Source organism: Pseudophryne corroboree, chromosome 8 (assembly GCF_028390025.1).
Source record: "Pseudophryne corroboree isolate aPseCor3 chromosome 8, aPseCor3.hap2, whole genome shotgun sequence".
Classification (NCBI taxonomy): domain Eukaryota; kingdom Metazoa; phylum Chordata; class Amphibia; order Anura; family Myobatrachidae; genus Pseudophryne; species Pseudophryne corroboree.
Window position 1 is genome coordinate 78,603,843 of NC_086451.1, and position 72,089 is coordinate 78,675,931.

Consider the following 72,089-nt stretch of genomic DNA (forward strand, 5'->3'; position numbering starts at 1 on the left):
TTCTCAATTGCCTGAACCCATGCTTCAGTTCCTTTCGCAGCCTAGGAGGCTGCAATAGTGGGTTTATTTACAGCACCTGTAAGTGAGTAAATAGACTTCAGGCATCCCTCCACACCCTTATCCGTCGGTTCTCTCAGTGAAGTGACAGTGGTGACAAGCAGAGTAGATGACACCACCAGACAGGCGACATGAGAGTCCACCGGCGGTGGAGTTTCCCACTTGTTACTCAACTCCGCAGGGATAGGATAATGAGCTAGCATCTTTTTAGACAGGGAAAATTTCTTTCCTGGAGACGACCAGGATTCTTGACGTATGTTAATTAAATGGTCAGAATGTGGTAAGACTACTTTAGCAACCTTCTGACGTTTGAACGTATCAGTATCTTAGACGCAGGGGAAGGCTCAATGTCATCATCTGTGTGAAGAATTAGCTTAATAGCCTACACTAGGTTAGGAACATCAACCTGGGTTGTAGATTCCTCATCAGAAGCAACTGTATCAGTGTCTGATGGATCAGTATATTCCCCATCCTCATTGGAAGAATCATTCAAAATATTAGTGGATTGTGAGGAAGAAATGGCCCGTTTAGATGACCCCTTGGCCCCAGATGGGTGTGGGATAGATTTTTGTCTAACCAAAGATTGATTTAATTGTTGTAATTGGGTAGACAGAGTATCCGCCCAGGGCGGATTAACTACAGGGACAATATGTGGCTGCAATGGCACAGGAGGTCCTACAGGGAACATAAGACAAGTGTAGTCAGCATACTTGAGAACGCTGCCCAAGGTGGGTCCTGATTGGCCACAAGTGCTACAGGTTGGATGTATGGCGCTCAGCACCTGAACCAGCAGCTAAAACTTCTCCCTTAGGTAAATCCGTGGCGCCAGTACTGCAAGATGCAGAAGCGTCCGCGGATTTCCCGCCCTGTGTGGCAGACATTATAAGGAATGTAACCCTAGGGCGTAACAGTACATTATAGCCTGACAAACACAATACCTGCAAATAACCCCCTATGTAATGTGACAGTAAACACAGGACACAGAACAGAGGATTTAAGCGGTATGAGGTGACTGAAAAAAACACAGGAAAAATACCAAATTGTATATTCTGTGTGACAGAATAGGCACACTCATCACGTACAAACACCACACAGATGGCCTCCGTGCGGGTGCTTGTTCTGAAATGCGTATGAATACTCACAAGCTACGTATAATCGCTCACGCGGTCTTGCGTATTAGCACGTGGTATGAGTAAATACGGTAACATACGCATTCGCACAGAAAAGCCACAAAAGCCATATTCAATATTTTATCCATATAGTGCATAATTCACACACAGTCTGTACATCCTTCAATAGCAAGTTACTGTGCACACACAAATTAATCAAACCACTCATACGCATAGAAAGGTGATTCACAAACAGTCTCTTGAATGTATCAGACTGTATTGTTTACGCAAAGCTTTGTAATCATGGAACATGGACCCTGGTCTATGGGAAAGGTAAATACCATTGTTTGCCCCCATTGTTCTAGAGTTGTCCAGTATCTGTTGAAGACAGCAGATACTGGACTGTCATTGTTTTACTAGAAGCCAGGACAAACAAGAAGACAATATGCTACACAAAACACAAGCCAGAAACCTTGCTTGTACAATAACTTGGAAAAAACCCGATTAGCATCTTACAAAAGCACATACCAGACATATATATATCAGAGGTATAACATTTATAGTCTAAACTCATGGTAATATATGTATACTTCATAACTAATTGTAATAGCAGGAATGTATGTGTATATATGTATATATATGTGTGTATATATATGTGTGTGTATATATATATATATATATATATATATATCGAGGATGGAAATGGATATCATGTGTGGGATCATATTGTTCAGGGTCACATAATCAGTAATCCGGTGGGTATGAGGATATTGTCGCATATTGCAGCAATAAGTTATTAGTAATTCCAGATTTATGTATGATTAATGTGTTGGGTTTAACTGGTCATGGGGGGGGGGGGGACACACAGATGTAAACAACAGTAATCACATCTCAAGACTTAGCTATCGCCCACCGCTTGAGCTGACCAATGATCCCCAGTGCACGGGATATGTCCCACCCCCGAACCAATGGAAGAAGAGCATACAGTTTCTATTGTTTCATGCTTTGGAATATTGTATACAAGCCAAGCCTCCTGGCCGGTCAGACACATTCTCTGAAGGTCGTCTTTCCAGATAGACTGAGGACCGGAACTGGGTGGCGCTGGCGAACAAACATATGTATCATTGATTGTAGCCTGTATCTCTTATGTAATTGTATTATTGTTGTAACCCCCTGTTTAGTAAATAACTGTTGGTGGGTCGGATCCCAACATTTTTAATACAATTGGTGTCGTGTTCCTTTCCTGCTAGGGGTTATAAAGTGTATTCCGCCTCAAGTGTAGCTACTCCGTGCTTACAGCGTGACGGCGTGCTTACGCAACGTGTACGCATCTGTTAGGGGTTTCACACACACACGCTTACCGGTCGCAGCGGCCTGAACAGATATATATTTAAGGTATTGCTTTACTTCCTATAAGTTAATCAGCATTAACAATATGTATATATATGTATATATATATATATCTATATGGGACCCTGATGCACCTAGCCCCTTAGGGTCAGAATATAGTGATAGCAATATGCGATACAGGAGAATGGAATCCCACACAACAGCTACAGGCACACTCAGTCACAGGTACAATGCAGAACTTATTACATATAAACAATAAAACTGCACTGGACTAGTAATTTACATATAACTATGTATGAGTATAGATATAACAATGCACAGTAGATACTGGATGTATATCACAGAATACTTGTACCAAATATTCCGATAGCAGTACACTTGTTTTTAACACTGTCTAAAATTACATGTAGACTACTTAAGTGTCTGTAAAAGCACAGCGCTGATGAGGCAGGCGGCTTTACAGAGGAGACAGAGCCCTGCAGTCCCGGAGATCAGCCCAGCTAGTAGTGAAGATGGCGCCAAAATCTCAGTTAGGGAGTGAGGGAGAGTGAAATGCAGCTCCAAGGCAGGAACACCAGCAGTAGATGGCGTCCGGAACTGGGGGAGGGGCTACAGGTCAGTGCCTTATCCCTTATGCTGGTCCTCATGACCGGGTACTGTGGAGCCTATAACAAACGGGTTTTAGTAAATCCGACCTGTGCTCCCTTGCCCTGGTGTATATAGTGGAGTCCCTGTGCAGTACAGTGTCCACGCCAGCGGCACAGTCCATCTCCTGGGACCGCAAGCGGATTGCGATTTACCGGCGTGTCCCACCTGGGGGACCCTCTTACCTCCTCCCTGATGTGCAGCCACGCGATCCAGGATAGAGTCAGCGGTGTGTGCCTGAAGTCCGGTGCGCCTCCGCCGCAAGTACCTGGGAACCAGGCGGCGGGAGTATGCAGCGCTGCTGGGGAGGAAATGTCAGACTGACATAAAAGTGCTGCGGTCCTTGAAGTCTTTAAAAAGCTCTTTTCAGGGCTGCCTAGCGCAGCCCCACCTGTTAGCTGTCTGCTCTGCAGGCACCAACTTACAAACTGAGCTCCAGTGCCTGGGGGCGGGGTTATAGAGGAGGCGGTGCAATTCATCCTGGGAACAGTCAAAGCTTTAGCCTGTTGGTGCCACGGATCAAGATCCAACTCTACACCCCGATGTTATTCCCTGTGGAATACCAGTGTACCCCGCTGCAGAAATGACCTTATTAGACTCCTCCTTTTCTGAGTCCCTCTCACATTTTATTGCTCCCAACTCCTTCCTAGGACAGACCCTATTAGTCTCCGCCATTCCTGGGAATGTCACAAAGAGAAGCTCTGCAGGCTGTCGGGAATTGTAGTTTAAAATGGATACATGTTTCATGCTATTTACAGAGCCCAAATCACAGAGCGCCGCGCATCCAAGCTGTAATAGCAGCTATGCTGTACTAGATGCCTGGTTGTCATGGTTTTATTGGTGATGATCTATAACCATACAGTACATAAAACCAAGAGGTTAAAATGGGCCCCTCCGGAATGAAGGGCCCTGAAGCTTAAGCTTCATTAGTTTCATAGTAGATCTGCCTCTGTCCATCTCAGTCATGTTATAGCCATCGGCTGGTAGTGCTTCCATAGAAGTGCTCACATAAAAGTGTTATAATATTAGCGTTATACCTGCTGTTATCAATTGTGAACTGACTTCTCATCACTCCGTCTCCTTCTTATTAACAGGTACATTGGGGGTCATTCCGAGTTGTTCGCTCGCAAGCGGATTTTTGCAGATTTGCTCATGCTAAGCCGCCGCCTACTGGGAGTGAATCTTAGCATCTTAAAATTGCGAACGATGTATTCGCAATATTGCGATTACACACCTCGTAGCAGTTTCTGAGTAGCTTCAGACTTACTCGGCATCTGCGATCATTTCACTGCTTGTCGTTCCTGGTTTGACGTCACAAACACACCCAGCGTTCGCCCAGACACTCCCCCGTTTCTCCAGCCACTCCTGCGTTTTTTCCGGAAACGGTAGCGTTTTTTCCCACACGCCCATAAAACGGCCTGTTTCCGCCCAGTAACACCCATTTCCTGTCAATCACATTACGATCACCAGAACGATGAAAATGCCGTGAGTAAAATTCCTAAGTGCATAGCAAATTTACTTGGCGCAGTAGCAGTGCGGACATTGCGCATGCGCATTAAGCGGAAAATCGCTGCGATGCGAAGATTTTTACCAAGCGAACAACTCGGAATGACCCCCATTGAACTATCATTACTACCATTGAATGCAAATGAAATAAGATTGTATGGCATAGCTGTGTTGTATTACATAGGTACATTGGCCCTCATTCCGAGTTGTTCGCTCACTAGCTGCTTTTAGCAGCAATGCAAACGCTAGGCCGCCGCCCTCTGGGAGTGTATCTTAGCTTAGCAGAAGTGCGATCGAAAGATTAGCAGAACTGCACAGGAAAAATTTCATGCCGTTTCTGAGTAGCTCCAGACCTACTCCTATCTTGCGATGACTGCAGTCTGTTTAGTTCCTGGTTTGACGTCACAAACATACCCTGCGTTCGGCCAGCCACTCCCCTGTTTCTCCAGCCACTCCTGTGTTTTTTCCTGGCACGCCTGCGTTTTTTAGCACACTCCTTGAAAATGAGTTGCCGTCCAGAAACACCCACTTCCTGTCAATCATACTACGAACACTCGAGCCAATGGCGCACCCAGGGGGGTTTCCGAGCACCCAGAAACCCCCCTCCACCCAAAAAAAAAATATATATATATATATTTTTATTTTTATTTTATTTTTTTGCTGCATGAGTATTATTAATGGCTGTCTATCGTCCTCTGCAGCCTGCTGTCTTCCTGGTGGCACTTGTAAGTGCTTAATAAAAGTTTACTTTATTTTAATTATAGTATATACAGTATATATCCATGTATGTATATATATATATATATATATATATCCAATGAATCCACACTCACTGCTGCAAATTACATCATGGGCGGTGCTCCATAGAGGGCTCTCAGATAGTCCAAAATATATCCAAGAAGAGTACAGGCACTCACCACTTCCTTGATGATAATGAATTTATTATACCTCACAGGTGTATCTCACATAGAGATGAACGACAGCATGTCAGCAAAAATGTCGACGTTTCAGCTCCATCCGAGCCTTTGTCAAGATAGACAAAATCACATCAGGTTAACACCCAGCAGCCTGATGTGATTTTGTCTGTCTTGACAAAGGCTCGGGAGATGGCAACCTGGTAATCTGGTCTTGACAAAGGCTCTGCTGTGAGCCGAAACGTTGACCTTCTGTTTGTGAGTATGTGCTGTCTGGATTAAAATCTATCAATTTCACCCTGGAGAAGTCTGGTGAGTGCATCCTTATTTGTGCACATGTATCGTGGAACTTTGTTCTGACAGGACCTGTTCCTGGATTTTGCACCCCAGCAACTGTGATTATTAACGACATGTGAGTGCGGCTATTCTACAATGGATATATATATATATATATATATATATATATATGTGTGCATATACGGTATATATATATATATGTGTGTGTAGATATGTGTGTATGTATATATATATATATATATATATATAGTTTCAAAGAAAGAGGACGGCACTCACAGGATTTTGAATATGACGTTTGTAATCCACAAAAGTATCAAAGCATTATCGACGTTTCGGTGACGCAGCACCGTCTTCAGGATATATAACCATAAACAAATGTGACCAAGACACACTATACAGATATACAGACACACTAGTTTTACGGACCCAGCATATACTGGGTCACCTCAGTCCCCACCCCCGTGATTGGCTCCACCCAGTTCTGGAAACCACTGCGAGCGACTGAAAAACGTCGCTCGAGCTGATGTAAAACTGCAAACTTTTGTGTGAAAGTACTTAGTGCATGCGCATAAATGCCGTTTTTTTACCTGATCGCTGCGCTGCGAAAACGGCAGCGAGCGATCAACTCGGAATGAGGGCCCTTGAACTATCATTACTAGCATCGAATGCAAATGAAATAGGATTGTATGGCATAGCTGTGTTGTATTACATAGGTACATTGAACTATCATTACTACCATCGGATGCAAATTAAATAGGATTGTATGACATAGATGTGTTGTATTACATAGGTACATTGAACTATCATTACTAGCATCGAATGCAAATGAAATAGGATTGTATGACATAGCTGTGTTGTATTACATAGGTACATTGAACTATCATTACTACCATCGGATGCAAATTAAATAGGATTGTATGGCATTGCTGTGTTGTATTACATAGGTACATTGAACTATCATTACTACCATCGGATGCAAATGAAATAGGATTGTATGGCATTGCTGTGTTGTATTACATAGGTACATTGAACTATCATTACTACCATCGGATGCAAATGAAATAGGATTGTATGGCAAAGCTGTGTTGTATTACATAGCTACATTGAAAAAGTTTTCTAGAAAAGTAGTGACAGTTTGAGTATTACTTCCCTCTACTCTCCTTGCTCAATCAGCTATGGAACACTAGTCCCAGTGGCTCATAACGGGATGCGTTTAACTTCCTGGCTATCGGTATCCCGGCGGTCAGGATACTGACGCTGGAATCCCGACAGCAGGTGACATGTTGGCGCTCCATCTCCTGACTTAGGATTGTGATAAATATGCCTGTAACCCTCTTTCTCTTATGTCCTAGAGGGTGCTGGGGACTTCGTAAGGACCATGGGGTATAGACGGGCTCCGCAGGAGACATGGGCACCTAAAATAACTTTTCCTATGGGTGTGCACTGGCTCCTCCCTCTATGCCCCTCCTCCAGACCTCAGTTAGATTCTGTGCCCAGAGGAGAAGGGTACACTGCAGAGAGCTCTCCTGAGTTTTCTGTGGAAAAATAATTTTGTTAGGTTTTTTATTTTCAGGGAGTCCTATTGGCAACAGGCTCCCTGCATCGTGGGACTGAGGGGAGAGAAGCAGACCTACTTAACTGATAGGCTCTGCTTCTTAGGCTACTGGACACCATGAGCTACAGAGGGAGTCGGAACACAGGTCTCACCCTGGGGTTCGTCCCGGAGCCGCGCCGCCGTCCTCCTCACAGATGCCGGAAGATAGAAGCCGGGTGAGTATGAGAAACAAGAAGACATCTCAGGCGGCAGAAGACTTCAGATCTTCATGAGGTAAGGCGCGCAGCGGTAAGCTGCGCGCCATTGCTCCCACACACAACACACAGACAGCACTGATGGGTGCAAGGCACAGGGGGGGGGGGGGGGCGCCCTGGGCAGCAATAAACCTCGTTTTTGGGCAATAAGGCGCTATTAGGCTGCGGAGGCAGCAAATAGATGATCCCCCGCCATTTTTGTGAAAATTGAAGAGGGACCGAAGCCCGCCGCTGGGGGGGCGGAGCTTGATCCCTCAGCACTAACCAGCGCCATTTTCTCCACAGTGCTGCATGAGAAACGCTGGCTCCCCGGACTCTCCCCTGCTGAACGCTTCAGAGGTTGGAAAAAAGAAAGGGGGGGCACATTGGCGCGCAGTGAGTGGGAAATTGGATATATATATAATATAAAAGCGCTATCTGGTTTTTCCAGTGTCATTTGGGCGCTGGGTGTGTGCTGGCAACTCTCTCTCTGTCTCTCCTAAGGGCCTGGTTGGGGTTTTGTCCCCTTATAGGTATATCCCTGTGTGTGGGGGGGGTCGGTACGTGCGTGTCGACATGTCTGAAGCGGAAGGCTTCTCCAAGGAGGAGGTAGAGCAGATGAGTGATGTGTCCCCGTCGGTAGTGCCGACTCAGGAATGGATGGACATGTGGCATATGTTGAATGCAAGTGTGACATCTTTACATAAGAGGCTAGATAGACAGGGCACACAGAGCACTGCGCCCCAGAGGCTTGCAGTCCGACCGTCCAAGAGACATTATTTGCCGTCTACACTACTACAGCCAAAAAGAAGAGATAATCAGGAAACTTCGTAACGCCGGTGACCTAGACTTCAACGGCTCACCTATCCAGGTCTTCCAGGACCTTTCTCGTCACACCCTACAGTCTAGACGTCAATTAAAACCACTAACAGATGCCCTCCGCAAAAACAACATCAAATACAGATGGGGATTTCCCTTCAGCATCACAGCAACTAATGATGGCCGGTCTGCAACGATCAAGACCCCTGAGGATGTAGCCCCCTTCTGCTCCACCCTATCTATTGACCCAGTACAGGTCCCCGAATGGCAATCCGTAGGCTCGAGGATTCGCCCCCCCCAACCCCCCCAGGCTGATATACCTTTCCAAACTGTGGGATCCCCCTCAGCAGCACAGAAACGGAATCGCTCCCTTCCGTCCCCGTCATCTTCATCATCCTACTCGGCTACGAAGACCTAATCACCCCACCTTTGGAGTGGCATCTTTTTCTCACTACCCACGTTTGATTGGAATAAAGAGGACTGCTTCAATATGTCGAGTCACTGCGGGAGGGACCACGGCTCCTACAGAAAAACTCCCTCCCTTGAGGCACCCTGAGGTTGAGGGACACGATGCCTCTCGGATCACCGTCTCTATGTTTGATAGTCACATCATGCCCGAGGGACCTGGTCATCTCAGTTCCCCGAATAGAGGGAGACAGAAGCAACTTTGTCACGGTCTCGACTGCATTACCATAGTTCGGTTACAGTATTGCCCTTATTGTTGCGACATGCAATGTTCATATTATCGTGGTCGCTAATTATGTTACACTGACACAGTTCGTGTTGGAGGGCCAATCCGTCCCTCCCTTGTTACCCCACTTACACCGCAATGTTTGGTCCTGGTACGATCGACGGGAACACTGTCCCCGTCGTTCGTTTCACCAGGAGCGGTGTTATGTCTTCATTTGTTCAAATGTTCTATATTGTTTTGCTTTTCTGTTCTATTGTTCTTCCTCTGTCCGCTACTTTCTCCCCTTCTCTTCTTCAGGTTCTCTCCTCCCTTCCAAAACTACCTAGGCACACCAACGCCCAAGCCCTACCCTATGCCGATGGGACCGGTGTCAGACCAGACTTACTATTTCTTTTTGGAACAGGTAAATGGCGTTACTAAAAGTACTTTCTATTAATGCCCGGGAACTCAACATTCCTGAGAAGAGGTCAAGGGCCTTACGAGAATTGAAAGCCGAAAAAGCAGACGTTGCCTTTGTGCAAGAAACCCACTTTAAAGAAGGGGTGGCCCCCTCTCTCGGGAATCGAGACTTCCCTACAGGGTATTTCTCCAATAACGTGGAGGGTAAGACTCTGGGGGTAGCGATCCTATTTGCCAGACATGTCGCCCTGGCAGACGTTGTTTGCCATAAACTTGTCCCTGGCAGGGCTCTGCTTATAAACTGCACTATCGCCAATAGAGCTTTTACCTTTCTTAATGTTTATGCCCCCAACAAGATACAGCCGGGCTTTTTGGAAAGAGTTCTCACACAAGCCCAACCACACATTAATGGGGTTCTGCTCTTCGGCGGGGATTTAAACTGGTCATTGGAACCCAGACTAGACTCCTGCAACCCCTCCCCTAGGTATTCGGACAAATTGCACCGTAGAGTTAGGAGGATACTACATAACTTTCAACTCATAGATGTCTGGAGGATACAACACCCCTCCACTCGAGATTTTACCTTTTATTCACACCCTCACAATACTTACACTAGGATTGACTACTTATTTATCCCGCATAGATTTTTGCACCTGGCTGAGGCATCTGCTGTGGGCAACATGTCCTGGACAGACCATGCTCCTGTCTCTTTGGGGATACGTCTGTCCCCTGCTCGCCCGAATTCCTACACGTGGAGACTAAACGAGATGATCATCCAGGATCCCGGTTGCCAGCAGCAGATCAGAGAGGCTATAGCCAACTATATCGAAGTTAACGACACAGAGGGAATCTCCAAAGTGGTAGTTTGGGAAGCCCATAAATGTGTAATAAGGGGAAAACTTATTCAACTGGGCGCCCATAGGAAAAGACAACATATGGTGGCACGGGAGGCCTTGTTACAAAAAATTCAAGCCTTAGAACTTCTCCATAAATCTAACATGTCTGATGACAACCTCCAATCATTACTAAAGGCGCGGAAGGAATTGGACTCGCTTATGTCCCACAGATTGAAGTTAGAAGCTAGGAAATGCCGTAGTCGTTATTTTCTATGGGGGAACAAGCCTGGGAAGCTGCTGGCGCGGGCTCTCCAGGCCCAGCGCGCGGCATCGTTTATACCTAAAGTAAAATCGCATACGGGAACAACACAACACACCACGACTGAGATAGCAGCAGCCTTCCGACACTATTACACCCAGTTATACAATCTAAGAGGCCCCACGGAGGCAGAATCTGACCTCTCCCGAAAGGCCTCTATTGCAGAGTTTTTACGTGAAATAAATTTCCCCACTCTTACACCTGAAGAAGTTGAGTCACTTGAGAACCCCTACACTCTGGCAGAGCTTGAAGAGGCTGTCAAAGCCACCCCGAATGGCAGGAGTCCGGGCCCTGACGGCTTCTCTTTAGCATATTATAAGACATTTGGGGATGTTTTGCTACCTCTGATGCTTAGAGCCTTTAATCAGGTTTCAGACCAGTCCCTCTTCTGCCCCCAGTCTATGTTAGCACATATCACAGTGATTCATAAGGAGGGCAAAGACCCGTCACAATGTTCCAGCTATAGACCCATTTCCCTGCTAAATGTGGACTTGAAGCTTTTCGCCAAATTAATGGCGAATCGCTTAAAACTCTTACTCCCAAAACTAATACACTCGGACCAGGTGGGTTTCGTTCCGGGCCGCGAGGCCAGGGACAACACCACGAAGGTGCTGGATTTAATTTATTACGCATCAACTTGTAAATCCCCCTCCATCCTCCTCTCAACAGACGCAGAAAAAGCGTTTGACAGAGTGGACTGGGATTTCCTGTTGGGGGTGTTGGAGCACATGGGCATGGGCAGGGTAGGCCTCCAGAGAATTAGGGCCCTGTACTCCGGCCCCGCTGCTCGCGTTCGTATCAATGGTGAATTATCAGACCCGTTCCAGATACGCAATGGCACTCGCCAGGGGTGTCCTCTGTCACCACTTATTTTTGTGCTTTGCATGGAGGCCCTGGCGAGGGCCATCCGCCAGAATGTTGACATCACAGGGCTACAGGTGGGGACGAAGGAGTACAAGCTTGCCCTGTTCGCAGATGACCTTCTTGCAGTGATTTCTAATCCTTTGACCTCTATACCCAACCTTCTTAAAGAGTTCAAGCGTTTTGGTACTCTCTCCAATTTTAAAATTAATTTGTCAAAATCTACAGCAATGAATTTAACACTAGACCAGACCAGCCTCCAAGTACTACAATCTATCTCGCCCTTTGCATGGCACCCAACACAATTAAAATATCTAGGAGTAATCCTACACAGGGATCTTTCCCAGATTTACCAATTAAATTTCCCCCCATTACTATCAAAACTTCAATCTGACCTCTCCAAATGGGGTGGGAAAAAAATCTCATGGATAGGGAGAATAGCGGTTATCAAAATGAATATTTTGCCCAGAATTCTTTATCTACTACAAACTCTGCCGGTCACTATCCCTCGACCATGGTTTCTCTTACTACAACGAAAGATCAGAGACTACATTTGGGCGGGACGTAAACCCCGATTTAAGCATGAGATCCTCTTTAGACGAAAACATCAAGGAGGCCTTCAACTCCCCCACTTTCTATCCTACTACCATGCAGTACTCCTTACGAGGGTCATGGAGTGGAGTAGAGAACTCCACAGGAAACAATGGGTAGACATTGAACTGGCCTCCCTTCCCTCTCTAAACCAGAACTCCCCCTGGCTTTCTAAGGTCCCCCAGGTATTGCACCCACTAGCTGGCCCCATCTTTTCGTGCTGGCGCCTTTTACGCTCCCTCCCGCATCTTTCAGCACACCCCTCCCCACTCTCACCGTTGTTTGGGAATCCAGAGTTACCCCCAGGGTGTCACTCCCTGTCGTTTTATTTGTGGTAGGAAAGGGGCATCCTGAGAACTAACCAACTGCTGGACTCATCTGGTATAATACCTTTTCCCGAACTGCAAAATAAATGGAATTTACCCAATAAGGAAATCTGGAGATATCTCCAAATTAAACATTATCTACAGACTTTTTGCTCTTCTGGAAAGGGTATACGAGCACTGACTCTATTTGAACAGATGTGCCTCTCCCACACATACCCTAGACACACTCTCTCCACGTTTTACAAATGGATCTTGAACCATAGATTTTCTTCCCAACCAAAATTTGCCAGGGACTGGGAGCTAGACTTGGGGGGTTTGGTGACCACAGGTGATTGGGAGGGTATTTATAAAAATACCTTCTCATTAACTACAAATGTGCTAGTCTTAGAAACTCACTACAAGGTACTTACAAGGTGGTATAGATGCCCAAATATCCTTGCAAAAATTTATCCTGGAGTACCCAACACGTGCTGGAGATGCGGGACCGCATTAGGTACCCCACTACACATATGGTGGGAATGCTCGCTTTTGCAACCATTTTGGCACAAGGTGGTGGAGACAGCTAGCATTATCCTTGGGGAAGACTTACCCTTTTGCCCGGGTTTTTGGTTATTAAATCACACGCGTATACCTAGACATCATCTTAAGAAATCACTACTTCGCCATATTTTGAGCGCCTCTAAGGCAGTGATCCCAGTCCACTGGAAATCAACAGTGCCCCCCACTATGAGTGAATGGACGGCCCGCTTAGATCACTATATGGCAATGGAAGACCTTATACTATCTTTGGAAATGAGAAACACTTCCTTCATAGCTACTTGGAGCCCATGGCTGGAATACAAAACCACAACACACCACAAATCCTCTCTTTAAGAGAAACCCATCCGCCATGCCTCCAGTAGTTATATGATATAAATCACGGTTAAAGCTCCTTAGGTTAGGAGGAGAACCCCCCCCCCCCCTTCCCAAACCTTGTCTCTCTACGCTATCCTTCCTTTTACTCCTCTACATTGAGAGTAACACTACTACTAATCCCTGTCTTTTTCTCCCTACCTCCCGCAACCCTTCTTCCCTCTCCTACTCCTACTCTTTCTCTTTTGCTTCAAGAAGTTGTAATCCACAAAATGTATTAGACCATACTCCTTTATGCCTTGTTTATATTTCTTTCTCTGAAGACGAGACGCATATGTGGAGGAGAGATATCCCTCTTCACGAGTCTTTCTGTTTTACGTGGTACTGAATTTCACCAGAGGATGTTTCTCTGATGGTACTAGATGATATAGAAATGTTTTTGCAACTTCTTGTTTTTTGCTCATTTCAAAACTTCAATAAAAACTATTTGCAAAAAAAAAAAGAGGCTAGATAATTCTGAATTCGGGGAGGCGTCAGGGGGTCAATCCTCGGATTGGACCGACTCACAGGGCCCGTCGGGGTCTCAAAAGCGTCCCTTGGCAAAAATTGTGGACACAACTACTGACACGGACTCTGATTCCAGTGTCGACTATGATGAAGCTAAATTGCACCCTAAGGTGACAAAGAGCATTCAGTGTATGATTATAGCAATAAGAGATGTGTTGCATATTGCTGATGAACCCTCTGTTCCTGACACGAGGGTACACATGTTTAAGGGAAAGAAACAGATAATAAACTTTCCCCCATCTCATGAACTTAATGAGTTTTTTGAAAAAGCTTGGGAGACTCCGGATAAGAGACCGCAGATTCCCAAAAGAATTAATATGGCATACCCCTTCCCTACACAGGACAGGGTACGTTGGGAATCCTCTCCCACTGTGGACAAGGCTTTAACGCGCCTGTCAAAGAAAGTGGCGCTACCGTCTCCAGACACAGCGGCCCTCAAGTATCCTGCGGATCGCAGGCAAGAGACTACTTTAAAGTCTGTTTATTCACTGGAGCTTTGCTAAGACCGACAATTGCGTCGGCATGGGTATGTATCGCAATTTCAGCCTAGACAGATAACCTATCGGCTGACCTTGTCACCATGGATAGAGATACTGTTTTGTTAATTCTAGCCCATATCAAAGACGCAGTCTTGTATATGAGAGACGCTCAAAGGGACATTGGATTACTGGCTTCCAGAGCCAATGCCATGGCTATTTCAGCGAGAAGATCCTTATGGACCCGCCAGTGGATGGGTGATGCGGATTCGAAAAAGCATATGGAGGTTCTACCCTATAGGGGAGACGTGCTGTTTGGGGATGGGCTGGCGGACCTGGTTTCCACAGCTACCGCAGGTAAATCTAACTTTTTACCGTTTATTCCCCAACAGCAGAAGAAAACTCCAACATATCAGATGCAGTCCTTTCGGTCACAAAAGTCCAGAAGAGGTCGGGGATCCTCCTTCCTTGCCAGAGGTAAGGGTAGAGGGAAAAGAACACCTGCTTCGGCTGGTGCCCAGGAACAGAAGTCCTCCCCGGCTTCTACAAAACCCACTGCATGACGCTGGGGCTCCCCCGGTGGGGGCTCGTCTTCGAGTCTTCAGCCAGGTCTGGGTCAGATCAGACCTGAATCCTTGGGCGTTGGAAATAGTTTCCCAAGGCTACAAACTGGAATTCGAAGAGTTGCCCCCACGCCGATTTTTAAGTCGGCCCTACCAGCTTCTACCCCAGACAGGGTTGTAGTGTTAGCTGCAATTCAAACGCTGTGTCAACAGCAAGTAATTATCAGGGTTCCCTTGAACCAACAGGGAAGAGGGTACTATTCAACCCTCTTTGTGGTCCCGAAAGCGGATGGTTCGGTCAGACCTATTTTGAATCTAAAATCCCTAAACCTGTACATGAAAAGATTCAAATTCAAGATGGAATCGCTCAGGGCGATAATAGCCAGCATGGAGGAGGGGGAGTTTATGGTGTCATTGGACATAAAGGATGCTTACCTTGCGTACCTGAGATTCGCTGTACAGGATTGTCATTACCAATTTCAGACGTTGCTGTTTGGGCTTTCCACGGCCTCAAGGATTTTCACCAAGATAATGGCGGAAATGATGGTGGTCCTGCGCAAGCATGGAGTCACAATTATCCCATACTTGGACAATCTCCTGATAAAGGTGAGATCAAGAGAGCAATTACTGAGCAATGTGACACTCTCTCTGAGAGTGCTCCAGCAACACGGTTGGATTCTAAATCTACCGAAGTCACAGTTGATTCCGACAACTCGACTAACGTTCCTAGGTATGATACTGGATACGGAACAAAAGAAGGTTTTTCTCCTGTTGGAAAAAGCCCAGGACATCCAGAACATGGTCAGAGACCTGCTAAAGCCAAAAAGAGTGTCAGTTCATCAATGCACTCGTGTTCTGGGGAAAATGGTGGCAGCCTACGAGGCCAACCCCTTCAGCAGTTTCCATGCAAGGACGTTTCAATGGGACCTTCTGGACAAATGGTCCGGGTCCCATCTACATTTACATCGGAAAATAACACTGTCCCCCGGGACCAGGGTGTCTCTTCTATGGTGACTGCAAAGTGCTCACCTTCTGGAGGGTCGCAGGTTCGGAATTCAGGACTGGATCCTGGTAACCACGGACGCGAGCCTCCGAGGATGGGGAGCAGTCACCCAAGGAAGAAATTTTCAGGGACTGTGGTCATACCAGGAGTCCTGTCTACACATCAACGTGTTGGAGCTAAGAGCCATATACAACGGCCTTCGACAAGCGGAGAGTCTTCTTCGCAACCTACCGGTTCTGATTCAATCAGACAATGTCACAGCGGTGGCTCATGTGAACCGCCAAGGCGGGACAAGAAGCAGAGCCGCAATGGCGGAAGCAACCAGGATTCTTCGCTGGGCGGAAAATCACGTAAGCGCTCTGTCAGCTGTCTTCATTCCGGGAGTGGACAACTGGGAAGCAGACTTCCTCAGCAGACACGATCTCCATCCAGGAGAGTGGGGACTTCATCAAGAAGTCTTTGCAGTGATAACGGGTCTTTGGGGAGTTCCTCAAATAGACATGATGGCGTCACGCCTCAACAAGAAGCTTCGGAGGTATTGTGCCAGGTCCCGGGACCCTCAGGCAGTAGCAGTAGATGCCCTGGTAACGCCATGGGTGTTCCAATCGGTCTACGTGTTTCCTCCTCTTCCTCTCATCACAAAGGTGTTGAGGATCATAAGGCGAAAAAGAGTACAGACAATACTCATTGTTCCAGACTGGCCTCGAAGGGCCTGGTACTCAGATCTTCAGGAGATGCTCACAGGAGATCCCTGGCCTCTTCCTCTAAGGGAGGACCTGTTGCAGCAGGGTCCTTGCGTGTTCCAAGATTTACCGCGGTTACGTTTGATGGCATGGCGGTTGAACGCCGGATCCTAACTGAGAAGAGGATTCTGGAGGAGGTCATCCCTACTCTAATAAAGGCTAGAAAGGAGGTGACGGTAAAACATTATCACCGTATCTGGCGAAAATATGTGTCTTGGTGTGAAACCAAGAACGCCCCTACGGAAGATTTTCATTTGGGTCGTTTTCTCCACTTCCTACAGACAGGAGTGGATATGGGCCTGAAATTAGGCTCTGTTAAGGTACAGATTTCGGCCCTCTCGATATTCTTTCAGAAGGAATTGGCTTCTCTTCCAGAAGTCCAGACTTTTGTAAAGGGAGTGCTACACATCCAGCCTCCTTTTGTGCCTCCAGTGGCACCATGGGACCTGAACGTGGTGTTGCAGTTCCTAAAATCACACTGGTTTGAACCACTTAACAAGGTTGAGTTGAAATTTCTTACCTGGAAGGTGGTCATGTTGTTGGCCTTAGCATCTGCAAGGCGAGTGTCAGAATTGGCGGCCTTGTCTCACAAGAGCCCCTACTTGATTTTTCATGTTGATAGAGCGGAATTGAGGACACGCCCTCAATTTTTGCCTAAGGTGGTTTCTTCATTCCATTTGAACCAACCCATTGTGGTGCCTGTGGCTACGAGTGACTTGGAGGATTCCAGGTCCCTGGATGTAGTCAGGGCCTTGAGGATTTATGTAGCCAGGACGGCTAGAATTAGGAAAACAGAGGCTCTGTTTGTCCTGTATGCTGCCAACAAGATTGTGACAATAAAAATTGAAATAGTGCAAATTCCTGGCGCAAAGTTATCAGCCCAATCTAAATCCTCAACAGATCTGTCCAAATAACAGATCAAGGGAATATTCAAAAAGAAAAGGGAGGAAGGATAGATCAAAGGCGATAACACAATCTTTAAAATTGGATATACATCACAAATGCTGTGGTCCCTTCTGGTAATCGGTCTATCGAAAGTCTCTCAATGTCCAGATGTTACACATGAAAAAAAGGGAGAAAATACAGTATATGGGTAGTATTGCTTAAAACACTAAAAAACTAAAAAAACACACGGCCTCAGAGTGTCCAGAAAAAGAGGCCTAAGGTGCCAGAAAACCAATTTGATAGAAGACAGGGATAGTATCTCGCCACCACTCCACAGGTGTTTTGGACGTACCAAAACTCACATAGAAATAGATGCAGACAGGTGTATAAAGGTATCTTTAAACACTGTATCAACCGTGTCATAAGGCAAGAGAGGATTTTTTTCCAGTAAACGTACCCCACTCACTTTTGGAGGGGGATGGTTCCCACGTATAAAGGTATCTTTCAAATCAAAAGGTATCTTTTTCAAGGCACCTTGAAAAAGACCAGGGAGGTCGAAACGTCGTTGGTGAAACCAGGTAGTGATTTTTTACATTGAGTTTTCATCGTCCTTTTGTTTCTTCTATGGAATACCATTTTTTTGAAGTATGCTTTACATGCCAGTATTGACATAAAACCGGATTATGCCAATTTCTGTCTATGACATCTGACCTGCATGTTTTCTGTACAAATCAGAAGGTGGATAATACATAGAAAAACATTCTATTTTGCTATTTTTATGAACTTTTAATAAAAACTTTATGGAATTGTCGTGGATGTTATCCTGATTTGAAAGATACCTTTATACGTGGGAACCATCCCCCTCCAAAAGTGAGTGGGGTACGTTTACTGGAAAAAAATCCTCTCTTGCCTTATGACACGGTTGATACAGTGTTCAAAGATACCTTTATACACCTGTCTGCATCTATTTCTATGTGAGTTTTGGTACGTCCAAAACACCTGTGGAGTGGTGGCGAGATACTATCCCTGTCTTCTATCAAATTGGTTTTCTGGCACCTTAGGCCTCTTTTTCTGGACACTCTGAGGCCGTGTGTTTTTTTAGTTTTTTAGTGTTTTAAGCAATACTACCCATATACTGTATTTTCTCCCTTTTTTTCATGTGTAACATCTGGACATTGAGAGACTTTCGATAGACCGATTACCAGAAGGGACCACAGCATTTGTGATGTATATCCAATTTTAAAGATTGTGTTATCGCCTTTGATCTATCCTTCCTCCCTTTTCTTTTTGCCAACAAGATTGGTCCGCCTGCTTCGAAGCAGACTATTGCTCGCTGGATCTGTAACACGATTCAGCAGGCTCATTCTACGGCTGGATTGCCGTTACCGCATTCAGTTAAGGCCCATTCCACTAGGAAGGTGGGCTCTTCTTGGGCGGCTGCCCGGGGCGTCTCGGCATTACAGCTTTGCCGAGCAGCAACTTGGTCAGGGTCAAATACTTTTGCTAAATTCTACAAGTTTGATACCCTGGCTGATGAGGACCTAGCATTTGCTCAGTCGGTGCTGCAGAGTCATACGCACTCTCCCACCTGATTGGGAGCTTTGGTATAAACCCCATGGTCCTTACGGAGTCCCCAGCATCCTCTAGGACGTAAGAGAAAATAAGATTTTAAACCTACCGGTAAATCTTTTTCTCCTAGTCCGTAGAGGATGCTGGGCGCCCATCCCAGTGCGGAAACTCTGCAAGACTTGTATATAGTTGTTGTTTACATAAGGGTTATGTTACAGTTGGAATCGGTCTTGGACCGCTACTGTTGTTTGTTCATACTGTTAACTGGTTATGTATGTTCCGGGTTACATGGTATGATTGGTGTGGGCTGGTAGGAATCTTGCCCTTGGATTTATAAAATCCTGCCCTCGTATTGTCCATCTCCTCTGGGCACAGTTCTCTAACTGAGGTCTGGAGGAGGGGCATAGAGGGAGGAGCCAGTGCACACCCATAGGAAAAGTTCTTTTAGGTGCCCATGTCTCCTGCGGAGCCCGTCTATACCCCATGGTACTTACGGAGTCCCCAGCATCCTCTACGGACTAGGAGAAATAGATTTACCGGTAGGTTTAAAATCTTATTTTTAGCAATAAGGAGAAATGCCCTTACAACAGCACTTGCAACCTGCTTCATGTTTGTAAGTTAAGTAAAAAAGCTAGTAACTTTGGGGGTGATTCAGACCTGATCCCTGGGCTGCAAACTTTGCTGTCCTGCGTTTAGATAGTCGCCGCCTCCAGGGGGAGTGTAAATTCGCCGTGCAAGTGTGCAATCGCATGTGTACGCCGAGCTGCAAAAAAACACTGTGTGCAGTCTGGGCGCAGTCCAGGACTTACTCCTACAGTGCGATGAGAACAGGCTGATCGGGGCCGGAGCTGACGACACACCCCGCCCTGAAAATCCTTGGGAACGCCTGCATTTTTCCGGACACTCCTTGTAAACGCTCAATTGTCACCCACAAACAACCAGGTATTCCAGCTCGGGTAGCGATCAGGCAGTAGCGGCTCTTACCACAGGCAAGCAGGCTTTTTGCCCGGGGCGCCGCTTCCCCGAGGGTGCCACCGTGGCAAGAGCCATTACTCCTGATCCCGGCGACCCCACGCAATCCCCCCGCTCCCTGGCTGCAGCAGGCGCCGTGGGCGCCCGCTGTAGCCGGCTTCAGTGACACACTAGAGGTCTTAATTGACCCCTAGTGTCTGTGCAGCGCTACTATGGGAGAGACGTCATGACGTCTCTCCCATAGTAGAGAGGAGGCGGCAGAGACGGAGGGCAGCGCAGCAGGAGCGGTAAGTATTGTGTGTGTTGTTTTTTTTTAAATGTGTGTGTGTGTGCGGCGCTACTGGGGCACAACTACTGGGGGCACTGGCACAGCTACAGGGGGCACAAATAATGGGGGCACTGGCACAGTTACAGGGGGCACAACTACTGGGGGCACTGGCACAGCTACAAAGGGCAAATCTACTGGGGTACAGCTACAGTGGGGCACAAGTACAAGGAGATAACTGTGGCCATGCCTCTTTCCTATGAAGAAGCCACGCCCCTATTTTTTGGCGCGCGCCGTCAGTGCGCACCATCTCTGATTTACCTGGGGGGCGCCACAGGGAACTTTCACCCTGGGCGCCACAAGGTCTAGAACCGGCCCTGACCGTATTCAACCCGGTTCGCTGTGCTGTGTGAACGGGAAGTCGGGTCGATGTAACCCATTTTCTGTTCACTTTGTGTGAATGGGCGGTGCTTGGAGATCATGTAATCTTTAGCACCGCCCCTGCCATGTCACTGCTGACGTCACCAACCCAGCAATATGCCGGGTTGGGGACAGCGGCGACGAGGGGCCTGAGCGTGGCCTCACGTTGCACCTGCAATTTAATTGCAGACGAATCGCTTTAAGGGCAACCCTTGTCTGTGCAGCCTGGCTGCGCTGGCATGCAGTCCACTGCCATTTCTTGCTATTGGAGCAGCTGCGTGTGACGTCACGCAGCTGCCCCGAAAACGCTTGCGACATGCCTCCATTTCGGCCACCATGCCCCTTCAATGCCAAAACGCTGCCCCCCCCCAAGTCAACCACATTGCGGCCGCAAGTAGAAGGGTCACACATGCGCAATGTGGCCAGTGCGCAAACCAGTTGGAAGTGGCCACTGCATACAGATGCGCGGCTGCGTCCTTCTGCGGGGCCCCCGTATGCTATGCCTTTGATGCCTGTAAAGCATTGGCAAACGCAGGATTTGCATGGGGGGTTTCCAGAACTGGGTGGAGCCAATCACTGGGGTGGGGACTGAGGTGACCCAGTATATGCTGGGTCCGTAAAACTAGTGTGTCTGTGTATATATATATATATATATATATATTGTGACAAGAACACTGGGATAGTGTTTGAGGGCAGGTATGTTTGTCCCAGGTTCTTGTCTTACATGTATTAGAAAAATGAAAACTGCTAGGAATATGTTTTGTTTTGTTAGAACCTTTTCAGTTTGTTGGAAAAGCTGGGTAAGGGCCCTGAAAGAGAGATGGGGCAAGTTCCAGACATTGGGCCCAGTTCGGGTCTTTGGCCTCACAGAAGGCTAATCAGGCTTTCAGCTGTGTAAGAGTGTTATAGAGCTGCTGGCCTGATTAGGGTGTGCAGGCTGCCTGGGAAGACTGCAGGATCTCTGTGAGAGAAACACGCTTCCTGATACAAGTGAGCTATATAGTGTTTGCTGGAGAACTCTGTATTTTTTGTTTTAGTGATAGTTAGGAACATCTTGTGTTTAGTTAGTGCCGGACAGGCAAGGTATTTTCTTTTGGTGTTTGTTTTATTTTCTGTACAATAAAACTGGCTGGGGCCAGTTGTACCAGAAACTAGTGATGAGCACCGGAAATTTTTCGGGTTTTGTGTTTTGGTTTTGGGTTCGGTTCCGCGGCCGTGTTTTGGGTTCGAACGCGTTTTGGCAAAACCTCACCGAATTTTTTTTGTCGGATTCGGGTGTTTTTTTTCAAAAAACCCTAAAAAACAGCTTAAATCATAGAATTTGGGGTTCATTTTGATCCCAAAGTATTATTAACCTCAATAACCATAATTTCCACTCATTTTCAGTCTATTCTGAACACCTCACACCTCACAATATTATTTTTAGTCCTAAAATTTGCACCGAGGTCGCTGGATGGCTAAGCTAAGCGACCCAAGTGGCCGACACAAACACCTGGCCCATCTAGGAGTGGCACTGCAGTGTCACGCAGGATGGCCCTTCCAAAAAACACTCCCCAAACAGCACATGACGCAAAGAAAAAAAGAGGCGCAATGAGGTAGCTGTGTGAGTAAGCTAAGCGACCCTAGTGGCCGACACAAACACCTGGCCCATATCTAGGAGTGGCACTGCAGTGTCACGCAGGATGGCCCTTCCAAAAAACACTCCCCAAACAGCACATGACGCAAAGAAAAAAAGAGGCGCAATGAGGTAGCTGTGTGAGTAAGCTAAGCGACCCTAGTGGCCGACACAAACACCTGGCCCATCTAGGAGTGTCACTGCAGTGTCACGCAGGATGGCCCTTCCAAAAAACACTCCCCAAACAGCACATGGCGCAAAGAAAAAAAGAGGCGCAATGAGGTAGCTGTGTGAGTAAGCTAAGCGACCCTAGTGGCCGACACAAACACCTGGCCCATCTAGGAGTGGCACTGCAGTGTCACGCAGGATGGCCCTTCCAAAAAACACCCCCCAAACAGCACATGACGCAAAGAAAAATGAAAGAAAAAAGAGGTGCAAGATGGAATTGTCCTTGGGCCCTCCCACCCACCCTTATGTTGTATAAACAGGACATGCACACTTTAACCAACCCATCATTTCAGTGACAGGGTCTGCCACACGACTGTGACTGAAATGACGGGTTGGTTTGGACCCCCACCAAAAAAGAAGCAATTAATCTCTCCTTGCACAAACTGGCTCTACAGAGGCAAGATGTCCACCTCATCATCATCCTCCGATATATCACCGTGTACATCCCCCTCCTCACAGATTATCAATTCGTCCCCACTGGAATCCACCATCTCAGCTCCCTGTGTACTTTGTGGAGGCAATTGCTGCTGGTCAATGTCTCCACGGAGGAATTGATTATAATTCATTTTAATGAACATCATCTTCTCCACATTTTCTGGATGTAACCTCGTACGCCGATTGCTGACAAGGTGAGCGGCGGCACTAAACACTCTTTCGGAGTACACACTTGTGGGAGGGCAACTTAGGTAGAATAAAGCCAGTTTGTGCAAGGGCCTCCAAATTGCCTCTTTTTCCTGCCAGTATAAGTACGGACTGTCTGACGTGCCTACTTGGATGCGGTCACTCATATAATCCTCCACCATTCTTTCAATGGGGAGAGAATCATATGCAGTGACAGTAGACGACATGTCCGTAATCGTTGTCAGGTCCTTCAGTCCGGACCAGATGTCAGCATCAGCAGTCGCTCCAGACTGCCCTGCATCACCGCCAGCGGGTGGGCTCGGAATTCTGAGCCTTTTCCTCGCACCCACAGTTGCGGGAGAATGTGAAGGAGGAGATGTTGACAGGTCGCGTTCCGCTTGACTTGACAATTTTGTCACCAGCAGTTCTTTGAACCCCAGCAGACTTGTGTCTGCCGGAAAGAGAGATCCAAGGTAGGTTTTAAATCAAGGATCGAGCACGGTGGCCAAAATGTAGTGCTCTGATTTCAACAGATTGACCACCCGTGAATCCTTGTTAAGCGAATTAAGGGCTCCATCCACAAGTCCCACATGCCTAGCGGAATCGCTCTGTGTTAGCTCCTCCTTCAATGTCTCCAGCTTCTTCTGCAAAAGCCTGATGAGGGGAATGACCTGACTCAGGCTGGCAGTGTCTGAACTGACTTCACGTGTGGCAAGTTCAAAAGGTTGCAGAACCTTGCACAACGTTGAAATCATTCTCCACTGCGCTTGAGACAGGTGCTCCTCCAACCTCTGAAGCATATAGAGGGTTGAATTCCACCTCGTTACCACTTCTTGCTTCAGATGATGGCAGGGCAGGTTCAGGCGTTTTTGGTGGTGCTCCAGTCTTCTGTACGTGGTGCCTGTACGCCGAAAGTGTCCCGCAATTCTTCTGGCCACCGACAGCATCTCTTGCACGCCCCTCTCGTTTTTTAAATAATTCTGCACCACCAAATTCAAGGTATGTGCAAAACATGGGACGTGCTGGAATTTGCCCATATTTAATGCACACACAATATTGCTGGCGTTGTCCGATGCCACAAATCCACAGGAGAGTCCAATTGGGGTAAGCCATTCTGCGATGATCTTCCTCAGTTGCCGTAAGAGGTTTTTAGCTGTGTGCGTATTCTGGAAAGCGGTGATACAAAGCGTAGCCTGCCTAGGAAAGAGTTGGCGTTTGCGAGATGCTGCTACTGGTGCCGCCGCTGCTGTTCTTGCGGCGGGAGTCCATACATCTACCCAGTGGGCTGTCACAGTCATATAGTCCTGAGCCTGCCCTGCTCCACTTGTCCACATGTCCGTGGTTAAGTGGACATTGGGTACAACTGCATTTTTTAGGACACTGGTGAGTCTTTTTCTGAGGTCTGTGTACATTTTCGGTATCGCCTGCCTAGAGAAATGGAACCTAGATGGTATTTGGTACCGGGGACACAGTACCTCCAACAAGTCTCTAGTTGCCTCTGCAGTAATGATGGATACCGGAACCACGTTTCTCACCGCCCAGGATGCCAAGGCCTCAGTTATCCGCTTTGCAGCAGGATGACTGCTGTGATATTTCATCTTCCTCGCAAAGGACTGTTGGACAGTCAATTGCTTGGTGGAAGTAGTAAAAGTGGTCTTACGAGTACGACTTCCCCTCTGGGATGACCATCGACTCCCAGCAGCAACAACAGCAGCGCCAGCAGCAGTAGGCGTTACACGCAAGGATGCATCGGAGGAATCCCAGGCAGGAGAGGACTCGTCAGAATTGCCAGTGACATGGCCTGCAGGACTATTGGCATTCCTGGGGAAGGAGGAAATTGAGTTGGTGGGGTGGTTTGCGTGAGCTTGGTTACAAGAGGAAGGGATTTACTGGTCAGTGGACTGCTTCCGCTGTCGCCCAAAGTTTTTGAACTTGTCACTGACTTATGATGAATGCGCTGCAGGTGACGTATAAGGGAGGATGTTCCGAGGTGGTTAACGTCCTTACCCCTACTTATTACAGCTTGACAAAGGCAACACACGGCTTGACAAATGTTGTCCGCATTTCTGTTGAAATACTTCCACACCGAAGAGCTGATTTTTTTGGTATTTTCACCAGGCATGTCAATGGCCCTATTCCTCCCACGGACAACAGGTGTCTCCCCGGGTGCCTGACTTAAACAAACCACCTCACCATCAGAATCCTCCTGGTCAATTTCCTCCCCAGCGCCAGCAACACCCATATCCTCCTCATCCTGGTGTACTTCAACACTGACATCTTCAATCTGACTATCAGGAACTGGACTGCGGGTGCTCCTTCCAGCACTTGCAGGGGGCGTGCAAATGGTGGAAGGCGCATGCTCTTCACGTCCAGTGTTGGGAAGGTCAGGCATCGCAAACGACACAATTGGACTCTCCTTGTGGATTTGTGATTTCGAAGAACGCACAGTTCTTTGCTGTGCTTTTGCCAGCTTGAGTCTTTTCATTTTTCTAGCGAGAGGCTGAGTGCTTCCATCCTCATGTGAAGCTGAACCACTAGCCATGAACATAGGCCAGGGCCTCAGCCGTTCCTTGCCACTCCGTGTGGTAAATGGCATATTGGCAAGTTTACGCTTCTCCTCTGACAATTTTATTTTAGATTTTTGAGTCCTTTTTTTACTGATATTTGGTGTTTTGGATTTTACATGCTCTGTACTATGACATTGGGCATCGGCCTTGGCAGACGACGTTGTTGGCATTTCATCGTCTCGGCCATGACTAGTGGCAGCAGCTTCAGCACGAGGTGGAAGTCGATCTTGATCTTTCCCTATTTTTGGAACCTCAACATTTTTGTTCTCCATATTTTAATAGGCACAACTAAAAGGCACCTCAGGTAAACTATGGAGATGGATGGATACTAGTATACTTATGGATGGACGAGCGACTGCCGACACAGAGGTAGCTACAGCCGTGGACTACCGTACTGCGTCTGCTGCTAATATAGACTGGATGATAATGATATAAAAACTATATATATATCACTACTGCAGCCGGACAGGTATATATTATATAATGACGGACCTGCTGGACACTGTCAGCAGCACTGCAGACTCCTAAAGTAAGCTACTAGTAGTATCAAGAAGATAGAAAAAAAAAAAACACCACAGGTAGGTGGTATACAATTATGGATGGACGAGCGACTGCCGACACAGAGGTAGCTACAGCCGTGGACTACCGTACTGCGTCTGCTGCTAATATAGACTGGATGATAATGATATAAAAAATATATATATATATCACTACTGCAGCCGGACAGGTATATATTATATAATGACGGACCTGCTGGACACTGTCAGCAGCACTGCAGACTCCTAAAGTAAGCTACTAGTAGTATCAAGAAGATAGAAAAAAAAAAACCACCACAGGTAGGTGGTATACAATTATGGATGGACGAGCGACTGCCGACACAGAGGTAGCTACAGCCGTGGACTACCGTACTGCGTCTGCTGCTAATATAGACTGGATGATAATGATATAAAAAATATATATATATCACTACTGCAGCCGGACAGGTATATATTATATAATGACGGACCTGCTGGACACTGTCAGCAGCACTGCAGACTCCTAAAGTGAGCTACTAGTAATATCAAGTAGATAGAAAAAAACAAAAAACACCACAGGTAGGTGGTATACAATTATGGATGGACGAGCGACTGCCGACACAGAGGTAGCTACAGCCGTGGACTACCGTACTGCGTCTGCTGCTAATATAGACTGGATGATAATGATATAAAAAATATATATATATATCACTACTGCAGCCGGACAGGTATATATTATATAATGACGGACCTGCTGGACACTGTCAGCAGCACTGCAGACTCCTAAAGTAAGCTACTAGTAGTATCAAGAAGATAGAAAAAAAAAAACACCACATGTAGGTGGTATACAATTATGGATGGACGAGCGACTGCCGACACAGAGGTAGCTACAGCCGTGGACTACCGTACTGCGTCTGCTGCTAATATAGACTGGATGATAATGATATAAAAACTATATATATATCACTACTGCAGCCGGACAGGTATATATTATATAATTAATGACGGACCTGCTGGACACTGTCAGCAGAATGCGTTTATAGAATAAAAACACCACACGACGAGTGTTTAACTTTTTCAGGCAGACAATCACAATATACTGGTGGTCAGACAGTGGTCACTGGTCAGTCACACTGGCAGTGGCACTCTGGCAGCAAAAGTGTGCACTGTTAAATAATATGTACTCCTGCTACTGCTCCCCAGTCTCCCCCACAATTAAGCTGTGTGAGCACTGAGCACTCAGCACAGTCAGATATACATAGATGATGCAGCACACTGAGGCTGAGCACAGATATGGTATACTGTTACTGTGTCACTGTGTATCGTTTTTTTTCAGGCAGAGAACGGATTATATTAAATAATAATATAATAAAAAAACTGCACTGGTGGTCACTGGTCAGTCACTAGTAAACTCTGCACTCTCTGATTACTCCTAAGCTCCAGTAAATCAAGTGTCTCACTCTCACTCTCTCTCTTCTAATCTAAATGGAGAGGACGCCAGCCACGTCCTCTCCCTATGAATCTCAATGCACGTGTGAAAATGGCGACGACGCGCGGCTCGTTATATAGAATCCGAGTCTCGCGATAGAATCCGAGCCTCGCGAGAATCCGACAGCGGGATGATGACGTTCGGGCGCGCTCGGGTTAGCCGAGCAAGGCGGGAAGATCCGAGTCTGCCTCGGATCCGTGTAAAAAGGCTGAAGTTCGGGGGGGTTCGGATTCCGAGGAACCGAACCCGCTCATCACTAACAGAAACTAGACTTGTGTTGTTCCTCAGCTGCTGCGTGCTGCCATATACCCCAGGAAACGGCACCTTGCACTCATACAGTGTTACAATATATATATATACATATACATACACATAGCATATTAAACATGCATACACATATATATATATGAAAAACAGGGGGGATGGAGGCGCCAGCGACCAACGGTGTCTAATGGATTTATATAAAATATGAAGAAGTGGCAGGATACGTTCAAATAAAATTTATAGAAATTCAATTTAATTTATAAAAAAGTTGGGATAAAAGTTTACAAGCATAATGTAATATTAAGAATACATAAGAAATTTTTTTTTTAAACGAATACACAAAGCATGAGAATAAAAATCGCCATTATTCTAAAAAGATAAAAGTACAATGCTTATCTTTAAAAAGTGGAGTGTCAGTTTAGAGGTACACCCAACGCGTTTCGTCCATCAGACTTCATCAAGTCAGGCTGCTGGGTGTTAACCTGATGTGATTTTGTCTGTCTTGACAAAGGCTCGGATGGAGCCGAAACGTCAACATTTTTCCTGACATGCTGTCGTTCATCTCTATGTGAGATACACCTGTGAGGTATAATAAATTCATTATCATCAAGGAAGTGGTGAGTGCCTGTACTCTTCTTGGATATATTTTGGACTATTTGAGAGCCCTTTATGGAGCACCGCCCATGATGTAATTTGCAGCAGTGAGTGTGGATTCATTGTGTGTATATGTATGTGTGTATATATATACACACACACACACACACACACACACACACACAGTACACGTATATATACACATGTATAAATATCATATGTGTGTGTTTATATGTATGTATGTATCACTGACCTGGTCGAAGGGTGTTGTGGACTCGGGGCTTCTTCCGGTGACAGGGAAGAGGAACCGCTACTGGGTCGCAATAGAGATGGCCGGATGTAGGTCTTCTTCATACAGGATGAAGACGGTAAGCAGGAAGCACGGAGGAATGATGAAGGTCTCCTGAAAAACAAGACTAGTGAAAGTGCTGAGTGCTGAGGTACAGAGATGCTGGTATTATTGAGGTGCTGAAGGCACTGAGGTGCTGAGACACCGAGGTACTGAGGTGTTGGAGTTCTGTGATACTAAGGTGCAGAGGCTCCGAGGTGCTGAGGTTCTATGGTGCTGAGGCACCGGAGTGCTGAGGAACAGAGGCACTGAGGTGCCGAGGTACTGAGGTGCTGATGGCGCTCAGGCGCCTTGGTGGCACGGAGGTGCGTGATAGCGCTCGGGCGCTTGGAGGCACGGAAGTGCGTGATGGCGCTCGGGCGCTTGGAGGCACGGAGGTGCGTGATGGCGCTCGGGCGCTTGGAGGCACGGAGGTGCGTGATGGCGCTCGGGCGCTTGGAGGCACGGAGGTGCGTGATGGCGCTCGGGCGCTTGGAGGCACGGAGGTGCGTGATGGCGCTCGGGCGCTTGGAGGCACGGAGGTGCGTGATGGCGCTCGGGCGCTTGGAGGCACGGAGGTGCGTGATGGCGCTAGGGCGCTTGGAGGCACGGAAGTGCGTGGAGACACTGGAGACACTGGAGACACTGGGATACTGGAGACACTGGAGACACTGGAGACACTGGAACACTGGAGACACTGGAGACACAGCGGAAAATAGGAACAAGGGAGCTCTGGAAATCACTGCTTCTGACAAGCAGAACGATGATACACAGGCGCCGGCTCCCTGCTCGGCGTCTGGCTTTGAACCTCCCGCCTTGGTCTGATTGGCGGAGCGGGCAGATGACGTCAGCCCCGCTCCGCCTACCTAATCTAAAGCAGCATGGCGGCGCCCTCGCTCCGGGAGCCGCCGGAGAGACCCGCCGACCCGACGCCGGACCCCCGAGGCCGCCGGAGGGGAGAGACGCCAGGCCATCCAGGACACCCGCAGCGGTAAGCGCGGCCGCCGCTGCCCGCGGGGTGTGACAGTACCCCCTCCTCCAGGAGTGGCCCCTGGACACTTTCCGGGTTTAGTTGGATGTCTGGAATGGAAGATTCGAACCAGTCGGGGAGCCATTACCTCAGTAGCATTGATCCAACTTCTCTCTTCAGGACCATAACCTTTCCATTCTACCAAGTACTGTAATTTCTTATGAAAATAACGAGAGTCAAGAATAGCTTTGATTTCAAATTCTGTCCCAGTTTCAGACACAGTAGTAGTTGGCCTAGGAGATGCTGAGTGGAACCGATTTAGAATGAGGGGGCGGAGGAGAGAGACGTGGAAGGAGTTTGGAATTCGAAGGTGGGAAGGCAACTCCAATTTGCAAACGACCGGGTTCAAGACTTGCCGCACTGAGAAAGGACCAATGAACCTTGGGGCAAATTTCATGGTGGGTACTTTCAAACGAAGATTGCGGGTAGAGAGCCATACCTTGTCACCAACCTTATATTGAGGAGCTGCTCGTCGTTTCCTATCCGCAAAGAATTTATAGCGACCGGAAACCCTCTTAAGATTGGCATGAACTCGGCTCCAAATTTGAGTGAAATGTCGAAGAGTTGAGGCTGCAGCAGGAACTTCTTCTGGAGGACAAATGGGCAACTCCGGAACTTGGGGATGAAATCCATAATTAATAAAGAATGGAGACTCACCAGTAGAAGAATGATAAAAATGGTTGTGGGCAAACTCAGCCCACGGCAACAACTCCACCCAGTTATCTTGAGAAGGGGAAAGGTAAATACGGAGAAAAGTCTCTAGATCCTGATTGACGCGTTCAGTTTGCCCATTAGTCTGTGGATGGTAAGCAGAAGAGAATTTGAGCTTAATTTGTAGAGTTGAACAGAGGGCTCTCCAGAATCTCGCTGTAAACTGTACTCCCCGATCTGAGACTATTTCCAGAGGTAACCCGTGCAGGCGGAAATGCTCTTGGATAAATAACAGGGCCAACTTGGAAGCGGAGGGTAATCCGGTCAACGGAATAAAATGTGCCATCTTAGAGAATCGGTCAATGATCACCCAAATGGTGTTATGACCCTTAGAGAGCGGTAATTCAGTAACAAAGTCCATCGAGATATGAGTCCAGGGCCTTTTAGGAATGGACAAAGGATGCAACAAACCCGTAGGCGGCAGACGTGGAGTTTTGTGCTGAGCACATTGAGGACACGAATTGACATACTCTTGAACATCTTTTTTCATAGTGTCCCACCAGTATGATCTTCGCAGAAATTCCCACATTTTCTGAATTCCCGGATGACCAGAAAACTTAGAAGTGTGTGCCCACTGCAACAGTCTCGGTCGAAATTTAACTGGTACCGACATTCTTCCCGGAGGAGGGCCCAACCTAGTGGGAGCTGCAGAAATAGAGATGGGACTGAGGATTAATGCCTTCCCCATAGTATTCTCCTCATCGGAAGCCATCACTGAACGGGATAGGGCATCCGCCTTGGTATTTAGAATTCCAGCCCGATACTTGATGATAAAGGAAGATCTGGTAAAGAAGAGCGCCCATCTCGCCTGACGGCGGTTCAAACATTGGGCCGTCTTTAGATACAGTAAATTCTTGTGGTCCGTAAAAATTGTAATTAAGTGTTTAGCACCCTCCAGAAGATACCTCCATTCTTCCAACGCAGATTTAATTGCCAGTAGCTCTTTGTCTCCGATGGTGTAATTTAGTTCAGCAGGGGAGAACTTGCGAGAATGAAACCCACACGGATGCAACTTCCCATCTGAGGCGTATTGCGAGAGTACAGCACCTATGCCTACCGTGGAAGCATCAACCTCCAAAAAGAATGGTTTTAGGAAATCTGGCTGCTGAAGTACGGGAGCAGATATAAAGGCGGTCTTCAACTGTTTGAACGCTGCTATTGCTTCAGAAGGCCAATTGCTTGGGTCAGCCCCTTTTTTAGTCAGAGCCGTAATAGGTGCCACGATGGTAGAGAAACCTCTTATAAATTTCCGATAATAATTTGCGAATCCTAGAAATCGTTGCACTGCTTTTAAGGAAAGAGGTTGAGTCCAATCCCAGATGGCCGAAAGTTTCTCCGGATCCATACGCAATTCAGTTCCAGAAATAATGTAGCCCAAAAATGAAATAGAAGGAACCTCAAAGGTGCACTTGGAGATCTTGCCATAAAGATGATTCTTGCGCAACCGAAGGAGTACTTCCTTAACTTGTAGTCGGTGCTCAGAAAGATTCTTAGAAAAAATCAAAATGTCATCCAAATAGACTACTACATTCAGATACAACATATCCCGAAAGACTTCATTAATGAATCCTTGAAAGACAGCTGGGGCGTTGCTGAGGCCAAATGGCATTACCAGGTACTCATAATGCCCATCTCTCGTATTGAAAGCCGTCTTCCACTCATCTCCTTGACGAATACGTATCAAGTTGTATGCTCCTCTTAAGTCAAGCTTAGTAAATACTCGAGCTCCACGCACTCTATCGAAAAGCTCTGTGATGAGCGGCAGAGGATACTTGTTTTTAATGGTGACTTCATTTAAACCACGATAGTCGATGCATGGTCTCAGCCCTCCATCTTTTTTCTTTACAAAGAAGAAGCCAGCTCCCGCTGGAGAAGTGGAGGGACGGATGAAGCCCTTCTGCAAATTCGACTTAATGTACTCAGACATAGCTTGTGTCTCTGGAACCGACAAAGGATAAGTGCGACCTCGAGGCGGTATTTTCCCAGGAATGAGCTCAATGGGACAGTCCCAAGCCCTATGCGGAGGTAATTTATCAGCCGCCTGTTCCGAGAAGACATCCAAAAACTCTCGATAAGCCTCAGGAACTAACTCCACGTCCAACTTGGCCGACGCACGGAGTGGAACGACAGGAGTAAGACATTTCAATCGGCAGAAAGGACTCCAAGAAATTATTTGTGTCGACCCCCAGTCGACATGAGGGTTGTGTAGCCTGAGCCAGGGAAAACCCAAAACGAGATCATGAGACATTTCCTGAATAACTAGAAACTTCAGTTGTTCATGATGTAAAGCTCCCACTTGTAGCTGAATTGACTCAGACTGACTCGTAATCAAGGCGTTAGGAATTTGAACCCCGTTAATGGCTGTAATAGTAATAGGTCGTTCGACCAACTGTAATTTCAAACCCAAACTCTGGGCGCAGGAAAGAGAAATAAAATTCCCCGCAGCACCTGAATCCAAAAGAGCCATAACGGTCTTGACTTTTGTTTTAGTAGACAAAGATACTGAGAGTAAACAGTCCACTTCTGGAGAAGATTGAGAAACCACACCCAGCTTGACTTCCCCGGAACAGGCTAGGATTGCCCGTTTCCCGGGCGAGCTTTGCAAGACTTGAGGAAGTGATCCGCGGCTCCACAGTAGAGGCAAAGTTTGTTCTCACGCCGACGCTGTCGCTCCTCTGGAGACAGTCGAGACCGATTAATCTGCATGGGTTCGTCTGGAGCTGTCGTAACCGATGGTTTAGACGGAGGAGCCCGGAATCTGCACCGATCAGACCGAGAACGTTCGCCAACTCGTTCCTGCATGCGGAGATCCACTTTCACACAGAGCGAGATCAACTGTTCCAAGGAATCTGGCAAATCTCTTGTAATCAATTCGTCTTTAAGACGGTCGGACAGCCCGTTCCAGAAAGCGGCCCGTAAGGCATCATTATCCCAGCGCAATTCGGAAGCTATGGTCTGAAAATGAATCACATACTGACCCACTGAACGAGAGCCTTGTCGAACTCTAAGAAGATCTGAAGAGGCAGCGGCCGTTCTGCCAGGCTCATCAAAGATCCGGCGGAAAGATGAGATGAAATTAGTGTAGTTGGAAACCAAAGGATCAGATCGCTCCCATAAAGGAGACACCCATTCCAACGCTGAACCCTCAAGCAAGGAAATAATGTATGCTACTTTGGATCGATCCGTGGGAAAATTGTGTGCGAGGAGTTCAAACTGCACCTCGCACTGGTTAAGAAAACCACGGCAATTCTTCGGGTTGCCGTTGTAGCGAGAGGGAGTGGGAAGCTGAAGGCGTGACCTGGTACCGGACACTGCGTGAGCATTAACAGGAACGACTGCCGGAGTGGGTACTGGAGCTGGAACTGGAACTACTGAAGCCAGGGAAACCTGAATTTGATCCAACCTGCCGGATAGCTCTTGGAGATACCGCATCACCTGGTTTTGCGCCGCTTCCTGACTCTGTACACGGGAAACCAGATCTTGGATGGCACTTGCTTCTGGGTTCCGATTCCCCGGGTCCATGTGGCCTGTGTATACTATCACTGACCTGGTCGAAGGGTGTTGTGGACTCGGGGCTTCTTCCGGTGACAGGGAAGAGGAACCGCTACTGGGTCGCAATAGAGATGGCCGGATGTAGGTCTTCTTCATACAGGATGAAGACGGTAAGCAGGAAGCACGGAGGAATGATGAAGGTCTCCTGAAAAACAAGACTAGTGAAAGTGCTGAGTGCTGAGGTACAGAGATGCTGGTATTATTGAGGTGCTGAAGGCACTGAGGTGCTGAGACACCGAGGTACTGAGGTGTTGGAGTTCTGTGATACTAAGGTGCAGAGGCTCCGAGGTGCTGAGGTTCTATGGTGCTGAGGCACCGGAGTGCTGAGGAACAGAGGCACTGAGGTGCCGAGGTACTGAGGTGCTGATGGCGCTCAGGCGCCTTGGTGGCACGGAGGTGCGTGATAGCGCTCGGGCGCTTGGAGGCACGGAAGTGCGTGATGGCGCTCGGGCGCTTGGAGGCACGGAGGTGCGTGATGGCGCTCGGGCGCTTGGAGGCACGGAGGTGCGTGATGGCGCTCGGGCGCTTGGAGGCACGGAGGTGCGTGATGGCGCTCGGGCGATTGGAGGCACGGAGGTGCGTGATGGCGCTCGGGCGCTTGGAGGCACGGAGGTGCGTGATGGCGCTCGGGCGCTTGGAGGCACGGAGGTGCGTGATGGCGCTCGGGCGCTTGGAGGCACGGAGGTGCGTGATGGCGCTCGGGCGCTTGGAGGCACGGAAGTGCGTGGAGACACTGGAGACACTGGGACACTGGAGACACTGGAGACACTGGGACACTGGGACACTGGAACACTGGAGACACTGGAGACACTGGAGACACAGCGGAAAATAGGAACAAGGGAGCTCTGGAAATCACTGCTTCTGACAAGCAGAACGATGATACACAGGCGCCGGCTCCCTGCTCGGCGTCTGGCTTTGAACCTCCCGCCTTGGTCTGATTGGCGGAGCGGGCAGATGACGTCAGCCCCGCTCCGCCTACCTAATCTAAAGCAGCATGGCGGCGCCCTCGCTCCGGGAGCCGCCGGAGAGACCCGCCGACCCGACGCCGGACCCCCGAGGCCGCCGGAGGGGAGAGACGCCAGGCCATCCAGGACACCCGCAGCGGTAAGCGCGGCCGCCGCTGCCCGCGGGGTGTGACAGTATGTATGTATGTATATACATGTGTGTGTATATATATATATATATATATATGCATGCACATGGATATATACTGTATGTACAATAATTAAAATAAAGTAAACTTTTATTAAGCACTTACCACCAGGAAGACAGCAGGCTGCAGAGGACGATAGACAGCCATTAATAATACTCATGCAGCAAAAAAAATATAATTTTTTTTTTTGGGTGGAGGTGGGTTTCTGGGTGCTCGGAAACCCCCCCCTGGGTGCGCCACTGTGTGAGAAAGAACATTAAATAAATGAAATTAATATTTTTATTATTATTATATTATTATTATTTCAGAATAATTAGCTTGTTAGTGGGGTGTGTGTGTTTGTGGAGGGAAAAAAGGGTAGGGGGGAGGTAACAGTGAATAAAATTGCGCATCCTCTTCTTACTGTTGTTCCGGAACATCGCTTTCCATTGACACCTAAGAGGGCAAGATGCTGCCGTTTTGACCTTTTCTCTGGCACCTTCTGACCACAAACACCTCAGATCTTTCCTTTCACCCCATAGAGCTATGCAGGAAAATCTGTGCCGGGTACCGTGATGCATGGTAGGGCGCACAGACGTGCATCTCAACCGGACACTGCCACTGATTGAGTTGTCCCCTGTGGGCTGTAACACACGCGCCGGCCTTTGAGCACAGCATTACACATGGCTCAAAGCCGTTGTGTGTGAAAGACCCACCCGGATGGCAAAAAGGCCGGATAAAGTTTGTCCGGCTTTTTGCCATCCGTGAAAAACCGGAGCGTGTGTTACAGCCCTATACCTGGTATTTTCTTACACGGAATAACTGTGCAGGGCCTTGGCTTCTACATGAATAAATACGGTACACAAAATAGAGGAATGAAATAATTGTAATACAAGTGTAAGCTGAGAAAATACATTCACAGAGGGACCTGGAAAGCTACTTGGCTAATGTTCTTGCTGTATTCAGACACGCATTAACCTGCAGGGGATAAATATGTGTGCTGTATCTTTAAGAAGGGGGAAAAAAACACACAGGAAGGAGCTGTGGAAATTGGCCCAGTAGGTAGAACTGCTATTTAAATGCTGTTGGGGAAAAAAGTACAGTGAATTACAGCATAGATGATAGTGCTGACAGCTGCCATTTGCTGCTGCTCCAGTACCATAATGGGGCTGAAACGCAGCGAGCTCTATGCACTGACAGCTCTGCCCGCGGAGGGGGGCTGAGGAGACCGGGAGAGGGGTGTATATACCTGTCGCCTTGACAGATGGGACTATCCAGCCCTAAAACATGTAATCCTTTGATTTCTGCCTGGCACCTGATGATTTTAAACTGCAGTGCTGCAGGCATCCAAGCAAAGAAAATGCTTGTAGAAGGTAAAATTATAGATCCTGTTATAGGTGGTCATAGTAGGCTGTTAACCCTGGTGTTACAGAGAAATGGAAGTTGTGCTGTCAGGCTCACTACCAAATGATGCAGGGATTACTGTACCTCATGTTCAACCAGAGCGGATTAAGTGGGAGATGTACTGAGCAGTGATAAGAGTGGAGAAATGAGCCAGTGGAGAAGTTACCCATGGCAACCAATTATCTGCTCCTTATATTTTACAGTATGCAAATTATAAATGTTACTTCATTGCTGATTGGTTGCCATGAGCAACTTCTCCACTGGCTCACTTCTCCACTCTTTTCACTGCTTAGTAACTATCCCCGCACAGACTTCATGGGGCCCTAGGGGTATATTTACTAATGTGCGGGGTTTTTCAGATTCTACTTAATGTCTATCTAGCACGTTCTAGAAGATAATAGCTAGAATCTGATTGGTTGCTCCACTTCTAAAAACCCGCACTTTAGTAAATATCCCCCCTACAGCCTGATTCAGAGTTGTACGCAAATCACTGACAGTGAGCCGCAGGCCGAGGCCAGGGTCTGCATCATCCGGCACAGATTTCCTGGTCCTGGCAGCGTGAAAACACAGGCCACCCTGTGGAACCTGAGGGTTAGACAGATGGGAAGACTTAATTAGGTGCGAGGTCCCATCGGAGTCTTGCATAATGTGATTTTTTTTTTTATAGCTGAGCATTTTTGGATATTTTTAACAGAGTAGAAGACATGTACGAGGCATGCATAAAAATAAGCAATGTTATACGTACACATAGCACCAGTAACAAGTCACAGCCTCGGACTGACAGTAATTGCGATCACTCTGCACGACCATCGTGTAAGTGTGAACACACACTTACTCGTTTCATGAATTGTGGTGTTGCAACTCCCCAGTGACATTACCCCTCACACGCGATGAAGTGTCCACTATGCCACTCCCCATGGTGTATGATGTTTTAGGGATGTGGTCACGTATAACGCCTCTGTCCTCATCAGGCTGGGACAAGGTAGGGGAGGGTACTAGTACTCCGCAGGGGTGACGAGGTAGGGGAGGGTACTAATTACTTAGGCCCAGGTCTGATGGAGAGGCCCAGGTCCCCCGTCCTTACCTGGCAGCACCAGCTGCAGCTTTTCTCCTCAGCCCAGCACAACCTGTGTGGCCAGGGATGCGTTTAAAAAGAAAAGAAAAGAAAAAATCTGTATTTTTCTGTGTCATGGCCACGCCCCTTGTGAATATGCCACGCCCCCTGAAAAGTACCTGGCCCCAGACAGGCTCTCTACTGCCCTGGTACTCCGGGAGCTGCTGTGCAGTCCCCAGCCACTCCCATCATAGTGTGGATGGTGCACACATGCAGGCGTCATCCATCACCGCTGCTCGGTGACACCGAACCCCTCAGATGGTGTCCCCCGATGCTGTCTGCACCCCCCTGTTGTGCTCCATATCGGATGGTATGATGCAATGTAAGATGCTGTGCTGCAACAAAATATTGTATCATCGTATGGCAGATCGCAAATTGTGTATGTACATCATGTCAACCCATCGCAAGTTCGTCAGGTAAACGAATGTATGTTTCTTTTCTCTAAAGCCTGAGATGTTGGGGCTATAGGCATAATCCCCTTTCCTATACTAGGTAGATGACCCTGCAAAGAGTCTGACCCGTTACACCATGTAAAGGACAAAGATGGGGCACCACAAAAAAAAGAATGAGGTGAATAAGTCAAATAAAATTTTTTTCTAGTATTTCTAAAAATAAATAAAAACTATTGCACAATAAATGTAAACATTGAGGCGCAGGTTCCCATTGGTTCCGGCCCTTTCCACCTCACCAGCCACTCTTGGGGTCTTCTGTGCATGCTAGCTTGTTGCAGAGTCACTGGAAAGCCAGGACCTTAACTTCTAGTTCCAATGTTAGTTTTATTAAGCATTAATGAATAAGAAAAAAAAAAAAACATAAAAAAATAGTTTTTTTTTTTAAATATTTATTTTTCATTTTAAAACAAATGCTTTATTCACTCCTCAGTATCGCCATCCTAGTATGACAATTGTTATCTAATAACTATGCTCCCCCCACCCCTTATTTTTGTATAATATAAATACATGACTAAACAAAAAGAAAATGTAACGTGTACAAGTCGCAAGTTGGTATGTAGAAGCCGGTACATTAAAGTAATATGAAGGTGACAAACCCATTTATCAATCAAGATTTATGGCTATTTCCCTGAAAACACCCGTTCCTTCTCAGGGGTAAACCACAAATATTATGTATCTCCCAAATGTACAGTATGTAGGAGGGATCGCAGCAGATATCTCAGATATCTGCTGCAATCCCTCCATTCCAGCAGGTTGCCGCATCCCCCATAGAAACCTAGCTGCCAGGTTTATCTATTCTCCGGAATGCAAAGCAGTCCTGAAATAACCCTTTCGGAGACCCTGTCCTTGCGGGTTTTCATTAATACATGCCGCAGATGTGATTGCATTCTGCAATGTGATCTCAGGCGCTAATATCACACCCATGATAAATGGGCCGCTTAAGCTTCCTACTGACTCTTTGGGGCATGTCCAATTGGGCATGCTCATTTATTTTCTGCAACGCGTGAAAGTGAGGCCAGCCGCAGGGTGAGGTGTGAAAGTGAGGCCAGCCGCAGGGTGAGGTGTGAAAGTGAGGCCAGCCGCAGGGTGAGGTGTGAAAGTGAGGCCAGCCGCAGGGTGAGGTGTGAAAGTGAGGCCAGCCGCAGGGTTTTTACTATCCAACTTGCAGCGAGAATTTTAGCCGCTGTAATTTAGATAGGCTTTAATGCTGTTTTTTTCAGCACCCTAAGAATTAATAAAGCAATTAGAAGTTTTTAATATGCTTAATTAGGGTAATGATAATTGCGTGTCATTATTGGGGTGAAATTCTGCAAAGTACAGAAAAATGGGTTAAACCTTGTGGACAGGTACAGTATATGAGGGTGTTGTACGGGGTATCTATTTGGATGGTCGACCATTCACACCGGAACCGTTGTACGGATGGGGCAGCTGTTTTTAGCATTGCAGATGGGAGTTACAGATCTATTTATTTTTAAAGTGGCTTAAAATGACAAAAAAAATTGCTAAAATGCATTGATGCAGGTCACCACCCAAAAAAACGTGAGTCTTCCGTGTGTAAAGTGGGTGCACAGACAGCAGTAGAGGCTGCTTCTGAGACACACGGATCCAGAGGCGTAACTAGGGTTTTCAGAGCCCAGGGCAAGATGAAGAGTGGTGCCCCCCCCCTAACCCCCCCCCCCCCAAAACAAAACAAAAACACGCAAAAAGAAGTATGTAAAAATGGGCGTGGCCACGCACCAGAAGGGGTGTGGCCACTGAAAATGGGCGTGCCAACATGACTATCACCTACCCCCTGTGTCGCCTCTCAGCACATTATCACCTACCCCTTGTGTCGTCTCTCAGCACACCTTCATTCAATTTTTGCACAGTACGCATGCAGAGTCCCCTTTTTACACAGTGCCAGATACACAATTGCCCCACAGTGCCAGATACACAGTGCCCCACAGTGCCAGATACACAGTGCCCCACAGTGTCAGATCCACAGTGACAGATACCGCGCCCCACAGTGCCAGATACAATGCCCCACAGTGCCAGATACAAAGCCCCACAGTGCCAGATACAATGCCCCACAGTGCCAGATACAATGCCCCACAGTGCCAGATACATGCCCCACAGTGCCAGATACAATGCCCCACAGTGCCAGTTACAATGCCCCACAGTGCCAGATACAATGCCCCACAGTGCCAGTTACAATGCCCCACAGTGCCAGTTACATGCCCCACAGTGCCATACATGCCCCACAGTGCCAGTTACATTGCCCCACAGTGCCAGTTACAATGCCCCACAGTGCCAGTTACAATGCCCCACAGTGCCAGATACATGCCCCACAGTGCCAGTTACATGCCCCACAGTGCCATACAGTGCCAGATACAATGCCCCACAGTGCCAGTTACATGCCCCACAGTGCCATACATGCCCTACAGTGCCATACATGCCCTACAGTGCCAAATACAATGCCCCACAGTGCCATATACAATGCCCCACAGTGCCAGTTACATGCCCCACAGTGCCATACATGCCCCACAGTGCCAGATATTAGACCCCCCAGCCCCCCCCGTCACTCATCGCTTCCTTCACGCTGCAATGTGAGGGGAGGAGAGCGCAGCGCAGCACCTCTCCTGCCCCTCAATGCTCCAGGTCTCCGGTGGCAGCTATGTGGCGCCGGTTCGTTAGCCAATCAGGAGCCGGTCCGCAAGCTCTGATTGGCTAACGCCACCGGAGACCGGACACACACGCAGCGCGGCAGGCAGTTAGCACATTGAGGGGCAGGAGAGACGCTGCGCTCTCCTCCCCTCACATTGCGGCGTGACGGGGCGAGTGGGCATGATGACCTTGCCGCCGGCGGCGCCCCCCTCTGCTGGGCCTGCCAAGGTGCCCAGGGCACGTGCCCCACTCGCCCTGCCTTAGTTACGCCTCTGCACGGATCTCTCATCAAGGATGCAGAACGTGAGTTTTGCATACAGCCTGTGACGGACTTGGGCATGAAGGGCCCACAGGGGAATGCCGTGGTAGGGGCCCATGTTTAGGGGTTTGGCCAACCTTCAGAGGGGGTGTGGCCAGCCACCACATTGGTTTGTCTAAGCATGAGTGAGTGCAAGGGCTGGGTCCCTTGATAAATAAATATATTACACACTGCTAGTGCAATTATGATAATGTGCCAAGTTAATAACAACAATGCACTGTAGAAAATACACCATAGTCCTGTGCAACGGGGGTAATTCCAAGTTGATCGCAGCAGGAAATTTTTTAGCAGTTGGGCAAAACCATGTGCACTGCAGGGGGGGCAGATATAACATTTGCAGAGAGAGATAGATTTGGGTGTGGTGAGTTCAATCTGCAATCTAAAATGCAGTGTTAAAATAAAGCAGCCAGTATTTACCCTGCACAGAAACAAAATCACCCACCCAAATCTAACTCTCTCTGCAAATGTTATATCTGCCCCCTACTGCAGTGCACATGGGGGGTCATTCCGAGTTGTTCGCTCGTTATTTTTTTCTCGCAACGGAGCGATTAGTCGCTAATGCGCATGCGCAATGTCCGCAGTGCGACTGCGCCAAGTAAATTTGCTATGCAGTTAGGTATTTTACTCACGGCATTACGAGGTTTTTTCTTCGTTCTGGTGATCGGAGTGTGATTGACAGGAAGTGGGTGTTTCTGGGCGGAAACTGGCCGTTTTATGGGAGTGTGTGAAAAAACGCTACCGTTTCTGGGAAAAACGCGGGAGTGGCTGGAGAAACGGAGGAGTGTCTGGGCGAATGCTGGGTGTGTTTGTGACGTCAAACCAGGAACGACAAGCACTGAACTGATCGCACTGGCGGAGTAAGTCTCGAGCTACTCAGAAACTGCACAGAGAAGTCTTTTCGCAATATTGCGAATCTTTCGTTCGCAATTTTGATAAGCGAAGATTCACTCCCAGTAGGCGGCGGCTTAGCGTGTGCAAAGCTGCTAAAAGCAGCTTGCGAGCGAACAACTCGGAATGACCACCATGGTTTTGCCCAACTGCTAAACAATTTCCTGCTGCGATTAACTTGGAATTACCCCCAACATACGGTAACATGTATAATGTTAGTGCACAGTCTGGAACCTGATTCCTACAGGAGGGGGTGGATCCCTAGGCAGTTGGGCCCACCGGGGGTTTCCCTTGTGGGCCAGTCCAATACAGCGCATACAGAAGCAAATTTACACATTTTTGCATATGTCCATCCTACTGTAAGTCAGACTGAATTTTGTCTGGCTCTGTCTTTCTGTGAAATAGGGTGTTTTAGTGCTTAAACTGGACGATGACAAAGTGACACTTATGGGAGTGTCTTGGACATGCATCAAAATCTCTGCGGTTCTGAGTTGTGCGTATGGGGAAGGGAAGCCTGTCTTTGACAGACCTCTTTCACCTAGCCTGGAACTGGTGCAAGCGCAGATACTAATAACCGTTGTGGCAACTAGCGTTAAATCAATGTGCGGCATCGGCTTCTGCTTGCGCACGCACGAACACGTGCATTAGTGGAACGGATACTCCCATTAGCATAAAGTAGTGAATCAGCGACACACAATCTGCAGCCTGTGGGACTCAGCCTATGGGTGAAAATATGCAAATTTTGTATGCGCCTATTTTATGGTTTGACTTAAGCACGTTTTCCACCTGACTCGGCATCAGCCGCTATGCGAATTTCTGTTGACATTCCCTGCGAGTGTGTGTTTGTTTAGGTGTATGTGTACTTGCGGAAGCGGAGAAGCTGCAGGTAACCGCACAATTAGCTAACAAGTGGCTGTTTTGTGTAGGATTGTGGCTGATGTGTTTTAAGTGTTTTCATGAGTGGAAAATGTCTGTGCGAGCGAGCTAACAGACAAAGGCAGAGTGCATTAGGTTTTATTGGTCTGCTTTGCCCACATCTGACGTTAAGCTATTAAGCAAGTCCTACCCGGCTTTCTGGAAGCAAAGGGAAAAAAAAGGCTTAAAAAATGAAAAGCGGACAAGAATAAAAGGCATAAAAATATTCTAACCGGCTCCGGCAATGGGATAATGGGCTGAGAGACAGAGGCCTGGAGTCAGCAGATGGGACCCGCCATTTCAGGGATTTTTTTTTTTTTTGAGGGACAGCTTTAAATAATAATACAAATACTAAACTGGAATAAAGCGGCATAAAATAATTAGTAAGCTATCATATTGTTAGAGGAATAATGTGGAAAAGACTTTATAGCCCCTCCAACCCCTCCCCCCACCATTTTCTCGGAACGCCACTGCGCATCTCTCTGTTGTACCCCTCTCAAGGACACTTCTCGCTGATAAATAGGGAAGTGTTTCTTAACTTGAGAGCGTCGAAAGGCAAAACGAGAGTGCGTTTCTGATTCAGGTGCAGTTCATGACCCTTTCCTACCATATGCTTATTTCCTGGTTAATTGAATAATTAATGCTGACAGAAGACAAGGCATCTACCAGGCAAATCCAGGGTTCACTACCATATATACATGATCTCAGGTATTTATATCTTACTATAAACAAGCAAATGTCTAATACATGAATAATGCAGATTATTTTCTGTAAATCACATTGTTAGAAATAATTATTGAATTGAGACATAGGGGGAGATTTATCAAAGCTTGGAGTGAGATAATGTACCAACCAATCAAAACCTTATGGTCAGTTTTCAAGCACAACCTGTGGCATGGCAGTTAGAAGCCTATTGTTTGGCACTTTATCTTTCTCCACCTTATCTCTTTCTAACCTTTGATAATTCTTCCCCATAATCTTCTACAATGACCCATGTGACTAATCGCCTATATATGGTTACACCAGTGGTTTTGCTTCTTATAACTCCTGACCCATTAACAATTTAGAGATGTGCAGCGGGCACTTTTCATGTTTTGTGTTTTGGTTTTGGATCTAGATCCCCGTTCGTGTGGTTCTGGTTTTGGTTTTGGATCTGGATGATTTTTGAAAAAAAACACAAAAACAGCTAAAATCACAGAATTTGGGGGTAATAATTTTTATCCTACGGTATTATTAGCCTCAATAACATTAATTTCCACTAATTTCCAGTCTATTCTGAACACCTCACAATATTGTTTTTAGGCCAAAAGGTTGCACCGAGGTCGCTGGAGGACTAAGCTAAGCGACACAAGTGGGCTGCACAAACACCTGGCCCATCTAGGAGTGGCACTGCAGTGTCAGACATGATGGCACTTTTAAAAACTAGGCCCCAAAGAGCACATAATGCAAAGGAAAAAAAAGGTGCAATGAGGTCGCTGGATGACTAAGCTAAGCGACACAAGTGGGAGGCACAAACACCTGGCCCATCTAGGAGTGGCACTGCAGTTTCAGACATGATGGCACTTTTAAAAACTAGGCCCCAAAGAGCACATAATGCAAAGAAAAAAAAAGGTGCAATGAGGTCGCTGGATGACTAAGCTAAGCGACACAAGTGGGCGGCACAAACATCTGGCCCATCTAGGAGTGGCACTGCAGTGGCAGACAGGATGGCACTTTTAAAAACTAGGCCCCAAAGAGCACATAATGCAAAGAAAAAAAGAGGTGCAAGATGGAATTGTCCTTGGGCCCTCCCACCCACCCTTATGTTTTATAAACAGGACACACTTCAACAAACCAATCATGTCAGCGACAGGATCTGCCATACGACTGTGGCTAAAATGATTGGTTTGTTTGGGCCCCCACAAAAAAAGAAGTAATTAATCCCCCCACCAAAAAAAAGAAGCAATTCATCTCTCCTTGCGCAAACTGGCTCTACAGAGGCAAGATGTTGTCCTCATCCTCTGATTCCACACCCCTTTCAGTGTGTACATCCTTCTCTTCACAGAGTATTAATTCGTCCCCACTAGAATCCACCATCACAGGTCCCCCTCTGTGTACTTTCTGGAGGCAATTGCAGGTAAATGTCTTCCTGGAGGAATTTATAATTCATTTTGATGAACATCATCTTCTCCACATTTTGTGGACGTAACCTCCTACGCGGATCACTGACAAGGTGACCGGCTGCACTAAACACTCTTTCGTAGTACACACTGGAGGGGGGGCAACTTAGGTAAAATAAAGCCATTTTTTGCAAGGGCCTCCAAATTGCCTCTTTCTCTTACGTCCTAGAGGATGCTGGGGACTCCGTAAGGACCATGGGGTATAGACGGGCTCCGCAGGAGACATGGGCACTATAAAGAACTTTAGAATGGGTGTGCACTGGCTCCTCCCTCTATGCCCCTCCCCCAGACCTCAGTTAGATCCCGTGCCCAGAGGAGACTGGGTGCATTACAGGGGAGCTCTCCTGAGTTTCTCTGTAAAAGAATTTTGTTAGGTTTTTTATTTTCAGGGAGCACTGCTGGCAACAGGCTCCCTGCATCGTGGGACTGAGGGGAGAGAAGCAGACCTACTTAAGTGATAGGCTCTGCTTCTTAGGCTACTGGACACCATTAGCTTCAGAGGGTCGGAACGCAGGTCTCACCCTCTCCGTTCGTCCCGGAGCCGTGCCGCCGTCCTCCTCGCAGAGCCGGAAGATAGAAGCCGGGTGAGTATAAGAAGAAAAAAGACTTCAAAGGCGGCAGAAGACTTCAGTTCTTCAGTGAGGTAACGCGCAGCGGTAACGCTGCGCGCCATTGCTCCCACACACACACACATCTGCGGGCACTGTAAGGGTGCAGGGCGCAGGGGGGGGGGGGGGGGGCGCCCTGGGCAGTAATTAAAAGCCTCAATGGACACTGGCAGATGTAAATATACTGCGAAGGCAGTATATTATTAACCCCCGCCAGTTTTTTTATTATTTGAGCGGGACCAAAGCCCGCCGCTGAGGGGGCGGGGCTTGATCCTCCAGCACTAACCAGCGCCATTTTCTCCACAGCACACGCAGAGAAGCTGGCTCCCCGGACTCTCCCCTGCTGAACACAGTCACAGAGGGCAAAAAAGAGGGGGGGGGGGCACATGTATTTGGCGCAGTGAGTGTTATTATATATATTTATATAAAAGCGCTGTCCTAACTGGGATTTTATTCCAGGGTCTGGTGGCGCGGGGTGTGTGCTGGCATACTCTCTCTCTGTCTCTCCAAAGGGCCTTATTGGGGAACTGTCTCCATATAGTTATTTCCCTGAGTGTGTGGGGGTGTCGGTACGTGTGTGTCGGCATGTCTGAAGCGGAAGGCTCTTCTAGGGAGGAGGTGGAGCAGATGATTGTGGTGTCTCCGTCGGCAACGCCGACACCTGACTGGTTGGATATGTGGAATGTTTTAAATGCAAATGTGGCTTTATTACATAAGAGATTGGACAAAGCAGAGTCCAGGGATAAAACAGGGAGTCAATCCATGGCTTTGACTGTGTCACAGGGCCCTTCTGTGTCTCAGAAACGCCCACTGTCCCAAGTAGCAGACACTGATACCGACACGGATTCTGACTCCAGTGTCGACTACGATGATGCGAGGTTACACCCAAGGGTGGCCAAAAGTATTCATTATATGATTATTGCAATAATAGAGGTTTTACATATCACAGATGATCCCTCTGTCCCTGACACGAGGGTACACATGTTTAAGGAAAAGAAACCTGAGGTAACTTTATCCCCATCTCATGAGCTGAATGAGTTATTTGAAAAAGCTTGGGAAACTCCAGACAAGAAACTGCAGATTCCCAAGAGAATTCTTATGGCGTATCCTTTCCCAGCAAAGGACAGGGTACGGTGGGAATCCTCGCCCAGGGTGGACAAGGCTTTAACGCGCTTGTCCAAAAAGGTGGCGCTACCGTCTCTGGATACGGCAGCCCTCAGGGATCCTGCTGATGGCAGGCAGGAAACTACCTTGAAGTCAATTTATACACATACGGGTGCCTTGCTCAGACCGGCAATAGCGTCGGCTTGGATTTGTAGCGCTGTGGCGGCTTGGATGGATACCTTGTCAGCTGACTTTGATACCCTGGATAGGGATACCATTTTATTGACCTTGGGTCACATTAAAGACGGAGTCCTATATATGAGAGATGCTCAGAGAGACGTTGGCCTGCTAGGTTCGAGAGCCAACGCCATGGCGATTTCTGCTAGGCGAGCCCTGTGGACCCGCCAATGGACGGGTGATGCCGACTCAAAGAGGCATATGGAGGTTTTGCCTTACAAAGGTGAGGACTTATTTGGGGAGGGTCTCACGGACCTGGTTTCCACAGCTACTGCAGGTAAATCTACTTTTTTACCTTATGTTTCCTCACAGCAAAAGAAAACGCCACATTATCAGATGCAGTCCTTTCGGTCGCATAAGTCCAGAAGAGGTCGGGGCTCTTCCTTCCTCACCAGAGGTAAGGGTAGAGGGAAAAAACTGCCGGCTACGGCTAGTTCCCAGGAGCAGAAGTCCTCCCCGGCTTCTACTAATTCCACCACATGACGCTGGGACAACGCTGAGGGAGTCCGCCCTGGTGGTGTACATCTTCGACTCTTCAGCCACGTCTGGGTTCAATCAGAGGTGGATCCCTGGGCAATGGAAATTGTATCCCAGGGTTACAAGCTGGAATTCGAAGACGTGCCTCCTTGCCGGTTTTTCAAATCGGCCTTACCAGCTTCTTCCCCAGAAAGGGAGATAGTTTTAGCTGCAATTCAAAAACTGTGTCAGCAACAAGTGGTAGTCAAGGTTCCCCTACTTCAACAGGGGAAGGGGTACTATTCAACCCTGTTTGTGGTCCCGAAACCGGATGGCTCGGTCAGACCTATTCTAAATTTAAAATTCCTAAACCTGTACTTGAAAAGGTTCAAATTCAAGATGGAATCACTCAGGGCGGTTATCTCCAGTCTGGAAGGGGGGGATTTTATGGTGTCACTAGACATAAAGGATGCATACCTTCATGTCTCCATATATCCTCCTCATCAGGCGTACCTGAGATTCGCTGTACAGGACTGTCATTACCAGTTTCAGACGTTGCCGTTTGGGCTTTCCACGGCCCGAGGATTTTCACCAAGGTAATGGCGGAAATGATGGTGCTCCTGCGCAGCAGGGAGTCACAATTATCCCGTACTTGGACGATCTCCTGATAAAAGCAAGATCGAGAGAACAGTTGCTACAACGCGTGTCGCTCTCCCTAAGAGTGCTGCAGCAACACGGCTGGATTATCAATCTACCAAAGTCACAGTTGGTTCCAACGACCCTGTTGACTTTCTTGGGCATGATTCTGGACACGGAACAAAGGAGGGTTTTTCTCCCGATGGAAAAAGCCCAGGAACTCCAGAACATGGTCAGAGACCTGTTGAAACCGAAAAGTGTGTCGGTCCATCAATGCACTCGAATACTGTGAAAAATTGTGGCGTCCTACGAGGCCATTCCCTTCGGCAGGTTTCATGCAAGGACTTTTCAGTGGGACCTTCTGGACAAGTGGTCCGGGTCCCATCTGTACATTCATCAAAAAATCAGCCTGTCACCCAGGGCCAGGGTGTCTCTCCTGTGGTGGCTGCAGAGTGCTCACCTTCTAGAGGGTCGCAGGTCCGGCATTCAGGACTGGGTTCTGGTGACCACGGACGCAAGCCTCCGAGGATGGGGAGCAGTCACACAAGGAAGAAACTTCCAGGGATTATGGTCAAGCCAGGAGGCTTGTCTACACATCAACGTACTGGAATTAAGGGCCATATACAACGGCCTGCGTCAAGCGGAGAATCTTCTTCGTGACCTACCGGTTCTGATTCAGTCAGACAACGTCACAGCCGTGGCTCATGTAAACTGCCAAGGCGGAACAAGGAGCAGAGTGGTGATGGCGGAAGTCACCAGGATTCTTCGCTGGGCGGAAAATCATGTAAGCGCTTTGACAGTAGTCTTCATTCCGGGAGTAGACGACTGGGAAGCAGACTTCCTCAGCAGACACGATCTCCATCCAGGGGAGTGGGGACTTCATCAAGAAGTTTTTGCAGAGATAACAAGACATTGGGGACTTCCTCAAATAGACATGATGGCGTCACGCCTCAACAAGAAGCTTTGGAGGTATTGTGCCAGGTCAAGGGACCCTCAGGCAGTAGCGGTGGACGCCCTGGTGACACCGTGGGTGTTTCAGTCGGTCTATGTGTTCCCTCCTCTTCCACTCATCTCAAAAATATTAAGAATCATAAGACGAAAAAGAGTGAAAACAATACTCATTGTTCCAGATTGGCCTCGCAGGGCCTGGTATTCAGATCTTCAGGAAATGCTCACAGAAGATCCGTGGCCTCTTCCTCTCAGAGAGGACCTGTTGCAACAGGGGCCCTGTCTGTTCCAAGACTTACCGCGGTTGCGTTTGACGGCATGGCAGTTGAACGCTGAATCCTAGCTGGAAAAGGCATTCCGGAAGAAGTCATCCCTACTCTGATAAGGGCTAGGAAAGAGGTGACGGCGAAGCATTATCACCGTATCTGGAGAAAGTATGTATCTTGGTGTGAGGCCAAGAATGCTCCTGCGGAAGATTTCCATCTGGGTCGTTTTCTCCACTTTCTACAGACAGGAGTGGATATGGGCCTAAAATTAGGCTCCATTAATGTACAGATTTCGGCCCTATCAATTTTCTTTCAGAAGGAATTGGCTTCTCTCCCAGAAGTCCAGACTTTTGTAAAGGGAGTGCTGCACATCCAACCTCCTTTTGTGCCTCCAGTGGCACCATGGGACCTTAACGTGGTGTTACAGTTCCTGAAATCTCACTGGTTTGAGCCTCTTCAAACTGTGGAATTAAAATTTCTCACTTGGAAGGTGGTCATGTTGTTAGCCTTGGCATCTGCAAGGCAGGTGTCTGAATTGGCGGCTTTGTCTCACAAGAGCCCCTATCTGATTTTCCATGTGGATAGGGCAGAATTAAGGACTCGTCCTCAATTTTTGCCTAAGGTGGTTTCATCGTTTCATATGAACCAATCTATTGTGGTGCCTGTGGCTACAGGGGACTTGGAGGATTCCAAGTCCCTTGATGTAGTCAGGGCCTTGAAAATTTATGTAGCCAGGACGGCTCGGGTTAGGAAAACAGAGGCTCTGTTTGTCCTGTATGCAGCCAACAAGGTTGGCGCTCCTGCTTCTAAGCAGACTATTGCTCGCTGGATCTGTAACACGATACAGCAGGCTCATTCTACGGCTTGATTGCCGTTACCAAATTCGGTAAAGGCCCATTCCACTAGAAAGGTGGGCTCTTCTTGGGCGGCTGCCCGAGGCGTCTCGGCATTACAGCTTTGCCGAGCGGCGACTTGGTCGGGGTCAAACACTTTTGCAAAGTTCTACAAGTTTGATACCCTGGCTGATGAGGACCTACTGTTTGCTCGATCGGTGCTGCAGAGTCATCTGCACTCTCCCGCCCGGTCTGGAGCTTTAGTATAATCCCCATGGCCCTTACGGAGTCCCCAGCATCCTCTAGGACGTAAGAGAAAATAAGATTTTAATACCTACCGGTAAATCTTTTTCTCCTAGTCCGTAGAGGATGCTGGGCACCCGTCCCAGTGCGGACAAATTTCTGCAAGACTTGTATATAGTTTTTGCTTACATAATGGGTTATGTTACAGTTTGGATCAGTGTCGGGCTGATGCTGTTTTGTTTCATACTGTTAACTGGTTCGTATATTCCATGTTATATGATGTGGATGGTGTGGGCTGGTATGAATCTTGCCCTTAGATTAACCAAATCCTTTCCTCGTACTGTCCGTCTCCTCTGGGCACAGTTTCTCTAACTGAGGTCTGGAGGAGGGGCATAGAGGGAGGAGCCAGTGCACACCCATTCTAAAGTTCTTTATAGTGCCCATGTCTCCTGCGGAGCCCGTCTATACCCCATGGTCCTTACGGAGTCCCCAGCATCCTCTACGGACTAGGAGAAAAAGATTTACCGGTAGGTTTAAAATCTTATTTTTTCCTGCCAGTATACATACGGACTGTCTGACATGCCTACTTGGATGCTGTCACCCATATAATCCTCCACCATTCTTTCAATGGTGTCAGCATCATATGCAGTGACAGTAGACATGTCAGTAATCGTTGGCAGGTCCTTCAGTCCGGACCAGATGTCAGCACTTGCTCCTGACTGCCCTGCATCACCGCCAGCGGGTGGGCTCGGAAATTTTATCCTTTTCCTCGCAGCCCAGTTGCGGGAGAAAGTGAAGGAGGAGCTGTTGACGGGTCACGTTCCACTTGAGTTGATCATTTTCTCACCAGCAGGTCTTTGAACCTCTGCAGACTTGTGTCTGCAGGAAAGAGAGATACAATGTAGGCTTTAAACCTAGGATCGAGCACGGTGGCCAAAATGTAGTGCTCTGTTTTTAACACATTGACCAACCTTGAATCCTGGCAAAGCGAATTAAGGGCTCCATCCACAAGTCCCACATACTTAGCGGAATCGCTCTGTCATAGCTCCTCCTTTAATTTCTCCAACTGTCTCTGCAAAAGCCTGATGAGGGGAATGACCTGACTCAAGCTGGCAGTGTCTGAACTGACTTTACGTGTGACAAGTTCGAAGGGTTGAAGAACCTTGTACAACATGGAAATCATTCTCCACTGCGTATGAGTCAAGTGCATTCCCCCTCCTTTGCCTATGTCGTAGGTGGATGTATAGGCTTTAATGGCCTTTTGCTGCTCCTCCATCCTCTGAGCATATAGAGTGTTGAATTCTACCTCGTTACCACCTCATGCTTCAGGTGATGGCAGGAAAGGTTCAGGAGTGTTTGCTGGCACTCTAGTCTTCGACACGCAGTGGCTGAATGTCGAAAGTGGGCCACAATTTTTCTGGCCAACGACAGCATCTTTTGCACGCCCCTGTCATTTTTCAAAAAATTCTGCACCACCAAATTAATTGTATGTGCAAAACATGGGACATGCTGGAATTTGCCCAGATGTGATGCACGCACAATATTGGTGCCGTTGTCCGATATCACAAATCCCCAGGAGAGTCGCCATTGTGCGATGATGTCCCTCAGTTTCCATAAGAGGTTGAAACCGGTGATACACAGCGAAGCCTGCCTAGGAACGAGCTGGCGTTTGTGAGATGCTGCTACTGGTGCCGCTGCTGTTGTTGCTGCCGGAGGCAGTACATCTACCCAGTGGACTGTCACAGTCATGTAGTCCTTGGTTTGCCCTGCTTCACTTGACCACATGTCTGTGGTTAAGTGGACACTGGGTACAACCGCATTTTTCAGGACACTGAGGACACTTTTCTTAATGTCCCTGTACAGTCCGGGAATTGCTTTCCTAGTGAAGTGGAATCTAGATGGGATTTGGTACCGGGGACATACTACCTTCATCAATTATCTAAATCCCACTGCACCAATGGCGGATACCGGATGCACGTCTAACACCAACATAGCTGTCAAGGCCTCAGTTATCCGCTTTGGAACAGGATGACTGCTGTCATATTTCATCTTCCTCGCAAAGGACTGTTGGACAGTCAATTGCTTACTTGAAGTAGTACAAGTGGTCGTCCGAGTTCCCCTCTGGGATGACGATCGACTACCAGCAGCAGCAGTAGCAGACCACTCAAGGATCCTCCAGAGGAATCCTGGTTAGGAGAGGACTCTTCAGTCATGCCAGTGACATGGCTTGCAGGACTACTGACGTTCCTGACTGACGAGGAAATTGACATTGAGGGAGTTGGTGGTGTGGCTTGCAGGAGCTTGGGTACAAGAGGAAGAAGGAATTTAGGTGTCAGTGGACTGCTTACGCTCTTACCCAAAGTTTCTGAACTTGACAATGACTTCTGATGAATGCGCTGCATGTGACGTATAAGGGAGGATGTTCCTAGGTGGTTAACGTCCTTACCCCTACTTATTATGGATTGACAAAGGCAACACATGGCGTGACACCTGTTGCTCGGATTTGTGGAGAAATATTTCCACACTGAAGAGGTGGCTTTTTTGGTATTTTGCCCAGGCATGACAATGGGCTTATTTATCCCACGGACAACAACTGTCTCCCCTGGTGCCTGATTTAAACAAACCACATCACCATCAGAATCCTCCTCGTCATCTTCCTCCTCAGTGCCAGCAACACCCATATCCTCATCCTGGTGTACTTCAACAGTGATATCTTCAATTTGAATATCAGAAACTGGACTGTGGTTGCTCCTTTCAGCACTTGCAGGGGTCGTGCAAATGGTGGAAGGAGCTACCTCTTCCTGTCCAGTGTTGGGAAGGTTAGGCATCACAACCGCTGACACACTTGGACTCTGCTTGGGGATTTGTGATACCGTCTTAGAACGCACAGTTCTTTGCTGTGCTTTTGCCAGTTTAACTCTTTTCATTTTTCTAGCGGTAGGATGATGGCTTTCATTGTCATGTGAAGCTGAACCACTAGTCATGAACATCGGCCAGGTCCTTAGACGTTCCTTGCCACTTCGTGTCATAATTGACATAACGACAAGTTTACGTTTTTCCTCAGACGATTTAAATTTATTTTTTTTGGATCATTTTACTGAACTTTGGCTTTTTGGATTTTACATGCCCTCTACTATGACATTGGGCATCGGCCTTTGCAGACGACGTTGATGGCATTTCATCATCTATGTCATGACTAGTGGCAGCAGCTTCAGAACTAGGAGGAAGTGGTTCTTGATCTTTCCCTATTTTATCCTCCAAATTTTTGTTCTCCATTATTTTTCTGGAGTTATATAGCAATATGCGGCACAGGAGAGCGTACCCCTACACCACACAGGGCAAACCCTGTAAATATTATTTGGATTAAATATGACTAACCCCTCTATTTGGAGCAAATAATATACAGCACAGGACAGCACCACTGGACTTTTACGGCAGTACCACTGGACTTTTACGGCAGTACCACTGGACTTTTACGGCAGTACCACTGGACTTTTACGGCAGTACCACTGGACTTTTACGGCAGTACCACTGGACCTATACGGCAGTACCATTGGACTTATACGGCAGTACCACTGGACTTATACGGCAATACCTCTGGACTTATACGGCAGTACCACTAGACTTATACGGCAGTACCACTGGACTTATACAGCAGTACCACTGGACTTATACGGCAGTACGACTGGACTTATACGGCAGTATCACTGGACAATACGGCTTATTTTCATGTGTTGAGTATTAGTTCATGTTGACCATATCTATGTCGACCAATAGCGGTCGACCTAATGAATGTTGACCTTAACATGGTCGACCATTCATACCAGAACCCTTGCAGTGTCATATCGCAACCACATTAAAAATGGTGATAAATACATCCCAAAGTCTACTAATGTGCAGTAAATGAGGAGGTAATACGGTAGAATATACTAGTGAGCAGAGACAGCTTTATATCGCTGTAATTAAGATCTGTAGACATAAAGCCCTTGGTGCTGTAAGCCTCAGCTCAACCAGCTGCCACTCCTCAATGACAGAAGAGTATAGTGACACTAAATACTTACTATAAATCCTTATAAATCCCTATTTCCAGTAGTTAACCCTCTCAGTGCTAAGGACGATTGGGATTCATCCTTAGCATATACCAAGTCCTATGGACAAGCCCCACTTGTTCTCAGCACTGCAGGAGTTCACACCAGTTGTATCTTGTTGTAACAGTTGTAACAAGGGGGTAAATGGTAGATTGTCATCACACTTCATCTCCCTTATCTTGGCAGCTGGAGATTCCAGGGTCATGGGTGTATATTTAATGAGTGCAGGGCAGGGATGGACTGGGGTTGCTTTTCAGCCCGGGCATTTATGTGTGTGCATGCGCGCTAAAGGTGTGTCACAAGGGGGTGACTCAGTGTGCGTGGAATCACAGCACGCACACTTCTTTCTAGGCAACAAGCACATCGGGCAGGCGCGTACACTGCTCACGAGGGCGTGTCGCGAGTTGGGGGGTGGGATGTGTGGACCATTATGTTACTAAGCAAGAAGCACGTCAGGGGGGGTGGGAACAGAAGCAAGAACCAGAAGCGGTGTTGCGAGCGGCCATGCCGTCTCTCTATGTGGTTTGAGCGGCCCAAAAGGCCATCAGCCCTTTTGGCATTTGCCAGAAGTGCCAGATGGCCAGTCTGGCACTGGTGCAGGGCATGTACTCACTGATGATACCTGTCCAATGGTGCTGCAGAAATGACTAGGAAATTGTCACGGGTGCCATGTTCCCACAGATCTGCGCAGAGTCTACTTGGCAAGTGCGCCGGCAAGAGAAAGGTTAGTGGTGGCGAGGGATTCAAGTAGACTGCACATGGGACACCTCCTCTCTTAATCTGCATCTGCCCAGTGTTCCCTTGTTTGAAAAAGAGGAGTCCCATCTTTCAAGATTTGTACCCCCTTAGTAATTATTTACCATATGCACCAGACAGTATCCTCTGCAAGATAATTTTTCAATCTGTAGTCCATTGGATACAACAGACCAATGCCATGCAGAGGCGTCACCGGGTGTGGTGACACCCGGAGCGCACTCTGCATTATTACACACACTCACACACCCCTGCCAGAGTCGTGGCCGTCTGAAATGGGGCATGGTCTAATTTAAAAGGGCATGACTTTACGGGATCTCCTCTCCGTCACTCCGGGGCACTTTCAGCATCCCCAGAGATGCTGGCTGCCTCCGGAGACTGGGCAACGTGTAGTGCCGGCTCTTTATCTGTGACAGGAGCCGAGTGCTGCAGGAGATTATCATACTGCCTCACCCGGCTCCTGACACTGCAGAAGGTTCGGCACTTTGGTGTCACCCCTTCGGAGGGTGAAACCTGGGGGTGGGCCGCACCCCCGCACCCGGCTTGTGATGCCACTGATGCCTTGTCCAGATGGCATTAGCTGCAGGGTCCCAGCATTCCGGAGCTTGGTAAATCTCAGAGCATCGCATTCTCCATAGGAACCTATGGGCGCTGCAGCTGCTCTCCTTCAGATCACAGCAGATTTCGGAGATATTGGAGATATCTGCTGCCGTTCCTTCTTTCATACATGTGGATGATACTAAATATTTGTGGATATCCCCCAACACGAGTGTTTTCGGGGAATTTAAGGCAAATATTTAATGGTAAATGGGCCCCTAAACCAAGTCAATATTCCAGTACTGCATGGTGGCAGACAAGGGCCACATCCAACAATTCTGTGATTAATTACCTAACGGGTCTCCTAAATCTATAAAGTGCAGTGTCAAGGTGGTTAAGTTTGTTGGTAAACAATGTCTAGTCGGGATCAAAAGCTCCATAAACAGTAACAGTAAACCTACTAGTGTTCTCTAACTAACAAGTCAATATAAGCTGATAACACACTTTGACCAGCACCTCCTCACTCCCCCTGTGCCTTATGGATGTATCGATCCACTTGGATCCAGCCAGAGACTACTGCGGGTCAGAGGTTTCAGATCACATCTGTCTACTGGCATCCCGACCTGGGCATCTCATGAGTGCAGGACGTGTCCCGGGTGTACTTCGATATGGCTCAGGGGGATCTACGCTGGGGGGCAGAGTGCTTGAGAAGAGGGCGGTAAATACAGATCAATAGTGGGATAGGGAGGGATGGCGTAACCCCTGTGACCTGGTGACTCCCAACATGCTTAATGTGTGACAGTAAATCTGTGTTATGATTAGCCTGGGTGGGAAGGGACTGAAACAAAGCATGGATTGTAGAGTCTTTAATAAAAGCATGTTAAATCAGCTCTCTAGTATTTAACCTGAACATAATGAACTCCCTTCCGTGTTAACTGTACTCACTACTGAAATACTACTTGGAGTGTAAGCTCTGCTGACAAGGTATTTACTAGACATCTTCATTTTTGTGGATATTTGGACAATATTAAATCTTTTGTGGATGTATTTAAAGAATAAATTTAAAGGTCGTTCTAAATTGCCAGATATGTGGGGCACATTGCCGCTGTGGAGACACATCCAAGTGCATCGAACATTGTGCTCTATATGTAGACTGTGTAGCACCACTGTTCCCAGCATGCATATTTTAGGGAACATAGCTTTTTTTTTTAGACTGTGACAGGAGTGTTGCTAGAATGCGCTCTGCCACAAAAATTACACCAGTGACCGACTCCAGGCTTGTTAATGTTAAAAAAACAACAAATACCTTTTATTCAGGTTGCCCAAGTACAAGGTTATACATAAATCATAGATCACTGTCTTTAGCATAAAGAACCAAGGAGGTTAGGACCTGCCTCGCTCCCTTTCCCTTAATAAGGAACACTTCAAGTTCTGGCGTTTTGACCCTAGTGCCCCAGTCTTCTGGATCCCACTGCCCCTAGCAAGCCTATCGCCTGGGCACAAACTACCATCAGGAGCCCTGACTTATGGAGAAACTCTGCTTTAAACCCAGTAGCCAGGTGCTGGCTGTTGAAGCAGCTTCCTGGGCTGAGAAGCCCATAAGACCTGGTCTGGGCCCAATGGATAGGAACCTGATTCGTCCGCACTTCCCATCCACCCCTGTAAGCGGCTTTCACCAGCACTCTATCAGCGGCACAAGTCACTATTAATTACCTAGGGTTGTTTCCAGGTGGCAAATCTCCTCTCCTGCCACAATACAATAATTATGAACATATTAACCTAGAATGTAAAGGATATTTATGGACTGAAAGGTGTAAAACTGCAAATGTTTTGTAATAGCACGCACCTGGAAGTGCCCCCAACTTTACTGCGAAGCAGTGCTTGGCAGAGTGTGGGGTTTCGGCAATGCACTAAGTAGGACAAAACTGGAAGTACTAAGAGGGCTTTGCGGTAATTGCTTGTCATGGCCCTTCTGAAGTTATCAAGATGTTGGCCTCTGCAGGAGCTCTAAACTTAGGGGCAGATTTATCAAATCTTGGAGAGAGATAAAGTACCAGCCAATCAGCTCCTGTCATTTTACAGGCTGTGTTTGAAAAATGTTAGGAGCTGGCTGAAATTTATCGACACCTTCTAAAGAAGACAAGTGCCCATAGTGACCAATGAGATTCTAACTGTTACTGATCTATTACATTCTATTAAATGATAGTTACAATCTGATTGGTTACTTTGGCCAAAACCTCCCATTGTTCTCTTTAGAAGGTTTTTATAATCTTCCCCTTAAGTGCGGATTAGACACATGACAAGGTTTGCGCTATAGCACAGTAATGACATTTTGGGCGAGATTCAATTATTGAGACGCCGGCAGCCACTAGATGGCACCCAAATGAAGCTATTCAACTGTAGCTCTGTTCGGGCGCGATCGCTGCCGGCGTCTGCATTTCAGCTCGCCCCCCGGGGATGGCAAACTGAAATGCGCAAAAAAAGTGACCTGTTTAGATGACCAAGCGGCACTTTTCGCGACCACCCCTAGCACTTTGGTGAGGTGTAGCCTCTTTATGTGGCTAAACCTGAACTCTATATGCGCAATCAGTGCGATAATGGGACTAAATTGAATAACGCCCCCACAATCTCCCATCACTTTAGATGGAATACCGGGCACATAAATCAATAGAATTCTGCCTTTATTTTATATGATATAAAGGGGAGGAGAACAGGTACTTACAGGGGTGCCCTGTGACTTACATACCCACTAACGGGTGCTCTGTGATTTCAATGACCGCTTACAGGGGTACTCCGTGATTTGCATAACCACTAACAGGGGTGCTCCGTGAGTTGCATGACCACTTACAGCGCTGCTCTGTGATGTGTGTCATCAGTTACAGGGGTGCGCCGTGATTTGTGTAATCAGTTACAGGGGTGCGCCGTGATTTGTGTGATCAGTTACAGGGGTGCTCCGTGATTTGTGTGATCAGTTACAGGGGTGCTCCGTGATTTGTGTGATCAGTTACAGGGGTGCTCCATGATTTGCGTGACCACTTACAGGGGTACTCTGTGCTTTGCGTGACCACTTACAGGGGTGCTCCGTGATTTGCGTGACCACGTACAGGGGTACTCTGTGATTTGCGTGACCACTTATAGGGGTGCTCCGTGAGTTGCGTGACCACTTACAGGGGTACTCTGTGATTTGTGTGATCAGGTACAGGGGTGCTCCGTGATTTGTGTGATCAGTTACAGGGGTGCTCCGTGATTTGCGTGACACTTACAGGGGTACTCTGTGCTTTGCGTGACCACTTACAGGGGTGCTCCGTGATTTGCGTGACCACTTACAGAGGTGATTTGTGTGATCAGTTACAGGGGTGCTCCGTGATTTGCGTGACATGCACAACCTCTTTCTATTTCACAAACACTTGGATTCTGGGGAAAAATCCATACAAACTTCCTCGTGTTGACATTATGGAGTCAACATTATGCCAACGCGGTAGCTGTCAAACATATGACCACATACCTTTGCACATATATTCGTGGGGGGGGGGGGGGGGTTATGGGGGTTGCCATTCAAAGTATAAAGAAAATAAGTATACAGTAAATTAGTGATGGCCGTTTGCAGATCACCTGATATCAAGCGGAACAGCCCATCTGGCCAAAGCAGGTCTATGAGTGGAATGATTGTAAAAAGCGTAATACGGATTTGTAATGTCAGCAGGTGTGACCTCACTGCGATACCTGTGTGCCCCCTCCCCGGCGCCTGCTGCATTCTCTCATACAGAAGTCACAAACAGTTACCTGTCTTAGCTATCCAGAAATCACTCACCTATTACTCCCTACTTGCCCCTGGGTCAGAAGGGCAGGTGAGAGAGGCTGGGAACTCTCGCAGTGTTTTCTAAGCCCCTCGCACTGAATGACCAGATGGACATCTTAGCCTTGCTGACTTCTATGAGTTCCTTGTCATCTTTTTACACTGTAACTTTGACTGCTGTCCCCTGAGGCGGGAGCTTTGTGATATGTGTATGTGTGTGTATTTACCCTGCTAAATCTCTGATCCCACTTAGAAAAAGCACAGCCCCCCCCCACCTCCTAGGCGGCCTGTCCCAAAGGCATGCATATAATATCCCCTTTCAGTAGATAGTCAGCAGAGCCTGAGAAGAAAGCTGCAGGCCTTGGCGATGGAATCCAAGCAGGGATCGTACAAAGCCACCTTGTTAAATCATTCAGATAGCAGCATGTGACAACCGTTCTCCTTCTTACACTCTCAACCTTATTGGGGAAAACAAATCTCTGGAGCCAAATTTCTGTTGAGTCTCAGTTACTGTAAGCTTTCACCAGCAGAGATCTCAGCAGCAGCCTCCTAGTTGCCAAGTGTCCCTGATTTTCCAGAATACTCCTGTTGTTTAAAGATATTAATTGAGGCTATTCATTATGGCAGCTATCGGGGGCCGCCAACTCACTGCTGGGTGCCGGAGCGCGCGGAGACAGCTGATCCGCAAATCAGCAGTTCCTACGAATCTTTTTTTACCGCTGCTTTAGCAGCGGTGAGACTTAGCACTGCCAAGTCTGACTCGGCAATGCTACTGTGCATGTGTGACTGTGGGTCCACGCATGCGCGACTTGTGGCGGAAGGAGCCGGGCAGTTGTGGAGGGATCCGAATGGATTCCTCTTCACGACCGGGACTCCTTTCCATAGGGAAGCAGTGGCGGTGCGGGAACAAGCGCCATCTGGAGATGGCAAATGTTCCCACAGTCAAGTTCTGAGAATGTTGTATATTTGGAGCTTGATGAATTTAGATCCCAATACTGTGTATGGGGACCGATAGCCATATCGGGAGCGAAAGGTAAGCAGGAGATATCCATAATGTCTCCTACTTTACCTTCATAATAAATGGCCCTGAAACTTAACTTATACAAAAGTAAGTGAAAATGTTCATTTCTCTAACGTTCTAAGTGGATGCTGGGGACTCCGTCAGGACCATGGGGAATAGCGGCTCCGCAGGAGACAGGGCACAAAAATAAAGCTTTAGGATCAGGTGGTGTGTACTGGCTCCTCCCCCTATGACCCTCCTCCAAGCCTCAGTTAGGTTTTTGTGCCCGTCCGAGCAGGGTGCAATCTAGGTGGCTCTCCTAAAGAGCTGCTTAGAAAAAGTTTTTTAGGTTTTTTATTTTCAGTGAGTCCTGCTGGCAACAGGCTCACTGCATCGAGGGACTTAGGGGAGAGAATTTCAACTCACCTGCGTGCAGGATGGATTGGATTCTTAGGCTACTGGACACCATTAGCTCCAGAGGGAGTCGGAACACAGGTCTCACCCTGGGGTTCGTCCCGGAGCCGCGCCGCCGACCCCCCTTACAGATGCTGAAGATTGAAGGTCCGGAAACAGGCGGCAGAAGGCTCTTCAGTCTTCATGAAGGTAGCGCACAGCACTGCAGCTGTGCGCCATTGTTGTCACACACTTCACACCAGACGGTCACGGAGGGTGCAGGGCGCTGCTGGGGGCGCCCTGGGCAGCAATATATAATACCTTTTATGGCAAAATAATACATCACATATAGCCATTGAGGCTATATGTATGTATTTAACCCATGCCAAATGTCTAAAACTCCGGGAGAAAAGCCCGCCGGAATAGGGGGCGGGGCTTATTCTCCTCAGCACACAGCGCCATTTTCCTGCTCAGCTCCGCTGTGAGGAAGGCTCCCAGGACTCTCCCCTGCACTGCACTACAGAAACAGGGTAAAACAGAGAGGGGGGGCATATTTTGGCGATATTTTTATATATTTAAGCGGCTATAAGGAACAACACTTATATAGGGTTGTTCCCATATATATTATAGCGCTTGGGTGTGTGCTGGCAAACTCTCCCTCTGTCTCCCCAAAGGGCTAGTGGGGTCCTGTCTTCGATAAGAGCATTCCCTGTGTGTCTGCTGTGTGTCGGTACGTGTGTGTCGACATGTATGAGGACGATGTTGGTGTGGAGGCAGAGCAATTGCCGATAATGGTGATGTCACCCCTCAGGGAGTCGACACCGGAATGGATGGCTTTGTTTATGGAATTACGTGATAATGTCAGCACATTACAAAAATCAGTTGACGACATGAGACGGCCGGCAAACCAGTTAGTACCTGCCCAGGCGTCTCAGACACTGTCAGGGGCTGTAAAGCGCCCTTTACCTCAGTCGGTCGACACAGACCCAGACACAGACACTGAATCTAGTGTCGACGGTGATGAAACAAACGTATTTTCAAGTAGGGCCACACGTTATATGATCACGGCAATGAAGGAGGCTTTGCATATCTCTGATACTACAAGTACCACAAAAAGGGGTATTATGTGGGGGGTGAAAAAACTACCTGTAGTTTTTCCTGAATCAGAGGAATTAAATGATGTATGTGATGAAGCGTGGGTTAACCCAGATAGAAAAATGCTAATTTCAAAAAAGTTATTAGCATTATACCCTTTCCCGCCAGAGGTTAGGGCGCGCTGGGAAACACCCCCTAGGGTGGATAAGGCGCTCACACGCTTATCAAAACAAGTGGCGTTACCGTCTCCTGATACGGCCGCCCTCAAGGATCCAGCAGATAGGAGGCTGGAAACTACCTTAAAAAGTATATACACACATACTGGTGTTATACTGCGACCAGCCATCGCCTCAGCCTGGATGTGCAGTGCTGGGGTCGTCTGGTTGGATTCCCTGACTGAAAATATTGATACCCTGGATAGGGACAGTATTTTATTGACTATAGAGCAATTAAAGGATGCTTTCCTTTATATGCGAGATGCGCAGAGAGATATTTGCACTCTGGCATCGAGAGTAAATGCGATGTCCATATCTGCCAGAAGGAGTTTATGGACGCGACAGTGGTCAGGTGATGCGGATTCCAAACGACATATGGAAGTATTGCCGTATAAAGGGGAGGAATTATTTGGCGTCGGTCTATCGGATCTGGTGGCCACGGCAACTGCCGGAAAATCCACCTTTTTACCTCAGACCCCCTCCCAACAGAAAAAGACACCGTCTTTTCAGCCGCAGTCCTTTCGGTCCTATAAGAACAAGCGAACAAAAGGACAGTCATATCTGCCTAGGGGCAGAGGAAGGGGTAAGAGAAAGCAGCCCCTACCCAGGAACAGAAGCCCTCCCAGGGTTCTGCAAAGCCCTCAGCATGACGCTGGGGCCTTACAAGCGGACTCAGGAACGGTGGGGGGTCGACTCAAGAATTTCAGCGCACAGTGGGCTTGCTCACAGGTGGACCCCTGGATTCTGCAGGTAGTATCTCAGGGTTACAGGTTGGAATTCGAGAAGTCTCCCCCTCGCCGGTTCCTAAAGTCTGCTTTGCCAACGTCTCCCTCAGACAGGGCGACGGTATTGGAAGCCATTCACAAGCTGTTTGCTCAGCAGGTGATAGTCAAGGTACCCCTCCTACAACAGGGAAAGGGGTATTACTCCACGCTATTTGTGGTACCGAAGCCGGACGGCTCGGTAAGACCTATTCTAAATCTGAAATCTTTGAACCTGTACATACAAAAATTCAAGTTCAAGATGGAGTCACTCAGAGCAGTGATAGCGAATCTGGAAGAAGGGGACTTTATGGTGTCCCTGGACATAAAGGATGCTTACCTGCATGTCCCAATTTGCCCTTCACATCAAGGGTACCTCAGGTTCGTGGTGCAAAACTGTCATTATCAGTTTCAGACGCTGCCGTTTGGATTGTCCACGGCACCTCGGGTCTTTACCAAGGTAATGGCCGAAATGATGATTCTTCTGCGAAGAAGAGGCGTATTAATTATCCCTTACTTGGACGATCTCCTGATAAGGGCAAGGTCCAGAGAACAGCTGGAGGACGGAGTAGCACTAACCCAAGTAGTGCTGCAACAACACGGGTGGATTCTGAATTTTCCAAAATCTCAGTTGACCCCGACAACACGTCTGCTGTTCCTGGGAATGATTCTGGACACGGTTCAGAAAAAGGTGTTTCTTCCGGAGGAGAAAGCCAGGGAGGTATCCGAACTTGTCAGGAACCTCCTAAAACCAGGGACAGTGTCTGTACATCAATGCACAAGAGTCCTGGGAAAGATGGTGGCTTCTTACGAAGCGATTCCATTCGGCAGATTCCACGCACGAACTTTTCAGTGGGATCTGCTGGACAAATGGTCCGGATCGCATCTGCAGATGCATCAGCGGATAACCTTATCGCCACGGACAAGGGTGTCTCTTCTGTGGTGGTTGCAGAGTGCTCATCTGTTAGAGGGCCGCAGATTCGGCATACAGGACTGGGTCCTGGTGACCACGGATGCCAGTCTGAGAGGATGGGGAGCGGTCACACAAGGAAGAAACTTCCAGGGAGTCTGGTCAAGCCTGGAGATGTCTCTTCACATAAATATACTGGAGCTAAGAGCGATTTACAATGCTCTAAGTCTGGCAAAACCCCTGCTTCAGGGTCAGCCGGTGTTGATCCAGTCGGACAACATCACGGCAGTCGCCCACGTAAACAGACAGGGCGGCACAAGAAGCAGGACAGCAATGGCAGAAGCTGCAAGGATTCTTCGCTGGGCGGAAGATCATGTGATAGCACTGTCAGCAGTATTCATTCCGGGAGTGGACAACTGGGAAGCAGACTTCCTCAGCAGACACGATCTACACCCGGGAGAGTGGGGACTTCATCCAGAAGTCTTCCACATGATTGTGAACCGTTGGGAAAAACCAATGGTGGATATGATGGCGTCCCGCCTCAACAAAAAACTGGACAGGTATTGCGCCAGGTCAAGAGATCCTCAGGCAATAGCTGTGGACGCTCTGGTAACACCGTGGGTGTTCCAGTCAGTGTATGTGTTCCCTCCTCTGCCTCTCATTCCAAAAGTACTGAGAATTATACGGCAGAAGGGAGTAAGAACGATACTAGTGGCTCCGGATTGGCCAAGAAGAACTTGGTACCCGGAACTTCAAGAGATGCTCACGGAGGATCCGTGGCCTCTACCTCTAAGACGGGACCTGCTTCAGCAGGGACCGTGTCTATTCCAAGACTTACCGCGGCTGCATTTGACGGCATGGCGGTTGAACGCCGAATTCTAAAGGAAAAAGGCATTCCGGAAGAGGTCATTCCTACACTGGTAAAAGCCAGGAAGGAGGTGACTGCACAACATTATCACCGCATTTGGAGAAAATATGTTGCGTGGTGTGAGGCCAGGAAGGCCCCCACGGAGGAATTTCAACTGGGTCGATTCCTACATTTCCTGCAAACAGGATTATCTATGGGCCTCAAATTGGGGTCCATTAAGGTTCAAATTTCGGCCCTGTCGATTTTCTTCCAGAAAGAATTGGCTTCAGTTCCTGAAGTCCAGACTTTTGTAAAAGGAGTACTACATATACAGCCCCCGGTTGTGCCCCCAGTGGCACCGTGGGATCTTAATGTAGTCTTGGATTTTCTCAAATCCCATTGGTTTGAGCCGCTCAAATCGGTGGAGCTGAAGTATCTCACATGGAAAGTAACCATGCTACTGGCCCTGGCTTCAGCCAGGAGAGTATCAGAATTGGCGGCTTTATCATATAAGAGCCCATATCTGATTTTCCATACGGACAGGGCAGAACTGCGGACGCGTCCTCATTTTCTGCCTAAGGTGGTGTCAGCGTTTCACCTGAACCAGCCTATTGTGGTGCCTGCGGCTACTAACGAGTTGGAGGATTCCAAGTTGTTGGACGTGGTCCGGGCATTGAAAATATATATTTCAAGAACGGCGGGAGTCAGAAAGTCTGACTCACTGCTTATATTGTATGCACCCAACAAGATGGGTGCTCCTGCTTCTAAGCAGACGATTGCTCGTTGGATTTGTAGCACAATTCAACTTGCACATTCTGTGGCAGGCTTGCCACAACCTAAATCTGTCAAGGCCCATTCCACAAGGAAAGTGGGCTCATCCTGGGCGGCTGCCCGGGGAGTCTCGGCATTACAACTCTGCCGAGCTGCTACTTGGTCAGGGGCAAATACGTTTGCAAAATTCTACAAATTTGATACCCTGGCTGAGGAGGACCTTGAGTTCTCTCATTCGGTGCTGCAGAGTCATCCGCACTCTCCCGCCCGTTTGGGAGCTTTGGTATAATCCCCATGGTCCTGACGGAGTCCCCAGCATCCACTTAGGACGTTAGAGAAAATAAGAATTTACTTACCGATAATTCTATTTCTCGTAGTCCGTAGTGGATGCTGGGCGCCCATCCCAAGTGCGGATTGTCTGCAATACTTGTACATAGTTATTGTTACAAAAAAATCGGGTTGTTATTTGTTGTGAGCCGTCTGTTCAGAGGCTCCTACGTTTGTCATACTGTTAACTGGGTTCAGATCACAAGTTATACGGTGTGATTGGTGTGGCTGGTATGAGTCTTACCCGGGGTTCAATATCCTTCCTTATTGTGTACGCTCGTCCGGGCACAGTATCCTAACTGAGGCTTGGAGGAGGGTCATAGGGGGAGGAGCCAGTACACACCACCTGATCCTAAAGCTTTATTTTTGTGCCCTGTCTCCTGCGGAGCCGCTATTCCCCATGGTCCTGACGGAGTCCCCAGCATCCACTACGGACTACGAGAAATAGAATTATCGGTAAGTAAATTCTTATTTTTCACCTGCTTTCGTATAAAGTAAGTGATGTCCCTAGCAAAATCCCTTTTTATTTATATGTGCCTATGGGGTCCATTTAAGAATGAATCAAAACCACTGTGGCAATAGGAGCAGTGTGCTACAGAGGAACCAGGGGTATTTAGCTCATACACCCAGGGAAGTCATGTATTTGGAGGATTGAAAATGTGTGTCTTACCTGCAGCGCATTTCTCCGCTGCAGACTAGTGCAGCTGAAAGCATGCGACTGATCAACCAGAGCACCTGTGAGAAACTGCCTTAAGAAGGCAGGGTGGGTGTGTCGCTTGCCTGTCAGTCTGGGAGGTGGAGGAGGAGTCTAAGGTATAAAAGGCTGTCTGGGCATTTATCTGTGTGACCAACGTCAGGAAAGGTGGCCGGTGACTAGGGAGTAGTTCTCTGTTAGATAGTGATAGGGCTGTGAACCATTACTGTATGATGGTTATTGGTCTGTGGTCACCCTGACAAAATAAACCGTAGTAGACAAGTCCTGAGTTAGTGTGTGCTTCCACTCAGGGGCGGATTGGCCCTAGGGCTCACCAGGAAAATTCCTGGTAGGCCGGTGCGTCTGTGGGGCCTGTTTTGTGTGTTGTCATGTGGCCCCACCCACCACATGACAGGCAGCCCACCCCACTCAGTACACTGCATTGTCCCCATTCATTCTGTTTATCCATCTCTGCAGTACAGCAACTCTGCCATCCAGTGATGCTGCCATGGCTACACGATATGTTATACCTCTTGTACTGCCTATGTCAGGCCACTTAGTTCCCAATCTGCCCCTGGTCTCAGACACAACTGTAGCAAAAGGAAGGCCACAATTGTGTACAATAACACCCTCTGAAGAGTGATTCCTATTAGGAGTAATCCCACCCCGTTAACAGACCCCACCCCCTCATCAGACCACATCATCATTAGGGCCGCTTCCATACATTTCCCAGGCTGGTTTTTCATCCCAGTCCGCCCCTGCTTCAACTACACAGCTTCTTTGTCACACCCCTTTAGCACTCACTACAGGGGTTATGACATCTGTGCAGTATTTAGCACATATACCGCTGTTTATGACTGTACCTCTTACACCATCTGTAGAAAGCATAGTTGACAATAGGGACCCAGCAAAAGCTTTTTAGGCTTCAACGAAGTCCTCCAAGCTTCACTGAGTCCCCACCGGGCTAAAGCACAGTGTGCATATGCAGACATCCTATGTGCATGTGCTGTAGTCAGTAGCAGCACCAAACTACCCAGCTGGCACTTCTGGCATATGCCAACAGGGCCAATTGTCTGGTGGGCTGGTCCAGTCCCACAGAGATATAGGAAGGCTCTCTGGTTTGGCTTCCCTCGGGTCCGAAGCGTGTGTCTCCAAGAAACTGGGAGTGTGCTGCAAGGCCACGTCCTGCTGACTTGCGGCATGCTTCCATGCACTGTGGGGTAAATTTACTAAGGTGGGAGTTTTTTTTAGAACTGGTGATGTTGCCCATAGCAACCAATTAGATTCTACTTAACATTTGTCTAGCTGCTTCTAGAAGATAATAGATACAATCTGATTGGTTGCTATGGGCAACATCACCAGTTCTAAAAATCTCCCACCTTAGTAAATTTACCCCTGTGTCTGTGCGCCCCATGTGACATGTGCACCCCCTGTGAGGTGCGTGCCTTGGGCATGCACGCGTTCACAAATACCAGGGCCGATTAATAGCCCCAGTCTGTCCCTGGTCAGTAGCATCAGCAGGCCATGAAAGACAGCGATAGGCTGCTAGCAACTTACTAGAGGACACCCTGGAGGGAGATGTGTGTGGGTGGGGAGGGGGAGATCTGGACATCACCAGACAGGTAAGTAATGGTAAATACTGGTGGAACATTTGCCACCAGCAAAAAGTAACATTGTTAAATGGAGCCCTTAGTGCAGAAGACACTGTCCCTTGGGGCCTATTTTTCATTTACACCTGTTTGCTGTGATACTATACATTCTGCATCGTTGCATACCACAGAGATACAGAGATGGACAAGTATCACACCTTCTAAAGTGTGCAGTATTGGATAAGTGGAGATGTTGCCCATAGCAACCATTTGGGTGGTGCTATGGGCAACATTTTCACTTGTCCACTTCTTCACTTTGTAGAAAGTTTGATACATCGACCCCCAGAATAATCATGCTACAATTTATTAATGGAGACCCACCTTAGCATCACCTCCATAATCCGGGACATGTGTTAAATGTGTTAAGCACCTTGAGTCCTATTGGAGAATGAGCGCTATATAAATAAAATTATTATTATTATTAAATAGCTTTCACTGGTAGTGTGTGCTCTGGCTAAAGGCTTCTCTATATTCATTCATTTCAATACAGTAATGGAAACAGCATGCATTTCATATGCAGGTCCCAGTTTAAACCCTCAGTACAGTGGTTCCCAAACTGGGTGCAGCATAGGCACCCTGCGGTATTACAGGGGTGCCTCGGGTTGGTGGTCCAGGACCAAATACAATTATTTATGGTCAAAGTGATAGGCAAAACCAGTGCTGGTGGCTGCCCATTATAAAACACGTGGACAATCGGAAGCACAACTGTACACCACCACATAACTGACCCTAAGGATGACTGGTAAGCACTAGTTACTTAGTTAAAAGAAAAAAAAGAAAAAATTATCAATAAAAAACTTTTATCCTAGGGATGCTATGAAAAAAATGCTGATACTCTAGGGTGCCATGAATCAAAAAAGTTTGGGAACCACTGCTCTAGGGCACTGACAGTTATTCCTATTTCTGGTACATGTAATACCTATTAGATTTCTGTGACTTTTGTTCTTAATCCAAGTATCAAACAAGCTTTAATTGACACAACTTTTGTGGCTGTCAACGTTTGATTGCCAATCTCTTTGATTGTGATAGAGTCACACTCATTTATCTTGGTGAACCAATCCGCAGTTCAGCTGAAATGTCTTCTTGCAACTTATTCAATACACCAAAAGCTTTTTCTGTGGTTATCGGTTACACTCAGGGCTGACTGATCCTTATCATCACATTTCTGGCTCTGCACAGTATTCACTTTTCTCTGCTTGCAAATGATTTCTTTGTGACCTATCTTGTGACAATTATAACACTTGAATTTAAACTTCCCGATTTTTTTTACTCTTTGCTTGCAATACATTTATAATTAATGTTCCTAAAACTGTAATAACTTTGCTCATACTGTGTCTATTGTTATCTTCACACTGTTTGCCTCTAAAGCCGCAACAAAGAAGTCAAACACTGGTGTCAAATTTTGAAACATGGCTGTTGCTATTACTTCATCTTTTATATTCACACAAACAAATGCTATTTGCTGAGAGACAGACATAATCCTGTCTATGTAGCCATTCAAACTTCTATATTCTTTTAACTTTGTGTTATACAATAAATGCCTCAAATGTATTATGCTCATGAGACCTCCATCCTGATATGCCTCTTGCAATGCTGTCCACATATCTCAAACTGACACTTTCCCATGAATTATGGAGTATATACTGTATGTTGCGTCACACTCGTGGCTCTTTCTACTTCATCTGAGCTTGGAGTTTCACCAAGATCTACTGCTACTTTTTACAGTCTCTCCTGCTTAAGTTGCATTTCCACATTTTATGTGTAGTGTAGTCCTCTGCACCTTTCTTTACATTTAGTGAACCATATTATAGGTGTAATTCCTGTAAATGTGCTCCTCACGATAATTGTTCTGCTGTTCTGTTATTGTAAATATGTTTATCGTGACACATTTAAAGTTAGAATACACTGTACTTGCTTCTTTCTGTATTGCAGCAGCCTTCTGTATCTTTTACGTGTGGCCATGATAGTGCCTCAGTGCTGGTCTGGCATTTGTAACAATCTTCATAATGTGCCTGGGGCACTTCCGTACACACTCTGTACTCTGTGGTGCCTCTTCTACCACTTATATATTAAAGTACACCTTAAGTATTTGAGTGTTCTGGGTTCCTGTTACAATTAGGCACTCTTGGAGCTCTCATGCAGTGTGCCTGGATGCCTGGTGAAACTTTCTCTCCTTTGTGTCTGGGTTCTCTTGTGCCTGAGACCCAGGGCTGTTTCTAGCCAATTTGGCTCCCAGTGCGAGATTTAAAAATGCGCCCCCCCCATGACATAAAAAAATGTGCCCCCCCCGTCCACACACACCTAGAGAAAAAAAAACCTTGCGCGCGCACCCGGCAAGGGGGCGTGGCCTCATCTAAATGGGTGTGGCCTCATTTAAATGGACATGGACTCGTCTGAAAAGACTACCTCACAATCCAGTTTTTGACCCTGCTCCAACAGATCACGACCGCCGCAGGAAAATAAAGTTCTACCATATTAAGCCCCACACAGTAATGCCCCCTGCACCATATTATGCCACACACCGCAATGCCCTTGATACATTAAATCCCCACACTACGGCAGGCAAGAGTCCCCATTTCACACATTACGGCAGGTGTCCCCATTTTACACATTGAGAGAGAGAGAGAATACTTACAGAGGCGATTACCGCTCTTTGGACTGCCTCACCAGTCGCTCATCGCGCCGGCCTTTCCCTCTTCCTTACTTGGATCCCCCTCTGTACTCCGCTGGGGGGGGGGGGGAGTTTCGTGGAGTGACGGGGTTGCGTCGTGACGTAACGACGTAACCGCGTCATTCCATGAAACTCCGCCCCCCGAGCGGGTTACTCAGGGAGAAATAGGAGGGGGAAGCAGGGAGCCACAGTTAGTGCCACGGCGGGCGCCCAGTGCGGTTGCACTGCTCGTCTGCCCCAAGAAACGGCCCTGCTGAGACCACAACCTGTTGGGAAAGTGTGTGCAGTTTTTGTGTTAAGTAGAGTACTGTGCACACCAGTGGATGTAATTCAGGCAATGACCAGTCCAAGCAATGTGTTGTTTTTTTTTTAGTACAAATAAAGGTACAGCCATACTCACTGTTACACTGCTGGGTTATCAAAATGTAGAGCAGCCTGTAGTGGAGCAGGGATGCAGGCAGCTCACCAGGTGGTGAATGTTGTTTGTCTGAGGTAGTGGTGCAGGACTCTGGAACAGCGGTAATAGTGGAGTAAAGTTGCGGGTCCCAGGAGCTAAGCAGAAGCCAGCCATCTTCCACCATGTCCATGTCGCTGATACACAGTGACAAGATGGTGCTGCGCATGCGCATATACACAATCAGTGGCGACAGGGGTGGATCCAGAAAAAAATGACAGGGGGGACACTATGATAGGGAAAGGGTGGTGGTTAGCTTTCGTCCTGCGTGCTCCTGGAAAAGTGGCGTGGCATCACTACAAAAGGTATGCCCTCACAGGATATGCTGTTGTTGCAAGCTAGACCCCTCATTTTTGTCACATGACTGGGGGCATGGGGTACATACAATAAACAAGGCCAGAATGCCACAGAGTAGTAGTAGTAGTGCCCCTTAC